Consider the following 72089-nt stretch of genomic DNA (forward strand, 5'->3'; position numbering starts at 1 on the left):
CTAAAAAGAAGAAAAGCTCCCGGGCCCGATGGTATTTCAAATAGGACCTTGAAACAACTGCCAGATAACGCCATAGAAGCTCTTACATGTATGTGTAATCATATACTTAAACTCAGATATTTTCCAGATAGATGGAAGAGAGCCACCGTGATTTTCATCCCGAAGCCAGGAAAGGATAAGAAATTTCCCCAAAACCACCGCCCGATCAGCCTCCTGTCATCAATAGGGAAAGTCGCCGAAAAGATCATCCACTCCCGCTTGATATCACCAGGCTCTAACATATCCTCCCAGATGAACAGTTTGGATTTCGTCCCAAACATTCCACTACAGACCAGCTTCTCAGAGTCGTGGATTATGCGACCGGTTTCGAATGGAAACAGGTAACTGGTGGAATTTTTCTCGATATCTCTAAGGCCTTCGACACCGTATGGCACGAGGGTCTCGTCTTCAAACTTCATGAAGCGAAAGTGCCTCTTCCGATGTGTCAACTCATCATTTTTTGTTTTTAAAGTCAAATAAACTTTATTATTATTATTATTATTCCTTTCTCTAGAATCGCTCCTTCAGAGCAAAAATCTCCAAAAGTCTCTCTGACCCGAAAGAACTCGAAGCCGGAGTCTCCCAAGGTATAGGTGCTTCATGTTGGTGATCCACTTCCAGAATTTTTGTATCAAATTGTTTTGAGTATTATGTGCCCATTCAGTTTTCGAGTTTCTCTTGTGAATCACCAACTTGACGCTGTGAATATTTTTTTTGTTTGGGTATTTTGTGCCCATTTTGTGCCGATTTCTGCAGTAAATGAAAAATTTTGTGCTCATTAAGTTTTCGAGATATTTTGAGTTTTCCCGTGAGTCACCAACTTGACGCAGTGACTCGAACATGAAAACTTTCAAATTTTTTCATTTGGGGATTTTGTGCCCATTTTGTGCCAATTTTTGCCGCATAAAAAAAAAATTGTGCCCATTCAGTTTTCGAGATATTTTGAGTTTTTCCTGTGAGTCACTCACTTGTCGGACAGAAATTTCCTCATTCAGACAAATTGTGCTCATTTTGTGGCGTTTGGTATGGATTTTGTTCCCCTACAGTTTTCGAAATATTTGTAGTTATTAGTTAGTCATGATATTACAGCAGAAGGAAAGTAGCTAGCACAAAACTTGATATGCCGTTCGAAAGCCTGCTGAATGAAGAAGTTTTTACTGCAAAGAAAACATATTCTCATCAATTGTTTTTCATTCATAAAACGATTGGAGAGGTACGACTTATTTCGCTCTCTTCAGAAAATTTATATTCACCACCTCACCACACTCGCCAGTAGAACACTTTTGCCACTCATGACTTCTCATATTGAGGCAAATTTAATGCTCTTTCGGAATATATGATCAAATTCGATGAGTATGCTGAAATGAATAAGATATAATTGGTTTTTTGTGAAAAAGTAATAAATTCCGTGAAATCAAGAAATGTTAAATGGAAGAATAATCGCCAAAATTTCGACCATGTGTTAAATGACACTTCCCTTGAAGTTTGGCCGTTTTAAAAGTGTACACCCTGTATTCAGTCTGGCTATGCAACTTTCCATGAAAAATTGTCTGACGAAAGTTTATAGTACCAGAGATGAAATATATTCCACTTATTTTCAGAAAACATCTTCGCTGAATTTGGTTCAATCAGTCGATTGTCAAACTACTATTTATAATATGGTGAAAATTTTGAATCTCAAGAGCTACTATAATAAGAAATGGAAAAATATAATTATGGAAATGTTTTAAATTCTAAGCATGCCACTATTCTTTCACAAATAGGTATAAAATTTTTTAATGTGTTATTTATGATGGGGTAATTTTAGTGACAAAGTGCAACAAGTTTTGGCAGCCACTACGTTCTGAACGAATCTAAAAATCTGAAAATATAATTTTCATCGAAGTAAACACTGTAAGTGCAGGAAGTATTAGAGAACTGTCAGCATCGGACACTTTTCAGCTATTTGTCGCCGCAATAATAATCATTGTTGAATTGAGTTGGGTAGTATATAATGACATGATGAGAGAAAGTGACAAACATTACCAAAAAATCTATAATAAAAACATATTTGTTAAATTATACACTGTGAAATCATTTGATGTTTGTTTTGAAAGTTGTTTTATTTGTTCTGAAAATTTTATAGATGAATATATTTTTATATTGTCTGTTTTGTTGAACATTCCTATCGTGATATTACTCAACATGAAATTAAAATATTATTTTATCGAACTAATATGTTCCTTACTGATAGATATGTCAACGTCTCAAATTTTGAAAATATGCATTAAAAATTGTTGTTGTTCTTGTCAGATGAAATAAAACATTTTTCGAAGATTACTCAATTTAAATTAACAGAATTCCCCTATTACACAAACCTAGGACATAATATAGTAAAATGTCAAATATAAATTTACGCCTTTTATCGCGCATGTCCGTAGGATTCGAATTACTGGCGACAGTTTCCTCATTATGTTAGATCTTACAATTAAAAAAAAATCATGAGCAGTATTTTCATTTGAAACGGAAGGTATTTTTATGCGAAAATTCTTTTATTCAATTTACTTAACCTATAAAAAACATTTTCAATAATTTATATGTTTTCTGTTGAAAGTCTTTTGATTTTCAATGCTTAAAATATTCTCGGTAAAACAAATGATATTGAATTCAAAATTCATTAAAAATATACAATTGTGAAATGGTTCAATTTTTTAACATGTTCATTATTAATGGGTACGATTTTTTCTTCTTCAACTCGAATTCCTAAAACATTATGTGCTTCGCATCTTTCTTCTACAACCGTTGTTTGTTATTTCATTTACTGATTAAAAGTTTTATCTTAAGCTTTTCCTTACAGCTTTTGTTTAGTGGAATTGTATAATGTCAGAACATAGTTTTTTCGTGATGAAGATTCGTCTGGAGAATTTCGCTTAATATGTTAAAAAAAAAGTTGTGAATTTTTCAATGTCGCAAACAGAATATCCGCAAAAATTTGAGCTTCACTCAATCCTTTGATGAACGACTGGGACGACAAACGGATTCTAACGCCCCTCATTCAAAAAAAGATACAAATATAGAAAAATACAAAAACATCGAGTTAGTATACAGGGTGATTTGAAATTCAGTATCAAGATACCAGGGGCGTATTTTTCAGGTCGAAATAATGTTTTTTTTCAACCTGTGCCTGCAAACGCTTCGTTACCGAACTGCAGGGCATAAAAGTTTCAAGATTTTTTTAAATTTTTTTCTTCAGAACTCTCTTAGTTTTTGAGCTTTCAAGATTAAATTTGGACTATAGGTTATGTTTTAGGCTTTACAGCAGCCAACTGATTTTAAGAAGCTACAGGTATATATTTTTCGCCTCATAAACTTCTGCAGTGAATTCTAATGTATGAAAAAAATGCTATATTATATTCATACATTTTTTGGTTTCTGTTACTTTTACAGATGTGCGATTGTCATCGAGAAAAAAGTGAAATAATTTTTTGTAATTGGCTGCATTGAATTAAAATTTTTACTGAAGATAAAAACCTATTATTACATTGAAAACAAAAAATTTTTGCTTTATGAGCAAATTACAAGTTTCCTAAGACATTAACTGAAAATAGGAACTTTAACGCTTTTCGGCTCGGAAACTAAGCATTTGCGGACACATACTCATGGAAAAAATTCTTATTTTGACTTGAAAAATACGCCCCTGATATCTTGATACTGAATTTTGAATCACCCCCCAATAATCATCTCATGCAAGTACCTAGTGGTTTAAAAACAATCAATTTTCATAATGAAATTTTGATATAGTTTGTGAACCATCTAGGTTCAATTTAGTTAGCGCCCTTTAAATATGCCCCGAGGGAAGCGGGAAGCTCAACTTCCTTCCCACCCAGTCGCTACGGCCCTGGGTGTGTTAGTTCTGTGTTTTCGATTCTTAGACGATGTACTCTGGCTAGGTATACTGTTTTGACATATCGTTTGAATTCTTTTAATTTACTTTCAGTTTCATTTTATCTGCTCTGCCTTTGTTCGACTATTTTGTTTTTGAAGTTGACCAAGTTAACATCGATTATGTGTTCCCTTGTAAATCTCAGCAGATGTTCGTAATATAAGCAATCGGGATAAATATTTTCTCCAAACACTCCATTCCTTAGGGGTTGTAACGTTACAATTGCCCATGAGACTCTAAGGACTAATTTCTAGGGGTGGTTTGGCTTATTTGGCAACAAAACTCTTACCCAGGTTTTTACAAATTTAATAAAATTAAAATATACAATGATCGATCCTTTTCACTCCAAACAAATAATAAAATAGAAACTTAACTTAAAACGATTTTGAATGAGTTACTCTGCTACTAGGATGGAACCTCTTCTGTAAATTATCTTCAGCCTTCTGAACACCAATACTTATCAGGAAGCTATAGTACTCCAATCCCCATTCAACGAAGTTGATGTGATAATGGTATTTCGCAGGTATTCTCTCAGATTCAGGAACTAAAGTGGTCTAACATACGTACTATTCCAAATTCTGTATCTCAAGGAAGTAGTTCTTGATATCTATCAATCCCAAGAAAGGTTTTCTTTGTTCTAATCCCACGGGAGGTTTCTTCGTTCTAATCCCACGGGAAGTGCTTTGAGGAAATGAACAAAAATGATATCAGTTAACTGAATTTACAACTCCTTCTCGGATTTCTAACCAAGAAATTACAAAGAAATCATTACATTTATTATCAAATAAACCTGAGAAGGAGTTTTGCTGACATTATTTGACACAAAAAGAATTCTACCAAACCTGAAATACATTTCGACAAGATGGATGACTCTAAAAAAAACTACTGTTTCAAATTAAATTGATTCATTCTGGTGAGATTATTACTTGTTGAATACAAATATTCATGTCAACACTTACCGAGAATCCCGACACAATTCTCGCCGATAAATAAGATTCCGAGTCTCAAATTAAATTATTAATGACTGAAATCTAAATCTTAGGTACGTATTCTTGCTGAAGTCTCAATAATCATTGAAAATCTTTCAGAAGATTCTCTCCAGAAACGCGCATCTGCGTTCCGACCTATAGTACACGATATGATACGATTAATTGACAAATTACCGCGTCTTCAAAAATTCCAGTAGCGTAACATGGAATGAAGCGTGCAAAATCGTTGCAGGGTTGAATAGTCAATAGCTCATAAAAGTTGGTTGGGATTTCTCAAATATATTCTCAACGTACGGTTTTATTTGGCTTGTTTCTATTGGTTTGAAAACAAATTTTATCTTGAAAATATGCAGATAAAACATAAAATTAGTAAATGTGCACTGCAAAGCAAAATTATCTCATTTGAAACACAAATTTATAGGCATTGGCATATGAGATTAAGCAAATGCAGATATTTCCGAAGCATAATTTAATAATTTGGGCACGAGAATGGCCTAGAGATGTACATTCATTCATTCATAATACAATGCTCGTCGATGAAGTGTGCTACATTTATCCATCGCACTGGAATAACTACAAATATTTCGAAAACTGTAGGGGAACAAAATCCATACCATACGCCACAAAATGAGCACAATTTATCTAAATGAGAAAATTTCCGTCCAAGTGAGTGACTCACAAGGTAAACTCAAAATATCTCGAAAACTAAATGAGCACACATTTTTTTATTTACAGCAAAAATTGGCACAAAATACCGAAATAAAAAATATTGACAATTTCCATGTATGATTCACAGCGTCAAGTTGGTGACTCACGGGAAAAACTCAAAATATCTCGAAAACTGAATGGGCACAAAATTTTTTTTATACGGCAAAAATTGGCACGAAATGGGCACAAAATACCCAAATTAAAAAATTCGCATGTAGGAGTCACAGCGTCGAGTTGGTGACTCACAGGAAAAACTCGGAATATCTCGAAAACGTAATGGGCACAAAAAATTTTTTATACGGCAAATATTGGCACAAAATACCCAAAACAATTTGATACCAAAATTCTAGGAGTGGATCATCAACTTGACGCACCTAGTTTATAGCATCAGATATGAAATACTTTCCATTTGTTTTCAATAAACATCTTTGCTGAATTTGGTTCAATCAGTCGATTGTCAAACTACTATACATAATATGGTGAAAATTTTAAATCTCAAAAGCTAATGAGAAATGAGAAAATGTAATTATGGAAATGTTTTGAATTCTGAGCATGCCGATATCTTTTGTTGTAATACACAAAAGGGGACAGAATTTTTTAGTGAACTAAGTGCAACAAGTGTGGGCAGCCACTACATTCTGAATGAATCTATGAAAATATAGTTTTCATCGAAGTAAACACTGTAAGTGCAGAAAGTATTAGAGAACTGCCTTTGCCACTAATTTTGGATGCCATATCTAAAAAGTTGAATATGATACTCGATAGATATCATAATTTGCGGAGTTAAGTGGCATATGAAGGAGCTGCCTTAGAAAGCAGCATCGGACACTTTTGGGCTGTTTGTCGCCGCAATAATAATCATTGTTGAATTGAGTTGGGTAGTATATAATGACATAATGAGAGAAAATGAGTGAAAAAGACAAACATCACTGAAAAATCTATAATAAATACACTCAGGCGATTGAAACCTCTTGATACGGGTCCTCCTTGATGACTTTAATTCATGGTATTCGTTTGTCGCATTCTTCCCGGGACACCCTGTATATATATATATATATATATATATATATATATATATATATATATATATATATATATATATATATATATTGTTATGGAATGGTATTATCAACTTATAAAATCAATGAGAATACATTACCAGACTCTATCCTTCGGAAACTACAGCAAATTCATCAAATAGATAATAAATTTTAACTTGATATGATCCAATAATTTTAAAGAAAAGTAGAGTAACTTTATTCATTTATTCCATTCACTTGCACATTATAAAAGTAGCATAAATCCAATATTTCTAAAGTACTATATCAATATTCATTCAAAACATCTCAGGATCTGAAACAAAATGAAAATATTAATAAAATTCAAGTTCAATTTGATAAAATCAACAAAAGATATTCAACTCAAGTATCAGGAACCATTTATATATCATGTAAATAATGTTAAAAGAGTCAACAGACTGAATATTCAATTTTCATTCAAAATGATAAAAAATAATCATTTATTTTATATTTCCTATGTTAATTTTCATGAAATAGCTTGTGATCTAGTGAATTACATCTAGATGCAATCTCAAAAATGTAATATTAGCTGAAATTCCTAATAAAATTGTAAAAAATGGATAGGGATAGGATATCGAATGATAAATCAGGGATTCCAAAGTAATTAATGTCTCAAACATACAAAAATGTATATATTTCATTAGATTATAGTATAATTTAAAAATATGTAGTAGATTTTAGGAGTTATAGATAGAAATCTTTGAATATTAGGCCAAAGAAAGTGAATATTAGAAAAATTTCCAAATTGTATATAGAATATTTGAAAATTTTGTTAACTTCGAATCGACCGAATGCAACATATGTGGTACCAAAAGATGGGGAAAAAAATGAAGAAATTAACTAGATCAAGATTGAAGAAGGAAAACTTACCTCAAAAGAGAAAATTGCGAAAGCATCATATTTGGAAAATTTTTTGACATCCAAGGCAATCTTGATTTCAAGAAAAAATTGAAAAGTTATATAAAGCTCAGCCAAATGACAGCTAATCAGTCAGTAAAAAACCATTGTTGAGAGCACATCACCTGACTCAAGAAATATATCTGAAACAATTGAGAAACGAAAGAATTTATTTACGAAAAATTGCAAGATATTAAAATTGTTAAATACGTACCTGAAAATCATTGTGAGAAGAAGTGGAAAAATATTTAATCAATCTCAAGAAGAAATTTCCCTGGATTCAAGCAAGTTGAAGCAGTGGAGCAATATTAAATGGAAAATGGATTCAAAACAATGCAACTTGAACTAATACAAATTAAGGTTATAATCTGGATTCGAGGTTAGGAGCATAGAAGACGATACCATACCATAACATAGAACACTGATGAGGTCGATGAAGATTTAAATACGTAAATATAAGATTAGATTAATATAAATTTAGTTATTAGATAAAAATTTTTTTATAGTTAGTGAATTTCGAAAATATTAATTAAATTAAAAAAATATATAATTGAATTTGAATTGAACCCTACTGAGATATGGAGTCGGCGCAAAATTATAAAAATATAGTATCAAATTTAGTTATTGGATTGAATCAATTTAATTTATATCAACAACAAAATAATCTCAGCTTGAATATACGATCCATAACAATATATATATATATATATATATATATATATATATATATATATATATATATATATATATATATATATATATATATATATATATATATATATTTGATTAGTTAACAGTCGTACTATAAATGTCTGCAATTTTAAGGGATATCATAAATAAAGAGTATTTAAATCTACCTCGCTTCAGTCGATATCCCTTAAAATTGCAGACATATATATATATATATATTTTTTTTTTCCCTTCACACTTTCGTGGTTATATAGGATCAACCGGGTGGGAGCACCAAGGTAAAAATCCTGTCGTCACCTTCAATAGGAGTAAAGCACCTGGCGGATGATGTTAACCGTCCCCAGTACAACGGCCTTCTGCATCCAACAGATAGCATTGTTGGGAAGCTGGAGTTCCTGCAGATGCTGCACGGTTTTCTTATGGACGAGCCCATTACAGCTTATGCTTATATATATATATATATATATATATATATATATATATATATATATATATATATATATATATATATATATATATATATATATATTATAAGTGAAGTTAAGAGTCTCAGGTATATTTAGATCAATGAGATAAGGGTTTATCGACTCAATGTTTGGAGGAATAAATAAAAAGATGAACTCTTTATTCTGTGCCAAGCTTTCGCATTTTTTTAATGCTTCTTCAGGGCTTCGAATGTGAGATTTTTAAAGTCACTAGCATCATGCTCAAACATTCGTCATTAAATAAAACTTACAGACTAGACAAAACAATACAAATACAATTATCAATGTAAATTAGCCGCATCGCAGTTTATAGAAATAAATGATTGATAAACTTGTTATTGTTGCTTTGTTTACGAAATAATTACCAGTAATTATTTCGAGAGTTCATCTTTTTATTTATTCCTCCAAACATTGAGTCGATAAACCCTTATCTCATTGATCTATATATATATATATATATATATATATATATATATATATATATATATATATATATATCAGTCGAATTCCCTTAATAGATTCACGATATTTATAGTACGACTGTTATCTGGAGACAATATATATATATATATATATAGATTTGTTTGACCGCTTATACAGACCCGAATCGATATACTCTACCGACTTTTCAGTCCAAAACTGACGTTGTCAGACCCGACTCCGGGTCTGGTAGCGTTTAACCATATATTTTTGTTCAGGGACGTTCGGGGATGCCAGGGATAAATTTTCAGCCGGGTGTGAAAAATCGGTGAAACATCATAATATATACAGAAAACTTCAGGGTTCGGCCAGTGCGAGGGCGCTTATATCGAGAGTAACACGCTGTATATAATTGATATATTCGATCGACTACTCCAGACCCTAAATATGACAACGCTGTAGATTGTATATAAACTTAAACCTCACACTCCGCACTGCTTATACAAACCCGGTATATAGGACCGACGTCGATAGAAATCATTTTTTATTTGTTCTTATAGAGCTCGTAAATCGGATATTCCATTTTTCTGAAATATACATCTAAAAAACATACGATTTGAAGCTTATACAAACCTGGTACATTGAATCGACGTCATGAGAATTGGATAGTGATCCTTTCGATTATGAAACTAGCAGTCATACTTGAAGAATTTATTAAAACTAATAGTATTTTTCCATAGGTAGTCGTTGTGATAAAAGCTTTCTTTTAGAAAACTTGGAATTCTGCTTAAGGGAACAGAGATACATGAAAAATTTTATGAGTGGTACTAATTTTCTTATTAACTTGAATGAAACACATACGTGAACGTAAGAGGTTCTTTCATATACAATTTTTTTAAATCTGTCCCAAACGTAAAAATCCGAAGTTGATGGAGCTGTACTTCTCACTGGGCACGAAACAGGTTCTGTCATATGTATCCTTCGATAAGGAAGCAATTCGTTCAAAAATATACCAACGTTGAGCCTAGAGTATGCGGAACACTCATTCTATTGAAAAATGATTTCACGCCTATCAATCAACGAAACTTCCAGAAAAGAAGTTTCTTATCTGTTTTCGAAAATTCTTCATAATTCTCCTGCCTATGATTGCACGAAACTAGTGAATGCGGAACTTTCTCTTGAGAAAAAAAGAAGTAAATTCGCCAGATTCGAAAATATTTCTGGCAAATCAAAAGTTGCATGCCAAACATACTATTCAACCTCAAAGCGAAATAATTATCGAATTGGGATCAACGTGGAAAATGAAGAAGAAAAATGAACTAAGGTAGAAAATCTTTTAAGAATCAAAAGAACTTCAAATTAAGGGTTATCAATAAATATGACTCAAACGACCGCAAATGAGTCATACCAACTTATTCTCCACGGTTCAAGTCTTATTTGGAATCATCCTGTATAGAACTTGAGTTATTGTGTAGTGCAGCATGTTTTTCTGCTTGTTACAGGAGAGCTGCATGCGATCATTTTTCTCCAAAGACTTTGATCTTCGGATTTTGAAAAAAAAAATTATCAAGCAATTGAATTCGAATATTTGATGAGTAATTGTCGTTCGAAATCGATTCTGTCGGGCGCAGACATGATGAGTATAGAATCAAGTTTAATGATTTATGACTACCTATGATATAACTTCATTTTATATTGTTTTGTATAAACAATAAAAATATTATATAAATGAACCGAATAAAAACCATGCTTCAAAATCAAAACTATGTTGGAAATGATGGCCAATCATAAAAAGAACGGTTTGAATTCAATCAATTAGGAATGTTAAGGAAGAATACAATAGATTGGTATAGTGTTATGAGGAGATATTGAACGTTTTCTGTGAAATTCATAGGAATATCGAAACTAAAAAGAATGAATCAAAATAAAATCATTGATATAAATGTTATATCGATAACTGGAATGATCTAATTCTTAGTTACAACTAGTTGAATAAAATAAATATTCTTAGAATTTGTCTCAGAACTGAAATCATCTGGAAAAATAAGAATGTGTGAGTGAAATAGATATTGTGAGCAGGTACTTGATTGAAAAATTCATTGAAAATATAATTATAATAAAAACTGAAAATATCACATAACTGCAAGTCTGCAAATAAGGTTTAAAAATAACAAAACAAAAATAAAATGAATACTTTTCAGTCTCAAACAAATATTTTCAATTACACTTTATTTTTGCTAGTATTCTTTATATACCAGGATTTTAATTCGAACTCGGGCATCATTCTGGAAACTTGGCGAATGCATGGAAATGAATTCCATACATTCATGTTTTCTGGGAGGATTCTTATTCCTTACATGATTCTTGAAGTGTATTAGTACTAATTGCTTCTCCTCTCCTGACCTTATATGGCGTTTTACTTCTTTGAGTGATCACGCCAGTTGATGAGCCTTGAAATATAAGTATCAAATATAAGATTTCTGGGCTTTTCACGGCCATTATCTGAAACAGAACCTATATAAAACATTTAATATTCCTGCATATTGAGAAGGTGTACACTCTGTTTGTGAGGTGCGAATCAAATTTTGCCTAAGATATAAACATTAATTATTGAACTGTTCAAAATAATCATCATTCGTTTTTCATTACAATAAATATTGGAAGTCATAACACAAACATGTATTTTGTTAGATGTAAATCAGAAAAATTTCTATGAAAAATAACAATTCTTTTTCTTTCTAAACATATATAACACTGAATATAAATTATTCATCAAACTTAAAGAATCATCGAAAGTTTTACTTTCACATGGCAAATGACTTATTGAAATCTGTGGACTTCAGATAAGGAAAATTGTCCGTGGCCACCAAGATTTACTATCGTTAGATTTGTTCCTTTGGTCACATTCAAAGAGTATCATTCATCAGTTGAAAAATTTCGAAATAAATTATCCGGCACTGTTAAATTCAGAGAACTTGGTGGCCACCGAATATATCTGAAGTTCACAGATTATAATGGATAGGCTTTAGGGTGACTTGCTATGTGGAACTGAATTTTTTGATCATTTATTTAGTTGGATGAGCAATTTATATTCCATGTTATCATTATGAAAAGGAAATAAAAAGCGATTTCATTTCTCATAGAAATTTTTTCGATTAACATTCAAAAACCACAAGATTGTATCACATCTATAATAACTAACAGCAATAAAAAATGATTACACAAATAGATTCTACTGAACAAAGCTCCTGTAGAATGTTTTTGCTTCATTACTATAGTACCAATAATAAGAATGGTATGGGAACTTTTCTTTATACTCCATTTTCAACTTTTTTTGTGTAGCTTGAAAACAGATATACAGAAGGGCCGACCAAGAAACAGATGAATGGACGGACATACAGACGTACGAAAAGATAATCAGACATACGGATGGAATGTCATACATACATACAGACAAACAGGCATATGGACGGAAGGACAGACAATGAATTTGACTTATGATTTTTCATCAGGGATTCGCAACTCTATCGTTTGAGATAATTTTCGGCTTAACATTCGAAAACGAAAACTTTCCTCGAAAAACGAGCGCGCAAGTACTATTTTTCTAATCTTTAACATTCTGAGTGATTCGAATTAGGAATGCATGTATGAGGTTCTAAGAAAAAATTAAAATTTTCTTGGTTAGGAATAACTTTCGATATACTTACACAATCTCCCAATCTATAATGATGACCCATCGATGCACATTGCTTATTTAAATGAACCTCTCTTTCAAAGTCGATACCTACAGAACAGATTATCAGTTGTTTCATAATTTGTATCACTAAAATTAGTGAGGCAATAATGAGTTATTGCTTCGAACAATATCATAATCTAAAGAAATTGTCTCATGGAGTATTCATAATCTATTCTATTTAAAAATATAATAATAATTTTTACTATGCAGTTGCTGCGCGCGGACATTGTTCCTTCACATCTCAACACAACTCATACCAATTAAACGATACCACAATAACACAAAAATTTCGAGCCCTTTTGTATATCGAATAAACAAGATCGGACCCAAATGCGAGAACGCCCCACTCTGTATATAATTGTTATGGTCAATCAACGTCTCCATTCCCTCAATGTGGTCGACCGCAGATGAAAGGCAACGATTTCAATATTAGATATTTTATCTTATCTGTATATAAACCTAAAACTAACACTTGGCTACTTATACAAGCCCGGTAAAAACGGCTGTCGTCATGAGAAATGCTCATTTCGAATTGTCTGTACCCAGATCGAAAATGAAATATTTAAACTATTTGCATTATATGCAGGTGATATATGTAAGGAAGGAAAACGACTTCATGATTTGATTCTTGTATGAAAATTAGAAGGAGTAGTTCAATTATTTTTCGAAATCAGCCTCATTTCCAAGATACATTCCGTACAGCTCTAATAGTGTGTTGGCGAGTTTATGGTTATTGATATTTGTAACTGCTCTAAATAAACATCTAATACAATTACTCTACATAATGTTCGAAATTATTTTTGTGAAGATGATATTTCAGACATATAATCAGACTTTGGAAAAGAATATCGAAAGAGTAGAGTAGAGTAGATACTTTTTTTGAAATAAATCGATGCTTACGAGTATATCTGACCACTTTCAATACAGACACACGAAATCTTAGAATATTTCATTCTATGGTGCACTAACCCATTGACATAAAATGAGAAGAAGAATTTTTTCGAATGACTAACAATTTTTCATTCTCATACGATTTTGTTGGAACAAAGCGTAGATGTTGTTTGTTGTTGTGAAATAAATAAATTAATCACTTTATTTCCATATACAGTTGATACTCCTTCTAATTTTCATACAGGAATCAAATCATGAAGTAATTTTCCTTCCTTACATATGATACATCACCTTCATATAATGTAAATAGCTTAAATATATGATTTACGAGCTGCGTACAGAAAATTCCAAAAGAGTATTTCTCATGACGACGCCCGTATTTACTGGGCTTGTATAAGTAGCCAAGTGTTACTTTCAGGTCCATATACAGAAAAGATGAAATATCTAATATAGAAATAGTTGCCTTTTATTTTCGGCCTACCACATTGAGGGACTGGAGACGTTGATTGACCATAACAATTATATACAGAGTGGGGCGTTCTCGCATGTCGAGTTCGATCTTGATTATTCGATATAAAAAGGGCGCGAAATGTTCGTGTTATTGTAGCATCGTTTAATTGGTATAAGTCGTGTTAAGAAGTGAAGGAACAATGTCCGCGCGCAGCAACTGCATAGTAAAAATTGCGACAGGAATGGGTATTATTATTATTACATTTTTTTATAGAATAGATTCTGATTACTCCATGAGACAATTTCATTAGTTCATGATATTGTTTGAAGCAATAACTCATCATTTTCTCACTAATTTTAGTGATACAAATTATGAATCAACTGAAATCTATTCTGCAGGTATCGACATTGAAAGAGAGGTTCATTGAAATAAGCAATGTGCACCGAAGATCTAATATTGAAATCGTTGCCTTTCATCTGCGGTCAAACAAATTGAGGGAATGGAGACGTTGATTGACCATAACAATGATATACAGAGTGGGGCGTTCTCGTATTTGGGTCCGATCTTGTTTATTCGATATACAAAAGGGCTCGAAATTTTCGTGTTATTGTGGTATCGTTCAATTGGTATGAGTTGTGTTGAGATATAAAGGAACAATGTCCGCGCGCAGCTACTGCATAGTAAAAATTGCGACAGGTATTATTATTATATTTTTAAATAGGATAGATTATGAATACTCCATGAGACAATTTCTTTAGATTATGATATTGTTCGAAGCAATAACTCATTATTGCCTCACTAATTTTAGTGATACAAATTATGAAACAACTGATAATCTGTTCTGTAGGTATCGACTTTGAAAGAGAGGTTCATTTAAATAAGCAATGTCCATCGATGGGTCATCATCACAGATTGGAAGATAGTGTTAATATATTTAAAGTTATTCCTAGCCAAGAGTATTTTAATTTTTCCCTAGGACCCCATACATGCATTTCTAATTCGAATTACACAGAATGTTGAAGATGAGAAAAATAGTTCTTGCGCGCTCATTTTTCGAGGAAAATTTTCGTTTTCGCATAATAAGCCGAAAATTATCTGAAACAATAGAGTTTCGACTCCCGGATGAAAAATCATAGGTCAAATTCTTTGTCTGTCCTTCCGTCTGTATGCCTTTTTGTCTGTATGTATGTCATTCCATCCGTATGTCTGTTAACATGATATATAAATTGCTCATCAAACTATATAAAAAGCCTCTCAATTTATTATTGCCAGGTATTTTCTTTTCAATATTTTTCAACTGATGAATGGTGCTCTTCAAATATGATCAAAGGGACAAATCTAACGATGTTAAATTCATAGATCTTGGTGCCCACCGACAATTCACATTATCTGAAGTCCACAGATTTTAATATGATATTTGACATGTGAAAGTAAAACTTTCGATAATTTTTGAAGTTTGATGAATAATTAATATTAAGTGTTTTATATGTTTCAGACGGAAAAAAATCAATTAGCATAGAAATTTTTCAGATTTACATCTGAAAAAACACACGATTGTATTATGATTTCAAAACTTAATTGCAACGAAAAATAAATGATGACTATTTTGAGCAGTTCAATAGTTAATTTCTGTTTTATATCTGAGGCCAAATATGATTTGTTCCTCACAAACAGAGTGTACCGGGTGGGCAAATTTCGATGTTTTAGCACTACAACTTTTAAACCTGAGGTGATAGACAAAATCTGATACCCTATACTCGGTCTCTTTTTCTGAGAAAATAGCAAGAGTTGTATTCATTTTTGGCCACCTGCTTTTATTTTCGAGTTATAAACGAAAATTGGAAAAATGGCGATATCGAAAAACTTTTATATTTCCGCTAATACTGATGCTAGAGCTCCGAAATTAAAACATTATACAGGCACTTTTTTACGTAGAATCCAGTTATGTTTTTTCAAAGGGGAACACTAAATTTCTGTGTCATTTCTTGAAAGCTTAATTTTTCCTGATTTCAAAAATATATAACATTGTGTGGTTTGAATCAAAATAAATAACAGAAAATGGTCAAAAATCTTTTTTTAACTAAGAGTCTCAATATTTAACTTTAATTTTGGGTCGAAGCTTCGTAATTAATGACCCTTTTGAAAAAACAAGACCGCTACTGGATTTTACGTGAAAAAGTGCCTCGATAATGTTTCAATTTCAGAGCTCTATCTTCAGTATTTTCCCAATTTTCGCTTATAACTCGAAAACAAAAGAAGGTGGCCAAAAATGAATACTACTCAAGAGTAGTATTCATACCGATTCTCGGTCTCTTTTTCTGAGAAAGTAACAAATTACTTTCTCAGAAAAAGAGACCGAGAATCGGTATGAGATTTTGTCTATGTCTAATGGTTTAAAAGTTGTAGTGCTAAAACATCGAAATTTGCCCACCCTGTACACCTATTGAAGTAGGCAGGAATATTAAATGTTTTATATAGGTTCTGTTTGAGATAATGGCAGTGAAAGCCCAGAATGTTTCAAAAAAAATCTAATATTTGATACTTATATTCCAAGGTTCTTCAACTGACGTGGTCACTTAAAGTGAAGAAGTAAAACAGAAACGTCATATATGGCCAGGAGAGGAGAAGAATTTAGTACTTCAAACACTTTGAGAATCATGTAAGGAATAAGAAGCCTCCAAGAAAACATAAATGTATGGAATTCATTTCCACGCATTCACCAAGTTTCCAGAATGATGACTAAGTTAGAATTTAAATCCTAGTATATATAGAATTCCAGCAAAATAGATTGTTAATATGTTAATAAAAATATTTCATTGAGACTGAAAAGTATTAATTATATTTTCAATGAGTTTTTTAATCAAGTACCCGATCACAATATCTATTTCACTCACATATTCTAATTTTTCCAGATGATTTCAGTTCTGAGACAAATTCTAAGAATGTTTATCGTATTCAATTTAGTTGTAACTAAGAATTATTAGTATTAAACTTATTATAAATTAACAAAATCATAATATCTATTTTGCCATCCTTGATGTTTTCTCGCTATAATGGTCGATCAAATACAACTCATCTCCCAAAAGTTTCGCTGTGCTCTCATCAAACACAAGAACTCATAACCAAAATTTCAGATAACTTATTTCATCACCTAACTCCAGATTCAGACATAATATAATCGTGATTGGCGGATATATTGTAAGATATTGATATTTTCTGAATTCAATTACAATCGTTTGAGATCATTTCTACTCGATATTCGAAAATTACGGACATTCTAACAAATTTTCATTCATTCAAAGTAACAGTTGAGATTATTCAATAAACATATTTCATGAAATAGCTGAACCATGCGAAAAATGCAATATTATCTTGATTTGTTCAGTTCTCAACGTCACTTATACAATTATAACAAAATGGTATATCGAATAGACGCGCTAAGACCCTGTGATCTGACAACACCGCTGGGATCGACAAGGTGGGCTGTACATGTCAGTCGAGTATATGTGGGAATGAAGAGTCGGCGGAACGTGACGGGTCTCAAAAAGAGAACAGAATATATAACTTTCTTGAATGAAAAAAAAAATTTCCCCTCTATGGATGCCTAAGGAGTTATATTTTCAAACAGCTGATTTTTCACATATACACTCCAAGAAAACACTCGGATCACATGGGTCTGAGGTAGCCTGCCAAGTATAACGGGACTGAATACGTCTGTTGGATAAATATATATATATATATATATATATATATATATATATATATATATATATATATATATATATATATATATATAACTTAGATGCAGTAATGGTCGTGATTTATACAGAATGATTTCTAAGGGAATCGACCAAGTTTTACACCAAAAAAATACTCTGTTTTCTTTGCCGAGCTTTCGGATTTTATTCAATCCATCCTCAGGGCTTCTACAAGATATCAACAAAATTTATCAGTTACAATAAAAAGAAAAAATAAACATAAAACTGTCACAATTGTACATACAGTCATCGATAAAACTTGATTAAAATGAAAAACAAAAACAATTGAAAACATACTCACTGAAATCGAGGTTAAGGTGTCAACAAATATAAACTAATCATTAAGTAATTCATAAATCTAACAAAAATAAAAATATTTCAGGAATCTCAAAGTGACAACTGGGTATCTTATGTCGATAAAGGTCAATATTTTAATGTGGAATATAGAATGAAATAAGATGGTGGCATTTGCACATGCGTTTAAATCATTCAATTTAGACAGAAGATAAAATTCAATGAGACAAGGCATCAAACAATGGGTGCAAGAGAGATGGTGGGTTTTGTTCACAAATTTTATTATTCATCAATAGGTCCATCATAGAAATTTTTCTCTCGGTTTGGGTATGTTAACAAATATGTGTAGATATTACTAAGATTTTGCGTGTCAGATTTACTGTTAACTGCTTCTTCTTCCTCATTGATATGGATCATCTCTAATATAATTCTCTTATTGTAATTCCGTTCTTTATCAATTATCTCTACATTGTCAAAAAGAAATTTATGATTTTGTTCTAATGAGTGCTTTGTTAGGGCACACCTTTTGTTCTTTTTATTTATGTCGCTCTTGTGAAGTGAAGTATATATTTTTTTGGTGTAAAACTTGGTCGATTCCCTTAGAAATCATTCTATATATATATATATATATATATATATATATATATATATATATATATATATATATATATATATATGCCCCCCGATGTTTCAATTCATCACCACCATGGAAAAGACGCCTGGAAAATAAAATCGTGCAATTTAGAAAAAAAAATGGAACGTTTCATACTTACCTAGCTACTCCACATCCTTCGACAAAAGTAATGAAGAACGTTAAAAAACTCGCATCTGAGTTCAGGATCAAACGGAGAGATCCTCTCTTCAAGGATAAGATAGCCCTTCTAAATGACACCCTGAAACAGAAGATCAAAGCTTTAGGGAACCGTATACGACGATACAATGAGAAGGAAAAAAAAATTAAAATAACAGAATGTTTCACCAGAATCAGAAGAGATTTTTTCGAGATCTTGAACAAAAAGGCGTCAGCCAAGATGTCAACCTCGAACCTGGGGTTGCTGAGGAGTATTGGAGTGGGGTATGGTCGGGGAGCGTCGAACATAATGAGCAGATGTCTTGGATAAAGGAGGCTGAATCCAGAATACCGCAAGTCCAAATGGATGAAGTTGACATAACTGTATCTGATATAGAAGAGGTCTTAAAAGGAACAAACAACTGGGCAACCCCAGGTTGTGATAAACTACATAATTACTGGTGGAAACACTTCACTAATATCCACGGAGTATTGTCCTCGATTCTCAAGAAGTCCTTAACTATATATATATATATATATATATATATATATATATATATATATATATATATATATATATATATATATATATATATATATATATATATATATATATATATATATATATATATATATATACGGGGTGGCCATTTGAAAACGAAACAGATGAGATTACAGACGAAATAAAGTTTTTCGATAGAAATGCTCGGACAGGTCGATTTCTGTTTCGAGGAGGACAACTTAAGATGTAGGTTAAGGACGCATAGCGCTTCAACCCTTGCTACTACAACCCTCACCCCCAAATTTTGAATAGGGAAGATGGGGTGAGTGATACCTCATTTGAAAGGTATTTTTATACTGATTTCAGCACAGTAATTGTTTTTTCATTTTATGCATTAGTTCTCGAAATATTCTTAACTAAGTATTCGAAAATGAAGTAGTGTTTTCATGGCACTTGTAGTGTTTTGTGAAAAATCGACATTTTGAGCTTCAAAACAACCATGACTGTGGCTTCCTTCCTAACTAACTTACGCAAGAATATTTCGAGAACTAATGCATAAAATCAAAAAACAATTGCTGTGCTGAAATCAGTATAAAAATACCTTCAAATTGAGGTATCACTCACCCCATCTTCCCTATTCAAAAATTGGGGGTGGGGGTTGTAGCAGCAAGGGTTGAAGCGCTATGCGTCCGTAACCTACATCTTAAGTTGTCCCCCGCGAAACAGAAATCGACCTGTCCGAGCATTTCTATCGAAAAACTTTATTTCGTCTGTAATCTCGTCTGTTTCGTTTTCAAATGGCCACCCTGTATATATATATATATATATATATAGGGAGGTGTGGTTGGGTATCTAGGCAATTTAGAAAAGATCAACAGTCTATAGTCTATTCATCTATATTTCGAACCAATATGCGGTTCTTCTTCAGAATGCTAAAAAAATTACACAAATTACAAAGTTGCAAAAACAGCAATCCACGCCTACATCTGACCGGACAGCGCCATCCAAGATGACAAGTGCAGCCACAACAGGTCCTCCACTCATAAAACTCAATAAAAATACAATTATCGTAGAAATATCAGAAACGTTGCCGTAATGCATATGTCAATTTTAAAGGTTAAAACTCACAGAACAGGGGAACACAGAGAAAACAACAATTCACAAAGTGACATAAAGTCATGTTTGTCTAGATGGCCTACGATCTAAGGATAACAAATAACTATATACAACACTTAAATTTTTCAAGTCAGTCTTCTTATTTATATTATTTTCATTTTCATTTATAAAACACATTTCAAGGAAACTTCTTTTATTATAGTTAGAATTGGTACATAATATTTCAACTTCATCAAACTTAAAATGGTGGTCTAGAGAGGACGAATGGCTAGCTAATGCACATCTATCAGGTCGTAATCTGGCGTCACTCTTATGTATTGAGATACGTCTTTTCAAACATTGTGATGTCTGTCCAACATACACAGACTCACAGTTCTCACATGGAATGCGATAAACCACGTCAGATCTAGACATGGTGTGGATCCTATCTTTAGTTTGGCTGAAAAGAACGCCTACTACTAAAGGATTGTACTTCGCAATTTTTATGTTCTCAATTTCTTTTAGAATTTTGGTCAATTTACCTGTTAATGGTGGAATGAGGGGCAGGCTTACATATTTGTCATGTGTGGCAGGTTCGACTAATGTCGATGTTCTTATTTGTGGGACCTCGTTGACTTGGTCAGAAGTTAGAGAATGCAGACATCTGTTCAAAAACATCCTAGGGTAACCATTGTTCTCAAAGATCTTAAGCAACTTTTCTTCACTGTTATGAAGAAAGTCTGGATGGCAGATTTTCTTAATTCTACGAAACATACCTTTAATTAAGTTAGTTTTCATAGCCCAAGAATGGTTGGAACTATAATGTATATAGCGACCTGAAGAGGTCGGTTTTTGGTACCAATCCAATTTTACAATGTTACCTGCACACCTGATAGCTTTGGTGTCAAGGAATGGGACACCATTTTCAGTTTCTTCTTCTGCAGTAAACTTAATGTGTGGGTCGTAGTTATTGAAAACTGCCAAAGTCGTAGCAGTCCTGTCTTCGGGAATAGCAAGGAGAAGGTCATCAACATATTGATAGGTAATCGGCACCTGGAAGGGCAGTAGAGGAATGCAATATTTCAAAAGCACTGACATGACTATATTAGCCAAAATGGGACTGATTTTACTCCCCATTGCACAGCCAAAGATTTGTGAAATGAAGGAACCCTTGAAAACGAAATAGCTGGACTCAAACAAAAACTTTATGATTGTTAGAAAAAGTGATATATCTATGGTTGTGACCTGACTTACTCTGGACCATTCCTGTTGGATAATTTGTATAACTAGCTCTAGTGAAATATTCGTGAATAAACTGACAGCATCTAAGGAAATGAGTTTATACCCTTGGGGTAATATAAAGTTATTAATTTTGGAAGCAAATTGGAAAGACTCAGCTATGGTATAATCATGGAAATCTGAGAATGCTTCTGTGAGAATCTGTGTCATAAATTGACTGAGTTCAACTGACGCTGAGCCAATTGTGGAGACGATGGGCCTCAATGGGATGTCTGCTTTGTGTACTTTAGGAAGTCCATATATTCTTGGTGGAATCGCTTTATAGGTGGTTGATTTTCTGGCCATGGAAGCATCAATAAAACCTTTGTCTTTCAGTTGTTTGACAATTTTGTTGTTTTTACATTGAAATTCATTGGTAGGGTCTCTCCTTAATTGTTTGTAAACTGACGAGTCTTGTAGAAGCTGGTTCATTTTCTGTTCATACTGTTCTGTGGAAAGTATTACTGTGATGTTACCTTTGTCAGCAGGAGTGATAACCAAGTCATCGTGTGTCTTGACAAATCTTCTAGCATTGGTCAAAAGGTAGTGCTCAAAGTTATGTGTCATCTTTGAATTGTGCACGAAGTTGGTAATAGCATTAGTGCATTTAGCTCTCAAGATATTCTGCCTGGTGATAGGAGCCAAGTTGATTATGTTCTCTACATCTGCCACAATATTCTTGATAGGTATGTCTTTAACAGGAAGGGGAGCCACACCAAATTTAGGTCCCAGACTCAAGATAACCTTAACTTCTGTGGGAATCTGTGTAGTAGTGAGATTGCAAAGCCATTCATCTCTGATTTGGATGGACTGGATTTTTCGTTTTTTTAGTGCAAGGAACTTCTTTTTAAGAAGCTTCTTGTTGTTGGAAAATACTTTCTTGTATGATCGGTTCTGTGAAATGTAAAATCGTTCAAGGATGTTAGTTGGAACGAGTACCAACAATTCAGCTTTCAGGTATTCCAAAGTGGAAGAAAAATTATTGATTTTCTTTATGGTGAAGGAAATCTCCATGTAAAGAATTCTGGTAGATATTTTTTTGTTAAAAAGACTAACCTTTCTGTTGTTTTCGGCATCATCTGATAAGAGGTTGGTCAAACATTTGATGTTCTGGACGATATGTCTGGGTAAAATACCGGTCGTTCTGCAATGGAGCAAGAAGTTTCTTCTACAAGCCAACTTCGCCAATTTGGTGTTCAAATGAGCCCATAGTCTCATCTGTTCAGACGCAGTTCTACCATACGCTAAACCTACGTCATCAAAGAAACCCATTTCTGTATAATTCAGTGAGATAAATTATTTGCCGAATAAAGTAAGGAGGTGTGGTTGGGTATCTAGGCAATTTAGAAAAGATCAACAGTCTATAGTCTATTCATCTATATTTCGAACCAATATGCGGTTCTTCTTCAGGATGCTAAAAAAATTACACAAATTACAAAGTTGCAAAAACAGCAATCCACGCCTACATCTGACCGGACAGCGCCATCCAAGATGACAAGTGCAGCCACAACAGGTCCTCCACTCATAAAACTCAATAAAAATACAATTATCGTAGAAATATCAGAAACGTTGCCGTAATGCATATGTCAATTTTAAAGGTTAAAACTCACAGAACAGGGGAACACAGAGAAAACAACAATTCACAAAGTGACATAAAGTCATGTTTGTCTAGATGGCCTACGATCTAAGGATAACAAATAACTATATACAACACTTAAATTTTTCAAGTCAGTCTTCTTATTTATATTATTTTCATTTTCATTTATAAAACACATTTCAAGGAAACTTCTTTTATTATAGTTAGAATTGGTACCTAATATTTCAACTTCATCAAACTTAAAATGGTGGTCTAGAGAGGACGAATGGCTAGCTAATGCACATCTATCAGGTCGTAATCTGGCGTCACTCTTATGTATTGAGATACGTCTTTTCAAACATTGTGATGTCTGTCCAACATACACAGACTCACAGTTCTCACATGGAATGCGATAAACCACGTCAGTGGGGAGTAAAATCAGTCCCATTTTGGCTAATATAGTCATGTCAGTGCTTTTGAAATATTGCATTCCTCTACTGCCCTTCCAGGTGCCGATTACCTATCAATATGTTGATGACCTTCTCCTTGCTATTCCCGAAGACAGGACTGCTACGACTTCGGCAGTTTTCAATAACTACGACCCACACATTAAGTTTACTGCAGAAGAAGAAACTGAAAATGGTGTCCCATTCCTTGATACCAAAGCTATCAGGTGTGCAGGTAACATTGTAAAATTGGATTGGTACCAAAAACCGACCTCTTCAGGTCGCTATATACATTATAGTTCCAACCATTCTTGGGCTATGAAAACTAACTTAATTAAAGGTATGTTTCGTAGAATTAAGAAAATCTGCCATCCAGACTTTCTTCATAACAGTGAAGAAAAGTTGCTTAAGATCTTTGAGAACAATGGTTACCCTAGGATGTTTTTGAACAGATGTCTGCATTCTCTAACTTCTGACCAAGTCTACGAGGTCCCACAAATAAGAACATCGACATTAGTCGAACCTGCCACACATGACAAATATGTAAGCCTGCCCCTCATTCCACCATTAACAGGTAAATTGACCAAAATTCTAAAAGAAATTGAGAACATAAAAATTGCGAAGTACAATCCTTTAGTAGTAGGCGTTCTTTTCAGCCAAACTAAAGATAGGATCCACACCATGTCTAGATCTGACGTGGTTTATCGCATTCCATGTGAGAACTGTGAGTCTGTCTATGTTGGACAGACATCACAATGTTTGAAAAGACGTATCTCAATACATAAGAGTGACGCCAGATTACGACCTGATAGATGTGCATTAGCTAGCCATTCGTCCTCTCTAGACCACCATTTTAAGTTTGATGAAGTTGAAATATTATGTACCAATTCTAACTATAATAAAAGAAGTTTCCTTGAAATGTGTTTTATAAATGAAAATGAAAATAATATAAATAAGAAGACTGACTTGAAAAATTTAAGTGTTGTATATAGTTATTTGTTATCCTTAGATCGTAGGCCATCTAGACAAACATGACTTTATGTCACTTTGTGAATTGTTGTTTTCTCTGTGTTCCCCTGTTCTGTGAGTTTTAACCTTTAAAATTGACATATGCATTACGGCAACGTTTCTGATATTTCTACGATTATTGTATTTTTATTGAGTTTTATGAGTGGAGGACCTGTTGTGGCTGCACTTGTCATCTTGGATGGCGCTGTCCGGTCAGATGTAGGCGTGGATTGCTGTTTTTGCAACTTTGTAATTTGTGTAATTTTTTTAGCATCCTGAAGAAGAACCGCATATTGGTTCGAAATATAGATGAATAGACTATAGACTGTTGATCTTTTCTAAATTGCCTAGATACCCAACCACACCTACTTACTTTATTCGGCAAATAATTTATCTCACTGAATTATACAGAAATGGGTTTCTTTGATGACGTAGGTTTAGCGTATGGTAGAACTGCGTCTGAACAGATGAGACTATGGGCTCATTTGAACACCAAATTGGCGAAGTTGGCTTGTAGAAGAAACTTCTTGCTCCATTGCAGAACGACCGGTATTTTACCCAGACATATCGTCCAGAACATCAAATGTTTGACCAACCTCTTATCAGATGATGCCGAAAACAACAGAAAGGTTAGTCTTTTTAACAAAAAAATATCTACCAGAATTCTTAACATGGAGATTTCCTTCACCATAAAGAAAATCAATAATTTTTCTTCCACTTTGGAATACCTGAAAGCTGAATTGTTGGTACTCGTTCCAACTAACATCCTTGAACGATTTTACATTTCACAGAACCGATCATACAAGAAAGTATTTTCCAACAACAAGAAGCTTCTTGAAAAGAAGTTCCTTGCACTAAAAAAACTAAAAATCCAGTCCATCCAAATCAGAGATGAATGGCTTTGCAATCTCACTACTACACAGATTCCCACAGAAGTTAAGGTTATCTTGAGTCTGGGACCTAAATTTGGTGTGGCTCCCCTTCCTGTTAAAGACATACCTATCAAGAATATTGTGGCAGATGTAGAGAACATAATCAACTTGGCTCCTATCACCAGGCAGAATATCTTGAGAGCTAAATGCACTAATGCTATTACCAACTTCGTGCACAATTCAAAGATGACACATAACTTTGAGCACTACCTTTTGACCAATGCTAGAAGATTTGTCAAGACACACGATGACTTGGTTATCACTCCTGCTGACAAAGGTAACATCACAGTAATACTTTCCACAGAACAGTATGAACAGAAAATGAACCAGCTTCTACAAGACTCGTCAGTTTACAAACAATTAAGGAGAGACCCTACCAATGAATTTCAATGTAAAAACAACAAAATTGTCAAACAACTGAAAGACAAAGGTTTTATTGATGCTTCAATGGCCAGAAAATTAACCACCTATAAAGCGATTCCACCAAGAATATATGGGCTTCCTAAAGTACACAAAGCAGACATCCCATTGAGGCCCATCGTCTCCACAATTGGCTCAGCGTCAGTTGAACTCAGTCAATTTATGACACAGATTCTCACAGAAGCATTCTCAGATTTCCATGATTATACCATAGCTGAGTCTTTCCAATTTGCTTCCAAAATTAATAACTTTATATTACCCCAAGGGTATAAACTCATTTCCTTAGATGCTGTCAGTTTATTCACGAATATTTCACTAGAGCTAGTTATACAAATTATCCAACAGGAATGGTCCAGAGTAAGTCAGGTCACAACCATAGATATATCACTTTTTCTAACAATCATAAAGTTTTTGTTTGAGTCCAGCTATTTCGTTTTCAAGGGTTCCTTCATTTCACAAATCTTTGGCTGTGCAATGGGGAGTAAAATCAGTCCCATTTTGGCTAATATAGTCATGTCAGTGCTTTTGAAATATTGCATTCCTCTACTGCCCTTCCAGGTGCCGATTACCTATCAATATGTTGATGACCTTCTCCTTGCTATTCCCGAAGACAGGACTGCTACGACTTTGGCAGTTTTCAATAACTACGACCCACACATTAAGTTTACTGCAGAAGAAGAAACTGAAAATGGTGTCCCATTCCTTGACACCAAAGCTATCAGGTGTGCAGGTAACATTGTAAAATTGGATTGGTACCAAAAACCGACCTCTTCAGGTCGCTATATACATTATAGTTCCAACCATTCTTGGGCTATGAAAACTAACTTAATTAAAGGTATGTTTCGTAGAATTAAGAAAATCTGCCATCCAGACTTTCTTCATAACAGTGAAGAAAAGTTGCTTAAGATCTTTGAGAACAATGGTTACCCTAGGATGTTTTTGAACAGATGTCTGCATTCTCTAACTTCTGACCAAGTCGACGAGGTCCCACAAATAAGAACATCGACATTAGTCGAACTTGCCACACATGACAAATATGTAAGCCTGCCCCTCATTCCACCATTAACAGGTAAATTGACCAAAATTCTAAAAGAAATTGAGAACATAAAAATTGCGAAGTACAATCCTTTAGTAGTAGGCGTTCTTTTCAGCCAAACTAAAGATAGGATCCACACCATGTCTAGATCTGACGTGGTTTATCGCATTCCATGTGAGAACTGTGAGTCTGTGTATGTTGGACAGACATCACAATGTTTGAAAAGACGTATCTCAATACATAAGAGTGACGCCAGATTACGACCTGATAGATGTGCATTAGCTAGCCATTCGTCCTCTCTAGACCACCATTTTAAGTTTGATGAAGTTGAAATATTATGTACCAATTCTAACTATAATAAAAGAAGTTTCCTTGAAATGTGTTTTATAAATGAAAATGAAAATAATATAAATAAGAAGACTGACTTGAAAAGTTTAAGTGTTGTATATAGTTATTTGTTATCCTTAGATCGTAGGCCATCTAGACAAACATGACTTTATGTCACTTTGTGAATTGTTGTTTTCTCTGTGTTCCCCTGTTCTGTGAGTTTTAACCTTTAAAATTGACATATGCATTACGGCAACGTTTCTGATATTTCTACGATTAATGTATTTTTATTGAGTTTTATGAGTGGAGGACCTGTTGTGGCTGCACTTGTCATCTTGGATGGCGCTGTCCGGTCAGATGTAGGCGGGGATTGCTGTTTTTGCAACTTTGTAATTTGTGTAATTTTTTTAGCATCCTGAAGAAGAACCGCATATTGGTTCGAAATATAGATGAATAGACTATAGACTGTTGATCTTTTCTAAATTGCCTAGATACCCAACCACACCTCCTTACTTTATTCGGCAAATAATTTATCTCACTGAATATATATATATATATATATATATATATATATATATATATATATATATATATATATATATATATATATATATATATCAGAAATGAGCCTAGGGAATTATTCAACAAAATAAAACTGCTGACAAGAGAATTCAGACCGCAGAACTGGTCCATTCTGGATGCTGGGGGAAATCTGAAGACTGATATGGATGAAATATTGGAAACATGGAGGATTTACTGTGCAGATCTGTACAAGAGCAGGCAGGACCCACCAGAAATTTCATGGCCATGTAGCTATCCCAGAGAGCCAGCGATACTACTATCTGAAGTACAAGAAGCCATTCGATCATTGAAGAAGAATAAATCCCCAGGAATCGATACCGTACCAGGCGAACTCTTTCAAATGTTGGGCGAAAAGGGTGTACGAATATTCCACTCAATCTGTACGGCTATATGGAGCACGGGAAAATGGCCAACCGACTGGTGTACGTCAATATACGTTCTATTACACAAAAAAGGATCAACTACAAAGTGCGAGAACTACCGAACACTGTCACTTGTATCTCACGCCAGCAAAGTCCTTTTGAAAATCTTGAAAACAAGACTGAAAGCATATTTGGACTGCCAAATACCCCAAGAGCAGGCAGGTTTTGTAAAAGGAAAAGGTACTAGGGAACAAATACTGAATATCAGACAGCTTATCGAAAAATCTAGAGAATACCAAGTACCCATGATAATATGTTTCGTCGATTATCAAAAGGCGTTCGACTGTGTGAACTGGGCCAAACTTTGGACAATCCTGGTACATATGGGAGCCCCTGTTCATCTGGTATCCCTCATTAAAAATCTCTATGAATCAAATGAGGCAACTGTTCGTTTGAGCCAGAAGTTCTCGAAACGGTTTAGAACGGAACGGGGAGTCAGACAGGGTTGTGTTTTATCGCCAGACCTTTTCAATATATATGGTGAATTTGTGATGAGAAGGTCCTTGGATGAATGGTCTGGAGGCATAACGATTGCCGGGAAAAAAATCACCAACTTAAGATTTGCTGACGATACCACCCTCATAGCGGCGACGGAAGAAGAGATGGTGGAACTTCTCAGACGGGTGGAATGTGAGAGCAACAATGTCGGTTTGAAAATAAATAAAATAAAGACTAAAATAATGATAGTCGATAGATTCGGCACGTTACGGTTGACGGGCCTTCTGAGCCAATATGACCTGGTAGACAGTTTCAATTACTTGGGTTCTTCCATAACAAGTGATGGAAACTGCGAAACGGAAGTACGAAGGCGCATAATCATGGCAAAGAGCGCCATGACCCGGTTAACTAAATTATGGAGAGACCGCTCGATTTCTAAGAGTGTAAAGGTGAGACTTGTTAGAGCTCTTGTCTTCTCTGTCTTCCTGTATGGTGCTGAAACCTGGACTCTGCGGTCGTCTGAACGTCAGAAAATTGACGCGTTTGAATTGTGGTGTTGGAGGCGAATGCTGCGAATACCTTGGACAGCTCATCGCACTAACGTTTCTGTTTTAAGTGAGTTGAAGATAAGAACCAGACTATCGTCCATCTGCTTGCAGCGCGTTCTTCAGTTTTTCGGTCATATAGCCCGCCGAGATGGAGACAACCTGGAGAAACTAATTGTGTCGGGAAATTTTCCGGGTAAGAGAGCGAGAGGTAGATCACCGACTAGATGGACCGACCAAGTTCAACAAAGTACGACCCGCCCATTCTTTCAGGCTCTTCGAGATGCAGAGGATAGAGCGAGGTGGAAACAACTGACCGAACGTATAGGAGGGAATCACGATCATCAGCAATGATGGAACGACTAGAGAGAGATATATATATATATATATATATATATATTGTTATGGATCGTATATTCAAGCTGTTATTATGTTGTTGTTGATTTGATTTAAATTGATTCGATCCAATAACTAAATTTGATACTATATTTTTATGATTTTGCGCCGACTCTATATATCTCAGGAGGGTTCATTCAAATTCAATTATATTTTTTTTTTAATTTAATTAATATTTTCAAAATTCACTAACTATAAAGAAATTCTTATCTAATAACTAAATTTATATTAATCTAATCTTATATTTACGTATTTAAATCTTCATCGACCTCATCAGTGTTCTATGTTATGGTATGGTATCGTCTTCTATGCTCCTAACCTCGAATGGATTATAACCTTAATTCGTATTAATTCAGTTGCATTGTTTTGAATCCATTTTCCATTTGATATTGCTTCAACTTGCTTGAATCCAGGGAAATTTCTTCTTGAAATTGATTAAATAATTTTCCACTTCTTCTCACAATGATTTTCAGGTACGTATTTAACAATTTTAATATCTTGCAAATTTTCGTAAATAAATTCTTTCGTTTATCAATTATTTCAGGTAAATTTCTTGAGTCAGGTGACGTGCTCTCAACAATGGTTTTTTACTGACTGACTAGCTGTCATTCGGCTGGGCTTTATATAGATTTTCAATTTTTTCTTGAAATCAAGATTGCCTTGGATGTCAAAAAATTTTTCAAATATGATGCTTTCGCAGTTTTCTCTTTTGAGGTAAGTTTTCCTTCTTCAATCTTGATCTAGTTAATTTCTTCATTTTATTCCCCATCTTTTGGTACCACATATGTTGCATTCGGTCGATTCGAAGTTACAAAATTTTCAAATATTCTATATACAATTTGGAAATTTTTCTAATATTCACTTTCTTTGGCCTAATATTCAAAGATTTCTATCTATAACTCCTAAAATCTACTACATATTTTTAAATTATACTATAATCTAATGAAATATATACATTTTTGTATGTTTGAGACATTAATTACTTTGGAATCCCTGATTTATCATTCGATATTCTATCCCTATCCATTTTTTACAATTTTATTAGTAATTTCAGCTAATATTACATTTTTGAGATTGCATCTAGATGTAATTCACTAGATCACAAGCTATTTCATGAAAATTAACATAGGAAATATAAAATAAATGATTATTTTTTATCATTTTGAATGAAAATAGAATATTCAGTCTTTTGACTCTTTTAACATTATTTACATGATATATAAATGGTTCCTGATACTTGAGTTGAATATCTTTTGTTGATTTTATCAAATTGAACTTTTTATTAATATTTTCATTTTGTTTCAGATCCTGAGATGTTTTTAATGAATATTGATATAGTACTTTAGAAATATTGGATTTATGCTACTTTTATAATGTGCAAATGAATGAAATAAATGAATAAAGTTACTCTAATTTCTTTAAAATTATTGGATCATATCAAGTTAAAATTTATTATCTATTTGATGAATTTGCTGTAGTTTCCGAAGGATAGAGTCTGGTAATGTATTCTCATTGATTTTATAAGTTGATAATACCATTCCATAACAATATATATATATATATATATATATATATATATATATATATATACAGGGTGAGTCTTTGACTTGTACATATATTTTAACCGTAGATTCTTGAGGTCAAAAGAAACACTTTTTTCATTTACCATTTTTTCCGATTCGGCTCGGTTGAAGAGATATGGCCATTTTAAGTTTTCATAATGAGCTATGCCGAACCTGGAAATCAGCCCACTGAAGTTTTCCCAAGCATAAATTTATACCATTTGAACTTTGGAAATGGGTTACTATATTATCAAAACAAGCATAAACTCACTTTTTCCATTCCCTTTGGTGACCGAAGTATTATTTTCAATATAATGAATGAGTTATAGCAATTTCGTGGGAGATAAATATGTTGATTATTTTTCTCTTGATTTCTATTTTATATTCGATAATAATAAAAAATTCAGCTTGCAACCACCCATATTAAATCTGATATTCATATCCAATCATTTATTTTCGCTTTTTCACTATGTTTCGTACAAGAGTTACCAATTCATATAACCTTTCATTTTCATAAAGGTAAATAAACATTGATGATAATCATCTGTGGACTTCCCACGTTGCCAAGTTTACAATCACAAAACACTATAATGACAAAAAACCTACAGAATAATAAGCTAAATCTATGTACCTATGAATACTAATCATCTCGCATCTGTAATGTTATGTTTAAAGGTTATGTTATGTTTTGTCAATAAAATTCAAGAAACCCAACAAACGGTTGAAGTTTTGTACATTACTAGAAATTTGGGCTAATTGAGTATATTTTGTTATCTAGAGGTCAGCAAAAAAGTGGTATTCAAACCAGTGTTCAATTTGAATTCTTATTATCGTGGAATCAGTGAGAAAAGTTTTAAATTTTTAGGGTAGCAAGAAGTGTAAGAACGCTTGCATTTTGGATTGAATGAACCCAGAATACTTTATCTAAGTACCTACACAATAACTTAGCTCGAAAATGAAAAGGCAGTTTCATGAATGGATTTATGTGGAAGATGGAATCACCTCTGTATAACACAGAGGTAATTTTGTGATGGAAAAATTCCGATTTTATCTTGTTAAAAATAACAGTAGTATGAGGAGGAATAAATAATTTCCAGAAGGAATTGAATTTTTTTCCTTTTTCATCCTAAAAGCTTATAAGTTTCATGAATCTTCAATATTCCATTATTGATTAATTATTGATCTTGATTTTTTTATTAGAAATGAAATGGTGGTATTCAATATGAATATCCACTATTGAATATTCTGCTTCTTTCAACTCACTGAAGTTTTTTATTTATTTTCACGTTAAAACAATTTTGGCCCTCTTAAAAGTATGTCAATCAAATGTTCTAGGATGAAATTATCGAATAGCAAATGGATAGAAGTATTCAATCACGTAAATGAAATTTTAGGATGTATTGTTATGTATCGATGAAAGCTCAGAAGATTGGAAGAAGATTATAGTAATGTTTGGTAGCAGCAGTTTTTAATGGGAGATCAGATCTTGATTGGTGTTATTTTATAAGGAGCCTAGTTTGTGAAAATTCACTTGAAAATGAGTTTTGATCAGAATTATTCAAACTAGAATATTAACTTTAATGAAATATCTTCATATTATAGGGCTGTGCCAACGCTCAGGAATTTGTTATCATGAAAATATTTGAAATCCTTTTCTTCTTAGTGTTCACTAATGCCAATATTCTGTCTGAAAATTTGATACCCAATAGGTAACTCCAAAAAATGCTCTCGAGTACTTTCGATAATAAAGAAGCAATTAGTCTTTCCTTAATATTATCAATGCTATAATCAACATCTTCGAAAATTTTATTTTCCTGAAGATGGTAAAATGGTATTCGGCTAGAAGAAAGGAAGTACAACGTACAAGTAAATTTACTTGTTTGTTATCGAACAGATAAACTGAAAATATTATGAAACTTCCCAACAATTATGTAATCTTTTTTTTTCGTTTTCATATATCAACTACATGTAAAATAAATTTTGAATTCTTGTAAGGTATACCTTTTTTTCAAAAGTACTCAATAAACTGAAGCTTTTGATAAATTTATCGAAAGATTAACAGTGACTTGAAATCATGTATTATTGCCAAATCCACTCTTTTACTATAAATCCAGTATTCAAATCAAAATAAAAAATATTTCTCTTGTGCCCTATAGTAGGTATACAACATTCAAAGCAATTTGAAATAAAGATTCTTCATTACTGAAACAAAAAAATGCATATCAAAAAACAGGAATTTAAGTAGAAACTACCATAATAATAAATTGTCTTTATTTTCATTTAATTTATAAATAACCAGGTTTAACATTTTTTACTCTTATACTTCTTACGTAGATTCATTTAGCCTCAGATGGATTGTGCGAAATAAAAAACATTCAATAATTATTAAATTAGGCCTGCCATTATTCGAATTAATTCTCAATGATTCCTGATCTCAGATGTATTCATTATATTATTATAATATCTATAAACCACGGACAGTAACTACAAACTATGTATATGCCTTAAAATATCAAAAGCTATTGATTCTGAAACATATGGATTGGATCAGTACATGTACTAGATAATAGGATAGGATCTGCGTTAAGGGTGAAATCAGTGACTTTGAAATTATTTTTCAGTACATCGATGAGTATGAAGTTTGAATAAATATTCATTACAGAACTAGTGCTTCACTTATTCAAGTAGTTGAATTTATAAACAGAACCATTGTATTGTAGATTTTTGGTTATTTCAATTAATCAATTTACTTTTCCATTATATGGAAAAATTATCCTTATGAAATCATTAACACCTCACAGCAAACTGTTTCCAGTTGGATTTAATTTGAAGGGGTTCAAGATTCTCTTTGAATACAGGTCATCTGAAACTTCTCTGTTTCTAGTGGGCAATCATCTTCACGAAGGAAAATCGTCGTCCAATAAAATTCATTATAGTGTTTTTCTGAATGATTCGATGAATTATTAGGAGATCTGAAGAAATACAATAATTATTCAATATATTATTTATATTATATAACTTAGTAACTTACTTACGCCGAACTATGTTGTTTCTTATTGAAACATAAAATATTTTCGAATCATATATCGAATTATTCCTCAAATTTTCAGTTTGGCCATGCGCATAGAGTAATAAACTCTGAGGCCATGCGCAATAGTTCAAATCGTTCATAACATACGGTAATCTAGCATATTATGACTTATTTTATTATACAAAATTCGATTTAACATTTCGGATGATACTAATTATTACATTTAATGAAATTCATAATAAAATAAATTTATTAATTCATCAATTTGATGGTTTGTCTGAAAAATTATTCGAGATTCTTCTATGTTGATCGGTCATGCGCATAGAATGATCCGAAAACAATTGAAATTCGAATTTATGATATCATGATTTCTGTTGCTTTGTTTAATGTAAATGATAAGTATTAAGTGTATTTAGTTTGTTAAGTGTTACCTAAGTGCGTTTAACTTGTTAAGTGTTAAGTTTGTTTAGTGTAAGGTGTTTGTTTAGTGTAAAGTGTTTGTTTGTGAAGTTCTTTAAGTGTGTTAAGTGGAAATTAGCAGAATGTATTCTAACCAGGAGATGGTAGATATGTTGGAATGCTATTTCACAAACGGAAAAATAGCGAGAAGAGCTAAAGAAGCTTATGGAAGGCTGTTTCCAAAAAGGAGACAGCCAAATGAGAGAACTTTCGTAAGGATTGTTCAAAGATTGCGTTATCATGGAACCCTCGCTATCAACATGGTGGATAATGGCCGAATGCGATCAAGAGCAATGTATGATGTTCTAGATGACGTGCAACAGCACCCCGAAACAAGTACGAGACGTCTCGCATTGCCCATACCATATTCAAAAGGTACAAGCTTTATTGCCGACGGATTTACCAAAAAGAATTGAATTTTTTCAATGGGTGAGCTTATTCAAATCACTTTATTTTTAAACTAAGTCGGCTGGTTCCCTCACTTGTCAATGCAAATTCAGTGTTTCAATCCATGATTTTTGACCTGACAACGTAGCAAATATTCATTTCTGTGAGTCTTTTCTATCAGAGTTGCAATTAACCAAAGTACCCAATTTTTTGAATTTCACAGATTTTTTTTTTTTTTAAACACATATTACTCAAAAACGGCTCAATATACGAGAAAATATGAAGAATACTTTTATTTTTCAAATTAGCTAAATATCCTTCATTGAACGTCCTAGTTACTTTTAAGAGTTCGGTTCTTTGAATTTCTGGTATTTTTATGAGATGAAGTGTTCATAATGGAGAAACGGGGAGATGTGGATGAAATTTTGTGTACGGAGAAGATTCATCACATACATGAAAAACTATATCCCGAAATTCATTTTTTTCTATACGACCATTTCCGAGATATAACGGAAAATGACATTTTTTATCGATTTTCAACCGCCTGTATCTTTTTAACCGGGCCGAATCGGAAAAAATGGTAAATGAAAAAAGGGTTTCTATTGACCTCAGGAATCTTCGGTTGAAATATATGTACAAGTCAAAGACTCACCCTGTACATATATTTTTTTTTCCCTTCACACAGCATTCTGTGGATTCTGCAGAAACAACCGGACGCGAGCGTCAAGATTGTTTCTGTTTGCTATCAATTAGTGCGGATACACAACCTGACGTATTATATTGATTGTTCCCAAAATGACAGCCTTCTGCATCCATGTGATGGCATTCGGAGGTAACTTCAGCTGTCTCAAATGTTTGGTCGTGAACTCATGGACCAATCCGTTACAACTTATGATGAGAGGCATCACTTCAACTTTGTTGAGTCTCCACATATCTCTCATTTGTCGGGATAGCGCTTCGTACTTCTTTTTCTTCTCATCATACGACTTCTTCAGATTGCCATCCATAGGAACCGTAAAATCAACAATCACGACGGTTCTGTTTATCTTGTTCCACACCACAACATCCGGGCGGTTGTGTTCGACGGCTATATCTGTGCTGATTGTGATGTCCCAATAGACTTTAAAACTGTCGTTTTCCACTATTGGTTGTGGAGAGTACAAATGATGCGGTGTTAAACTCTGCAGCAGGCCGTACTGCAGACAGAGCAGCTGATGCACAACCTTGCCCATGTTGTCGTGGCGAGCTAAATATTTTGTACCAGCTATTGTTGAGCATGCCGATGATATGTGCTGCACCGATTCTTCCGCATCATTGCATAGCCTACATTTGGTGGTCTCCACGGGGAGTTTCATCACATATTTGCTATAGGTACGAGTTGGTACGACTTGGTCTTGTATAGCGAGGAATGTAGCTTCTGACTGCGGATACAGGTAGCCCTGTGTGAGGTAGGTGTGTGAGCCTGCCTGGTCGACCTCTTGCTGACTGAGGCTTGCGTGGAATCTTCCGTGAAGAGCTTTAGCCTGCCAGCTCTGTTCTAACCTCTCTATGTGATTTTGTATTACAGGTTCCTCGGCACTATCCTCTGGAGTAATGATGTTACGATCCCCATGCGTCATTATCCATTGCTGAACAGGTAAGTGTGTATTTCTGAAGTATGTGCTTAGATTTTGTTTTTCTTTCAGGCAGGCCTGTTCCATGTTGGTTAAACCTCGACCTCCTTGTTTTCGTGGTAAGTAGAGCCGCTCAATCGCTGAGTTAGGGTGGTGCATACCATACTCTGTCAGTGTTGTTCGAATACGTCTGTCTATTTGTTGGAGCTCTGTCTTGGTCCAGGTGAGTACTCCAGCTGTGTATAAGAATGAGGGTATGGCCCAGGTGTTCAGTGCCTCGATTATGTTCCTAGCTGAAAGTTGTGTTTTCAGGATCTTTCGTACTCGTTTCATCAGCTCGTTTTTGGTATCCTCTGTATTCTCTTTTTGTCTTATTTCATAAGTTTGCTGGATACCCAGATATTTATACCTCTGTTCCAATTTCAACTCTGCAATCTCCCTTCCATCCACCATCTCGATATTTCCTCCATTAGCCATTTTACCCCTTTTAACCTCGACCATAGCACATTTGTCCAGCCCGAATGACATACCAATGTCTTCACTGAATCTCCTGACGAGTTCCAGTTCTCCCTCTAGGTGTTTTCGTCCTCAAGCGTATAGCTTTGAGTCGTCTATGTAAAACAAGTGGCTCAGCTTCAGATCGTTATCGATGGAGTAGCTATAAGCAGTTCTATTGAGGATCTTACTCAGCATGTTCAGGGCTAGGCAGAACCATCGCGGGCTGAATCCATCCCCTTGGAAAATACCTCTTTTTATTCTCACCTCATTTGTCTGATATTGGGTTGTTCTTCCAGTAATGCTTATTGTTGTTCTCCAGGAGGACATCAGTATACTGAGCAAGTTCACAATATCTTTGTTTATTTTATAAATCTCAAGAACCTGGAGAAGCCATGAATGGGGGACCGAATCGTAGGCTTTCCGGTAGTCAATCCAAGCCATAGATATCTTTTTCTTCTTTATTTTGGCCTGCTTGGTGATTGCTTTATCAATTATGAGGAGCTCTTTGCTTCCCCTGCCCTGCCTCTTACAACCATTCTGCTCCCAAGCCATAATATTGTTCCTTTTGAGACGAATTTCTATTTTGTGAGATATGATGGAAGTCAGAATTTTGTATACTGTTGGCAGGCATGTAATGGGTCGATAGTTTTCAGGGTTCGATGGGTCTCCTTTCTTAGGAATCATGTAAGTGATTCCCTGAGTAAACTATGGAGGGATGATGCTTGGGTTTTCGAGTGCCCTCTGAATGAGCCGCGACAGTGTTCCGTGAGTTGACGGCAATGACCTCCACCAGTAATTATGGATTCCGTCAATCCCAGGTGATGACCAGTTTTTCATTCTTCTCACTGTTTCGCGTACATTCTCTTCCGTGACACACACTGTCTGCATTTCCGGCAACGTTCTTAGATTCTCCTTTTCGGCTCTGATCCAAGGAGCACTGTCGTTGTGTTTTGAACTTTGAGACCATACTTGGGACCAGTACCCTTGCATGCTGTCGGAAGATGGGGGTTCTGCTCACTCCGCTGGTTCTCCCAGACTCCTGTAGAATTCTCTCTGGTTTTTCGAAAACATGTTATTTTGTCGATGTCTCAGGGTTCTTTTGTGATACCGCCGTAATCTATTCCCCATTGCCGTCACCTTCTGCGGTAATTGGATGCAGTCTTTTTCAATTTAGCTTTTTTAGAGTGCGCCCGTGTTTTTTTCTCAAGTCTTTTGCTCGGTGTTTGTTCGCGAAGGTAAGCAGTTAGAGTTCCTATTTCTTTCCGCAATTCCTTTCTTTTATCCTCGAGTCTTTTTTCCCATGGAGGCTTGTTGTTTTGCTTGTTACTGGGTCTTACAGTTTTTGGTGTTATCTGTTGAATTTTATTAGCCGTGATGGCTGCACAATAAACTACGTGACACAGTTGTTCCAGATCGACCGATGTCTCGATCATACTCTTCAGGGTGGCATCTATGGCTTGCATCATATTTTTTGTTTTAGGGTTGTCTTTCATTCTGCAGGTTTTTGGTCTTGATCCCATTGCCGTCCCCTCCCATTTGATGCTGGTTTCTTGGAAGATTGCGAGTATTCCATCGGATGCTTCATCCGCTTCGTTCATACTTGGAATCTGGTAATTTCTGTCGCTTTCACTGAATCTCAACTCCTGTGGTCTAATCGAACTTCTTCTCTGTAAGCTTCTTCTGATGGTGCGAGAATTAGCTGTGGGGGAGCGCTGTATTGCTTCTGCTTTGAGGGATTCAAGTTCATCCGGAGCAATCAGTTTTCGTACTTTGATATTTTTAATCTGCGCAATTAGATGTTTCCCGGTGAATAGTTTGTCAGGATGGTTTTCCGCCCATCTGCTAGCTAATTGGTCAGCGTACTTTTTCGTTTACGTTTCTCCTTCTGTGACCTGATAGTAGGCATTGATGAGACCAATATTCATCTCCCTGGTCCAATGCTGCCTCACCCTGCTGCGGGTTTGGGCGGGATCCACGGATTGGTGTTCTATAGAACTACCTCTCACTGGACCCAAGCCGACTCCCTGGGTGTTCCTTCTACGGGTGCGTGGCCTTGTGGTATATATATATATATATATATATATATATATATATATATATATATATATATATATATATATATATATATGTATATATATATATATTTTTTTTTTGCTTCACACTTTCGTGGGGGTTATTTCCCAGTTTACCCGGGCCAGTAGGCCAAGGGTAAGCTGTGCTACTAGGAATTGCTATATATATATATATATATATATATATATATATATATATATATATATATATATATATATATATATATATATATATATATATATATATATTCTATTTTCTAGAATAAAGAAAGTTTTAAATACACAACTTTCAGCTAAGAACAAGATGACCGCTATCAATATCTGGGCAATACCGGCTTTCATATATACCGCTGGAGTACTCACCTGGTCTCGGACGGATCTGGAGCGTCTAGACAGGGAGACAAGAACCACCTTGACACAGTATTGTGTGCTCCACCCAAATTCAGCTATTGAAAGGCTGTATATTCCACGTAGAGAGTCGGGGCGAGGCCTGAGCTCACTGGAGAACGTCTATCTGAAAGAGGAAAGCAGAATTAAAACCTTCTTTCTGCAGAGCAACTTACCAGTGCACCAGTGGGTAGCTAGCCAGCGCTATGTGTCCACGCCGGCAGGAGGCGATGACGGGCAGGAACCTGAAACAGAGAACATTTTCGAAAAATGGAAAAATAAATGGAGATCAAAGCCCTTGCATGGACGATTCTATGCCAGTCTGCAGCGGCCAGAAGTCGACTTGCCCAGCACGAACACCTACCTAACTCAGGGTTATCTCTATCCTCAGACTGAGGGAACCCTGATGGCAATACAGGATCAAGTTGTTCCTACACGAGCCTACGCAAAGTACATAATGAAACAAAACATCGAAAACACAAAATGTAGGCTCTGCAATAACGTTGAGGAAACTGTGCAGCATTTGTCATCTGGATGCTCGACAATAGCTAACACAAAATACTTGTCTCGCCATAACAACATGGGCAAAGTTGTACACCAGTTTATGTGTCTCAGGGAACAGCTACTCCAAGAATTCGTCCCTCATCACATTTACGAACCGACGACTGTCCGGGAAGGCAACGAAATCAAGATCTATTGGGACCTAACAGTGCAAACAGACCCGGGTGCTGAACATAATCGACCTGATATGGTCGTATGGAATAAGCGTAGGAAATCGGCGATCATCATAGACTTTACGGTGCCGTTAGACCAAAACCTTGCTAAAGCCTACGGAGAGAAGATCGCCAAATACGAAACACTATCAAGGCAGATGAAGCAAACTTATGGGCTGGAAAAAGTGGAAATAAAGCCATTGGTGATTAGCTGCAATGGGCTGGTACATAGAAAAACCGTTGAGCACTTGCGTGAAATGGATCTACCTTCGAACACCATAACTTGGATGCAGAAGGCCGTAATATTGGCAACCGTCAGCATAATACGACAAGTACTCTTTCCACACTAATCAGTCGGATTGTTCTTGGCGCTTTTGCCCGAGTAATCCGAGGGGAACCACATTTTGTGTGAAATGAAAAAAAAAAAAAACACAAAGTTCATATATATATATATATATATATATATATATATATATAAATATATATATATATATATATATATATATATATATATATATATATATATATATATATGAACTTTGTGTGTTCCGGATTGGACCGCGTCTAATATTTTGTCGTGTTCGACGTTTCGGCTCCGATTTTGAAGCCATTTTCAAGAACCGTTGACTTTACGCACAGGTCTCAATCGGCCTACTCCCCAGGTATCATCAACAAGAGTATTCTCGTAGGTGTGGTTATCTTCCGTCCTTCGAGGCAACTGAATGTTAACCACGAGAGGTCCTGTATTTATAGTAGAAGGGGGTGATCCACGTGATGGAGGTTGCGCAGGAGCCGGTTGCGTAGTTGTTAGGCAGCCTCCAGTCATTGATCGAGTTGTTATCGATCGAGTTGTTATTGATCGAATTGTTGTCGATCGGTTTGTTGTCGATCGCGTTGTTATCGATCGTGCAGAAACCGGTTGTGTTGCTGTCACGTGACTTCGAGTCATCGATCGGGTTGTTATCGAACGGGTGGCAACTGGGAGCCTGGTACGGGTGGTATGAGGCTGAATTGTCGATCGGGTTGTTGTCGGGGGCTGAGTTATCGATCGATGTGTTGCCATGAGTCGGGAAATTAATGGTTTCCAAGTGTTGGGTAATCTTTGACCATCATCCCGTTTGTTGAGGAAATTGGGTCGTTTTTCGATCTCGAGTGCTTCACGGATTATCCTACATGTGAGGATTTTCTCTGCGAGATGGTTTTGCATCCCTCAAAATCAACGTTATGTCCCGTTTCAGAGTAGTGTTTGAATAGGGCAGATGTTGGATCTCCTTGGCGTATTGCGAGTTGGTGCTCATATACTCTATTAGTTATACGTTGAGGGATGTAAGACCATCTCTGCAGAGAAAACCATCTTCCAGAATGTATTCATCCCTCCTAATTCGCAGATCCAAACTTCTTTGTGACTTAACATTCCTCAAGTCATGCAGAGACAACAAGGTGATTCCTACAAATTTTCGATTTAAACACCCAGATGGTTCACCTTCAACCGTGAACATCCTCGCAAAGTGCAATCATGCCTTAGTCCGGAAAACCATCCACAACATCAGACGAAATCTAGATACAACCAACTCGTCACTTTATCATCATTTTGGAATTTTATCGCTTGCTAACATTCATCCTATTATCTGGGACACTTATTTTAGAATCTCTGTCGAAAGGGCAGATCATATAAGTGCAAAAAAGACCAATACCCAGAAGAAAAAACTGTTTTTCCTTCTCCAACACAAAATCCCAACCAAACAAACATCCAACCCCCCTGTCCTAATACACAATCTCTCCGATACCCCCATCGATGAAACCACTCGAGAGCTTCTATCTAAAGGATTCAATTTTTGTATCACCCCACACAAACTACCGACCGAAACTATCATAACTCAGGTGGAATCCGCCATATCACACCTCCCCCCAACCGAAGCCGAGGAAACACGTCAGGACATTGCCAGCACCCTAAGGAGAGCCAAACTTCCCCCATCAAACATCTCACGTTCTGAAAGAATATGCCTCAGAAATCTCCATAATAATACCAATATCATTGTCCTTCCAGCCGACAAGGGTGACGCTACGGTTATTCTCAATACCTCTGACTACGTGGAGAAGATGTCATCCCATCCTTCTGTCTTCAGAATACAAAACCACCCCGCAGGACCCTTCAACCTATCTCGAAAAGAAAACCAAAGCTCTTATCACTGCCTCGAAGCTTCCGATAGAAATCAGAAAATCTCTCATCCCAAGGGAAAAATCTTCTCGAACCCCTCGAATCTACGGATTGCCTGAAATTCACAAACCGGACATCCCTCTCCGTCCAATTGTCAGTGCCTTTGGATCCCCAGCTCATCATCTTGCTAAATACTTAGCTTCTACACTTCAACCACTTGCTGAAGAATCATCATCGCATGTAAAGAATTCTTTCCACTTCATCAAAACCTTAGAAACGTATCAAATCCATGAGTCAGACATTCTTGTCAGTTTTGACGTCGTATCTCTCTTCACCAATATTCCACTCAAAGAGCCCCATGAAATACTGGAAACCAAACATCACATACCCCAGGATACATTGACTCTTATAAACCATTGCATGTCAAACACGTACTTCCTCTTTCAAGGTACATTTTACAAACAACTGAAAGGTGCACCCATGGGATCTCCACTTTCTCCAGCCATCGCTGATATTTACATGGATGATTTTGAAACCAACGCCATCGAATCGTTCCACCTTAAACCTACTTGCTGGCTTCGATATGTGGACGATGTCTTCGTCATATGGCCACATGGACCCGAAACTCTCCAAGACTGCTTTGATCATCTGAATAATATAAATAGCCATATCAAATTCACTATGGAAGTTGAAACCAACAACTCACTCCCTTTTCTAGATATCCTCGTAGAAAAATCCAACGATTCCTTCACACACAAAATTTACAGAAAGCCAACCCATACAAACCGCTACCTGAATGCAAATTCACACCATCATCCTTCTCAAATCACCTCCGTATTGAACTCCTTAATCCCATAAAACTGACAGATAGCCTACACATTCCAAAAGAAATCAACATCCTCCAAACCGCCCTACAACAGAATGGCTACAACAGTCAACAAGTTCAGAAAGCCATCAACCGACATCAGACCCATACACAGCAGCCCAAAAATCCTCCAGAAAATTTCCCTTATAAAGCTTTTCTGCCTTTCATCAAAGGCGTCACTGACAAAATCAGTCGCATCCTACAAAAACAGGACATAAAAACAGTTTTCACAGCCGATAACAAAATTTCCAAATTCCATCGAACTCCAAAAGATACGATCGATAACGAGTCTCAAGGTGTATACGAGATACCATGTTCCGCATGTTCTAGAACATACATAGGACAAACCAACAGACGTATAACTAACAGAGTATATGAGCACCAACTCGCAATACGCCAAGGAGATCCAACATCTGCCCTATTCAAACACTACTCTGAAACGGGAAATAACGTTGATTTTGAGGGATGCAAGACCATCTCTGCAGAGAAAACCCTCACATGTATGATAATCCGTGAAGCACTCGAGATCTAAAAACGACCCAATTGCCTCAACAAACGGGATGACGGTCAAAGATTACCCAACACTTGGAAACCTTTAATTTCCCGTCTCGTTGGAATGGTTGAGCTAAACATCTATCATGGATCCACGTAGTACAGAAAAGTGTTGTAAAAAGTGTTCCAAAGGCGTAAAATTATTTGTGAGTTGTTACAAGTGTAATAATACATTTCATCCCAGTTGTGTTCTGAAAATATATGGAATTCATGTGGACAATGATGGAAATCTTATTTGTTGTGATAACATAACCTATAAGAAATGTAATGAATGTGAAGAAAGTAAACAGAAAATAAAACAGTTGACCTCCCGTCTGAAAAATATGAATGAGATATATTTCGAGAATTCTATAAGCCAACAGATTTCAAAAGGGGAAGACCATTTGGAGGAAGATCAAACTGAATCTCCTTATTTAGATGAGATTGTCTCTGAGAAGGTGAACGAAGAATTATCGGAAAATTCTGAAATTAAGTATTTGAATATGATCATAGAAGAGAAAATTATCAGAAGAGTTATATGATAAAATAATAGTATATTATTAAACGAGCGGTAATTTAGGTCATATTTCACGCAGATGATGTTTGCAGCACGAGCCGCAGGCGAGTGCTGTAATTCATCAAGTGAGTTATGACCATTACCGCAAGTTGAATACTATACTTTATTTACGACTATATCAATAAATACTAAGAAAAAAATACAGACTTAGAATAAAGACAGAAGGAACGGGAAATAAACATAATGTGCTCGATCCCGTACAAGAGAGATAGAAACTTAGTGCTACCAATCACAATCGAACTAGCTTCGGCTAGCTCGAATCCAGTACAGAGTACAGACATAGAAATTTATTGAAAAACCTTAATAATTGCCTATAAAAATGCATTAAAATATACCAAAAAATATTCCCTGTAAACGATTACTTAATGATCTTACTGCTACACCAATCTTGAAAATTTTTTCAAACTCCTTTATATTTTTTCGGGCAATTAATTCTGTATGGTAACATTAGCTGTTTGTCTTTTGGAAATGTATACCTTTATAATATTTCATCTTCACTATCTGAATCAATCGTTTTCAGCAAAACATTCACAATAATTAGATATCAACTTAATTTGAAATCGTCAAAAGTGACATTCCCTCGGACATTCCTGCCCTCAATAACAATAATGGAATGTTTCCTTTCGGCCAATCGAATAGAAGCAGAGAAGTATAGAAGCACAGATCCATATTTTCAGATTTATAATAGTGAGTTATAGTAGTGAGTTATTATAAATCACGCTGTTTGTTAATAGATACTATTAATTGCTAAAAATCAGTTGAATAATGAGTTTATAATTCAATAGGAGTAGATAAAAGTTCTCAACAAATACATTGTTCTTCTAGAGAAACAGGAAAATAAACAACAAACTGGGGAGTCATCTAGGGAGAAAATACAAATGGACTCTTTTCGGGATTGTATATTACAGATTTCTGAAAAAGAAGATGATGAGGCACCAGGTGCCGATAAACAGATAATAATGAAGGGAACAGATGACAAACCTGACAAAAAATGCAATGTTGACAATGTTTCCAAGAAATCTTCACCACTGGGAAACAGAAACAGAAGAAAATCAACCAAGAACTCGACAACTTCAGAAAACTCTAAATCATCAAATTTGAGGAATGTTGCAGTGAAGGAAACGGTTGTTCAGGGTACCATGTCGGCAGCCACTTTTCAAGGAAAAGAAAGGAAGGCTTGGATCTGGGTCGGTAGAGTCAGTATTGGTACAGAGGAGGTCAAAGTGTTGGAGCACCTTCGGGGCAGGTTTCCGGGTCGGGAATTTTCTGTTGAGATGTTACCATTTCGAGAAGGAGCAGACAGCTGTTCGTTTAAGGTGGGTACTGATTTGTCTTTAATGGATGAGCTATATGAGGCCAAAAATTGGCCAAGAAATGTTTCCATCAGAAAATTCAGGAATCCATTTCGGAGGCAGCGCTATTCAACAGGGAATTTTCAAAGATAAGAAACTTGACAGAAATCAATGTTTAATTCTAACAAATTCAAATCTACAATCAATTAAGAACAAAATTGATATGTACATCTCGTTCTTAAGAGAAAACAGGGTATCAGTGTCTTGCATAACTGAGCACTGGATGTCCGATGGTGTTGTTTCGAGATTGGGACTTGAAGAATACATAATTGCCGATTCATATTGTAGAACTAGATCTAATCATGGCGGGGCAGCTGTAGTGCTTCGGAAAGATATAAAATTCAGCCAAATACCGAAAGTGAAACAATTGTCATTGGAGGGAAATATAGAAATGGTAGCGATTAGGATAAGAACACTTAATCTGATTATAATAACCATCTACAGACCACCGGCAGGAGATATTGGCATATTTTTGGAGAGACTAGGAGATGGTTTGGACATTATTCAGAATGAGATCTCACACAAGGTATGCGTCACTGGGGATTTCAACATAGACCTCCTAGGAAGAAGTAGAAATAAGGATAAGTTGGTGGAATTGTTTGAATCATATGGTTTGAAACCAGTATTTAATGAGCCCAGTCGAATAACACCAAGATCAATGACTTATAGATAATGTCTTTTTAAGTGTAGATGGTCTTTCTCATCAAACTAGAACATTCGATCCAAGACTGTCAGATCACAGAGTTCAAGAGTTGAAACTCTCTTTTAACACCAGACCAGAAATAATAAACACTTACGAATTTCAACTTAGTAATTCCAACATACTGAAGTTTGAGACTGAGATAAAAAAAGTCAACTGGAGCCAGGTACTGGATATGAATGGTGAAAAATATTATGACAACTTTCATGAGCTACTCGAACGCTACTTTCAGAAGTCGTTTCCGAAAGTCCAACGTAAAAATCGCGGAAGCCGTAAATTTCAAAACACTCACGACTGTAAGATCTTGAAGAATGCCATAGAGGCGGCCGAGACGGTTCACTGGGTTCTTAATGATAGTCACTCCAAGCAACTTATAGATTGTTTGAAGAAAAAATTGAGAGAATACTATACCTCGAGTAAAAAATTGATCAACTCTGACTTCATCAGGAACTCTGAAAATAAACAGAAGGCAGTTTGGACACTCATTAACCAGGAGACTGGTAGAAGAAGTGGAGTTCGTGTGAATGATAGCCAACTCTCTATTGAAGATATAGGTCACTTCCTATCCAACATAGGAGAGAGTGTGTCGCACACATGTAAGTCTTCCGGGGTAGAAGCGAGGGCACTGCTTCAAAAATATAAATCAGGAATAGCTCCTCATTCAATGTTCAACCATCCCACAGACGTCACAGAACTTGAGAACATTATAGAAAAATTGAAAAGCAAATTCACTCAAGATGTGTATGGAATGAACACCATCGTTTTAAAAAATATATTTCTCCACATTTCAGGAGTACTATGTGAGGTGTTCAATCAATGTCTGGAACAGGGTGTTTTTCCGTCAAAGTTGAAAGCAGCAATCATCGTGCCAATATTCAAGAAAGGAGATGTCAATGATCCAAACAATTACAGGCCTATATCGGTGCTTCCTGTTCTGTCTAAACTTCTTGAGGAGTTACTCAGGCGGAGGTTGCTGAGTTTCCTGGAGAAAAATAATGTCTTGAGTAATGATCAACAACATGGCTTCACCAAGGGAAAGTCCACCGTAACTGCGTTGATTAGTCTTTTGGAAGCAATTACCCATGCCTTGGACGGGAAAGAAAAATGCGAAGTGTTGTCCTGCGACCTATCCAAGGCATTCTGGTAGACAAGATGGAATATTACGGTGTTCGGGGTAAGGCTCTTTCCATACTCGAGTCGTTTTTGACAGATAGATCCCAGGTAATTGATTGGAAAGGAATGACTTCGGAGGCATTCCGTGTCTCGCGAGGTGTACCACAGGGCTCCATTCTGGGACCCCTTCTTTTTATCATCTATACCAATGATCTACCAGCGAATGTACTTACCAGTAAATCTCTGCGTTACGCCGACGATACGAACTTTCTAACTAGGGCAAATTCAATAAATGAACTGAAACAGCTTTCATCTGTGTCTTTGCAGATGGCAGAGGATTGGTTCGCTACTAATGGACTGAAGCTCAACAAAGAAAAAACCCAAAAGATCTGTTTTGGATGTGGTGGAGATGCTGAAAAGATAAAGTTGCTCGGTGTAGTTTTTGACAACTCTCTCTCTTGGAACCCGTATATAGATGAAATGTCAGGTAAATTGTCTACGGCTATTTTTACTATAAGGCGAATGAGGTTCATATCTTCTCCAGACATTTGCAGACTAACATACTACGCTAATTTCCATTCCATAGCAACCTACAGTATTTTACTGTGGGGTTACAGCTCTGCAGCGAAGAGAGTATTTCTCAAGCAAAAGGAGGCAATAAGAGCCTTATGTGGGTCTCAAGAACAACAAGCTGCAGGGACCTTTTCAAAAAAGAGGAAATACTTACTTTACTATCTCTGTATATACTGAACAGCCTGTTATATACACTTGAGAATGGCCAAAAATTTGCTGCTCTGGGGGACTTCCATCAGTGTGAAACGAGGAAAAGAGGTGACTTGCTTATTCCACATCACCGTATTAAAAGAACTCAGGTAGTGACAAACCATATGTGCATTAAGTTATTCAACAAGATCCCGAACTATCTGAAGATATTATCAAGAAATCAATTCGTGAAAGTGATGAAGGAGATTCTCATTGAAAAAACCTTTTATTTTGTTGATGAATTTATGTCATTTCAGTTTAAAAAAAATTTTAACGTGTTATTGTGATTGTTTCAATAATGTTAATCAGAGGCTCTGCGAAATCCTCTTATATATACATGTTCATATTGACTTACCATGTAATATTTTTTTTATGGTGAAATAAAGTTATTATTATTATAATTATTATCATGGCCACACATCGATCGATAACTCAGCCCCCGACAACAACCCGATCGACAATTCAGCCTCATACCACCCGTACCAGGCTCCCAGTTGCCACCCGTTCGATAACAACCCGATCGATGACTCGAAGTCACGTGACAGCAACACAACCGGTTCCTGCACGATCGACAACAAACCGATCGACAACAATTCGATCAATAACAACTCGATCGATAACAACTCGATCGATAACAACTCGATCAATGACTGGAGGCTGCCTAACAACTACGCAACCGTCTCCTGCGCAACCTCCATCACGTGGATCACCCCCTTCTACTATAAATACAGGACCTCTCGTGGTTAACATTCAGTTGCCTCGAAGGACGGAAGATAACCACACCTACGAGAATACTCTTGTTGATGATACCTGGGGAGTAGGCAGATTGAGACCCCGGCGTAAAGTCAACGGTTCTTGAAAATGGCTCCAAAATCGGAGCCGAAACGTCGGACACGAAAAAATATTAGACGCGGTCCAATCTGGAACACACACAGTTCAAATATTTCCTACCGCGGAAACCTATCCGAACATATTTCACGCCTCTACGGAGAGGATATTTTGAAATCTTCCAGAATGTATTCATCCCTCCTAATTCGCAGATCCAAACTTCTTTGTGACTTAACATTCCTCAAGTCATGTAGAGACAACAAGGTGATTCCTACAAATTTTCGATTGAAACACCCAGATGGTTCACCTTCAACCGTGAACATCCTCGCAAAGTGCAGTAATGCCTTAATCCGGAAAACCATCCACAACATCAGACGAAATCTAGATACAACCAACTCGTCACTATATCATCATTTTGGAATTTTATGGCTTGGTAACATTCATCCTATTATCTGGGACACTTATCTTAGAATCTCTATCGAAAAGGCAGATCATATAAGTGCAAAAAAGACCAATACCCAGAAGAACAAACTGTTTTTCCTTCTCCAACACAAAATCCCACCCAAACAAACATCCAACCCCCCTGTCCAAATACACAATCTCTCCGATACCCTCATCGATGAAACCACTCGAGAGCTTCTATTTAAAGGATTCAATTTTTGTATCACCCCACACAAACTACCGACCGAAACTATCATAACTCAGGTGGAATCCGCCATATCACACCTCCCCCCAACCGAAGCCGAGGAAACACGTCAAGACATTGACAGCACCCTAAGGAGAGCCAAACTTCCTCCATCAAACATCTCACGTTCTGAAAGAATATGCCTCAGAAATTTCCATAATAATACCGGTATCATTGTCCTTCCAGCCGACAAGGGTGACGCTACGGTTATTCTCAATACCTCTGACTACGTGGAGAAGACGTCATCCCTACTGAAGTCTTCAGAATACAAAACCACCCCGCAGGACCCTACAACCTATCTCGAAAAGAAAACCAAAGCTCTCATCACTGCCTCGAAGCTTCCGATAGAAATCAGAAAATCTCTCATCCCAAGGGAAAAATCTTCTCGAACCCCTCGAATCTACGGATTGCCTAAAGTTCACAAACCGGACATCCCTCTTCGTCCAATTGTCAGTGCCTTTGGATCCCCAACTCATCATCTTGCTAAATACTTAGCTTCTACACTTCAACCACTTGCTGAAGAATCATCATTGCATGTAAAGAATTCTTTTCACTTCATCAAAACCTTAAAAACGTATCAAATCCATGAGTCAGACATTCTTGTCAGTTTTGACGTCGTATCTCTCTTCACCAATATTCCACTCGAAGAGTCCCTTGAAATACTGGAAACCAAACATCACATACCCCAGAATACATTGACCTTTATAAACCATTGCATGTCGAACACGTACTTCCTCTTTCAAGGTACATTTTACAAACAAGTGAAAGGTGCACCCATGGGATCTCCACTTTCTCCAGCCATCGCTGATATTTACATGGATGATTTTGAAACCAACGCCATCGAATCGTTTCACCTTAAATATACTTGCTGGCTTCGATATGTGGACGATGTCTTCGTCATATGGCCACATGGACCCGAAACTCTCCAAGACTGCTTTGATCATCAGAATTATATAAATAGCCATATCAAATTCACTATGGAAGTTGAAACCAACAACTCACTTCTTTTTCTAGATATCCTCGTAGCAAAATCCAACGATTCGTTCACACACATAATTTACAGAAAGCCAACCCATACAAACCGCTACCTGAATGCAAATTCACACCATCATCCTTCTCAAATCAACTCCGTATTGAACTCCTTAATCCCATAAAATTGACAGATAGCCTACACATTCCAAAAGAAATCAACATCCTCCAAACCGCCCTAAAACAGAATGGCTACAACAGTCAACAAGTTCAGGAAGCCATCAACCGACATCAGACTCATACACAGCAGCCCAAAAATCCTCCAGAAAATTTCCCTCATAAAGCTTTTCTGCCTTTCATCAAAGGCGTCACTGACAAAATCAGTCGCATCCTACAAAAACAGGACATAAAAACAGTTTTCACAGCCGATAACAAAATTTCCAAATTCCTTCGAACTCCAAAAGATACGATCGATAACGAGTCTCAAGGTGTATACGAGATACCATGTTCCGCATGTTCTAGAACATACATAGGACAAACCAACAGACGTATAACTAACAGAGTATATGAGCACCAATACGCCAAGGAGATCCAACATCTGCCCTATTCAAACACTACTCTGAAACGGGACATAACGTTGATTTTGAGGGATGCAAGCCCATCTCTGCAGAGAAAACCCTCACATGTAGGATAATCCGTGAAGCACTCGAGATCGAAAAAGACCCAATTGCCTCAACAAACGGGATGATGGTCAAAGATTACCCAACACTTGGAAACCTTTAATTTCCCGTCTCATGGCAACACATCGATCGATAACTCAGCCCTCGACAACAACCTGATCGACAATCCAGCCTCATACCACCCGTACCAGGCTCCCAGTTGCCACCTGTTCGATAACAACCCGATCGATGACTCGAAGTCACGTGACAGCAACACAACCGGTTCCTGCACGATCGATAACACTCGATCGACAACAATTCGATCAATAACAACTCGATCGATAACAACTCGATCAATGACTGGAGGCTGCCTAACAACTACTCAACCGGCTCCTGCGCAACCTCCATCACGTGGATCACCCCCTTCTACTATAAATACAGGATCTCTCGTGGTTAACATTCAGTTGCCTCGAAGGACGGAAGATAACCACACCTACGAGAATACTCTTGTTGATGATACCTGGGGAGTTGGCAGATTGAGACCCCGGCGTAAAGTCAACGGTTCTTGAAAATGGCTCCAAAATCGGAGCCGAAACGTCGAACACGACAAAATATTAGACGCGGTCCAATCCGGAACACACAAAGTTCAAATATTTCCTACCGCGGAAAGTTATCCGAACATATATATATATATATATATATATTTTTTTTTTCCAATCACCATATAGGGCAGGTAACTCCTAGTGCCGGGCATTTTTTTTTGCCAAAGCGCTTCAGAGGGAAGTTAAGAACTTCCTCACAAGCCTCGTGTTTGCGAGGATCACTTCTTTCTGCGCTGTACTTACAAGCTCTCTATCTAAGCCCAGTCTCAGCGTGTTCTCAATGATTTTCCACCAACCCATTTGTTGCCATGACCAGCGGGAGTATAGCAGTCGATTTTAGGCCATATATCGTTTTCATCTCAAATGCCCGATCGTGATATTTCGTCAGTTTTTCGAAGAACGCTTTAGTCATATTGTCATCGGCCGGGATAGTGACGTCCAGTATACTCAACGATTTTTCTTTTTTATTTAAAAGCAAAATATCCGGTCGGTTATGTTTTACCGGTCTGTCCGTCGTGATGAACGTATCCCCTAAATATATATATATATATATATATATATATATATATATATATATATATATATATATATATATTTTTTCACACTATGAGTAGTGTCTACATCTATGATGACCCGGGATGTATCAGCCAAGAGCCAGCAGAGTTTTCACTGCGGAAAGAGTACCTGCCGAATAATGGCCACCGTTCCCAACACCACAGCCTTCTGCATCCATTGTAAAGTGTTGTCTGGAAGTTGGAGCTCGGCCAGGTGTTTCGTGGTGTTAACGTGCACGAGTCCATAACTGATGACTAGAGTAAATATTCTCACCTGTTTCTCAAGTTTACACAATGTTTTGAGTTCTCTTGCTAATTCTGAGTATTTGACGATTTTGCTGTCATAAGCTTGTGCCAAGTTGTGATCAAGTGGCACCGAGAAGTCTACTATAACAGCCATCCTCTCCCGTTTCATCTATAGTACAAGATCTGGACGGTTGTGCTCCAGAGGTCTATCTGCCACAAAGGAAAAATCCCAGAAGATTTTAGCCTGTTCGTTTTCTGCTAGCGCTGCCGGTGTGTATTGGTAGTGTGGTGTGAAGTTTCCAAATATTCCCCATCGTAATCCGATCATCTGATGGACCACTTTGCCCATATCGTTGTGCCTTCCCAAGTATTTGGTGGATGCAAGTGGTGTAAAACCCCCCGACAGGTGCTGTACGGTTTCCTCCACTTGATTGCAGATCCTACATTTCGTGTTTTCGACTTGTTGTTTCATGATATATTTTGAGTAGTTCCTAGTTGGAACTACTTGATCTTGAATGGCATGTAGTGCTGCTTCAGTGCTTGCGTATAGGTAACCAGCAACGAGGTAAGTATGAGATCGTGTTTTATCTACTTCTGGCTGATTAATGCTAGCGTGAAATCTCCCGTGAAGTACTTTGCTACGCCATCTTTCTCTCATATTTTCGGGTTGATTTACATCTGTTTCAGGTTCTGCCGGGCTTGCTAAATTGAGGGCGGTATATTTTGTGTCCCATACCACCAATCTTTTGTGAAGCGGTAAGTTGCTCGAGAGGAAGTAGTTTTTCAAGGATTTAATTTCTTTTTCAGTTGCAGACTCCATGCTGGATAACCCGCGACCTCCCTCCGATCGTGGAAGGTATAGACGCTCGATTGCTGAATTGGGATGCAATATGCCATGCTTCGTGAAACTGACTCGGACCCATTGATCCAATCGCCGCAGTTCCGTCGCCGACCAGGTAAGTATTCCGGAAGTGTATGCTAAAACCGGTATTGCCCACATGTTGATGGCAGTAATTTTATTTTTAGCATTGAGCTCAGTCTTGAGAACTCTGTTGATTCGGTTCTTGAATTCTTCTTCAGCTATCTCCATACTGCGTTTCTGTCTGATCTCAAATGACTGTTGAATTCCCAAGTATTTGTAGGTGTTCTCCAGACCCAGACTACGTATGCTTGTACCGTCAATCAGCCCCATGTCACCCTCCTCCGCTATTTTTCCTCTCTTCACGTGCACAACCGAGCATTTTTCGAGGCCAAATTTCATTTTTATATCTGCGCTGAAATTTCTCACCAGTTCAAGTTCACCTTGCAGTTGTGCAGTTCCTCTAGCATAAAGCTTTAAATCGTCCACATAAAACAGGTGAGTGAGCTTAGCATAATCGTCTATTCTGTAACCATAATTGCTTCGATTCAGTATGTTACTTAGTGGATTTAGTGCAAGACAGAACCACTCCGTGCCCCAGTTGTCTCCCTGGAAGATGCCTCGTTTTATACTTATCTCCTTCGTTCGATATGACTTTGTTCCTTTTACTGACAGGGTGGTGCGCCAGGTTGCCATAAGATGTTCCCAGAGGTGTATTAATTCGGGACTGATTTTGTATATTCGAAGGATCTCAATAAGCCAAGAGTGTGGCACGGAGTCATAAGCTTTCCGATAGTAAATCCAGCACATCGATATATTTTTTTTATATATATATATATACAGGGTGAGTCTTTGACTTGTACATATATTTTAACCGTAGATTCTTGAGGTCAAAAGAAACACTTTTTTCATTTACCATTTTTTCCGATTCGGCCCGGTTAAAAAGATACAGGCTGTTGAAAATCGATAAAAAAATGTCATTTTCCGTTATATCTCGGAAATGGTTGTATAGAAAAAAATTAATTTCGGGATATAGTTTTTCATGTATGTGATGAATCTTCTCCGTACACAAAATTTTATCCACATCTCCCCGTTTCTTCATTATGAACACTTCATCCCATAAAAATACCAGAAATTCAAAGAACCGAACTCTTAAAAGTAACTAGGACGTTCATTGAAGGATATTTAGCTAATTTGAAAAATTAAAGTATTCTTCATATTTTCTCGTATATTGAGCCGTTTTCGAGTAATATGTGTTTAAAAAAAAAAAAAAAAATCTGTGAAATTCAAAAAATTGGGTACTTTGGCTAATTGCAACTATGATAGAAAAGACTCACAGAAATGAATATTTGCTACGTTGTCAGGTCAAAAATCATGGATTGAAACACTGAATTTGCATTGACAAATGAGGGAACCAGCCGACTTAGTTTGAAAATAAAGTGATTTGAATAAGCTCACCCATTAAGAAAATTCAATTCTTTTTGGTAAATCCGTCGGCAAAAAAGCTTGTACCTTTTGAATTTGGTATGGGCAATGCGAGACGTCTCGTACTTGTTTCGGGGTGCTGTTGCACGTCATCTAGAACATCATCCATTGCTCTTGATCGCATTCGGCCATTATCCACCATGTTGATAGCGAGGGTTCCATGATCACGCAATCTTTGAACAATCCTTACGACAGTCCTCTCATTTGGCTGTCTCCTACTTGGCAACAGCCTTCCATGAGCTTCTTTAGCTCTTTTCGCTATTTTTCCATTTGTGAAATAGCATTCCAACATATCTACCATCTCCTGGTTAGAATACATTCTGCTAATTTCCACTTAACACACTTAAAGAACTTCACAAACACTTTACACTAAACAAACACCTTACACTAAACAAACTAAACACACTTAATACTTATCATTTACATTAAACAAAGCAACAGAAATCATGATACCATAAATTCGAATTTCAATTGTTTTCGGATCATTCTATGCGCATGACCGATCAACATAGAAGAATCTCGAATAATTTTTTAAACAAACCATCAAATTTATGAATTAATAAATTTATTTCATTATGAATTTCATTAAATGTAACAATTAGTATCATCCGAAATGTTAAATCGAATTTTGTATAATAAAATAAGTCATAATATGCTAGATTACCGTATGTTATGAACGATTTACATTTCGTTTCTAGGACCAAAATTCATCAATATATTGCCTACTTCATTGAGAGATGTAAGTACTAAAAGAAAAGTTGAGAGATTAAAATTGTTTTTAGTGGAGAATATCGCAGTTTTTATGGATTTGTTTTAGATTAATTTCCGACATCCCCTGCCTCACCTGCTTCTTGATTTCTCATTCCGATTTTTGTATGTTTTCACTATTTTATGAATTTAATTTTTTTTTTCTCGCAATTGAACTTGCCTAGTGTAATTTTTTTGTGAGTTCATATTATTAGGTACACTTGGACTAAGTTACACAACACAAGCTTGGCTTAGGTGCCTCGTCCAAATATTGAACTTTGTTTGTATATTACTCTCCTGAATAAATTGATTTGAATTTGAAAAAAAAAAAAAAAAAAATTTGAACTATTGCGCATGGCCTCAGAGTTTAGTACTCTATGCGCATGGCCAAACTGAAAATTTGAGAAATCTCGAAGAATTGTGGTTATGTTTGGCAAACAAATGGAATGATTCGATATATGATTCGAAAATATTTTATATTTCAATAAGAAACAACATAGTTCGGCGTAAGTAAGTTACTAAGTTATATAATATAAATAATATATTGAATAATTATTGTATTTTTTCAGATCTCCTAATAATTCATCGAATCATTCAGAAAAACACCATAATGAATTTAATTGGACGACGATTTTCCTTCGTGAAGATGATTGCCCACTAGATACAGAGAAGTTTCAGATGAGCTGTATTCAAAGAGAATCTTGAACCCCTTCAAATTAAATCCAACCGGAAACAGTTTGCTGTGAGGATTTCATAAGGATAATTTTTCCATATAATGAATGGAAAACTAAATTGTTTAATTGAAATAACCAAAAATCTACAATACAATGATTCTGTTGATAAATTCAACTACTTGAATAAGTGAAGCACTAGTTCTGTAATGAATATTTATTCAAACTTCATACTCATCGATGTACTGAAAAATAATTTCAAAAACACTGATTTCACCATTAACGCAGATCCTATCCTATTATCTAGTACATGTACTGATCCAATCCATATGTTTCAGAATCAATAGCTATTGATATTTTAAGGCATATACATAGTTTGTAGTTACTGTCCGTGGTTTATAGATTTTATAATAATATAATGAATACATCTGAGATCAGGAATCATTGAGAATTAATTCGAATAATGGCAGGCCTAATTTAATAATTATTGAATGTTTTTTATTTCGCACAATCCATATGAGGCTAAATGAATCTACGTAAGAAGTATAAGAGTAAAAAAGTTAAACCTGGTTATTTACAAATTAAATGAAAATGAAGACAATTTATTATTATGATAGTTTCTACTTCAATTCCTGTTTTTTTTGTTTCAGTAATGAAAAATCTTTATTTCAAATTGCTTTGAATGTTGTATACCTACTATGGGGCACAAGAGAAATATTTTTTTATTTTGATTTGAATACTGGATTTATAGTAAAAGAGTGGATTTGGCAATAATACATGATTTCAAGTCACTGTTAATCTTTCGATAAGTTTATCAAAAGCTTCAGTTCATTGAGTACTTTTGAAAAAAAGGTATACCTTACCAGAATTCAAAATTTATTTTACATGTAGTTGATATGTGAAAACAAAAAAAAAAGATTACATAATGGTTGGGAAGTTTCATAATATTTTCAGTTTATCTGTTCGATAACAACAAGTAAATTTACTTGTATGTTGTACTTCCTTTTTTCTAGCCGAATACCATTTTACCAAGAAAATTTTCGAAGATGTTGATTATAACATTGATAATATTAAGGAAAGACTAATTGCTTCTTTATTATCGAAAGTACTCGAGAGCATTTTTTGGAGTTACCTATTGGGTATAAAATTTTCAGACAGAATATTGGCATTAGTGAACACTAAGAAGAAAAGGATTTCAAATATTTTCATGATAACAAATTACTGAGCTTTGGCACAGCCCTATAATATGAAGATATTTCATTAAACTTAATATTCTATTTTGAATAATTCTGATCGAAACTCATTTTCAAGTGAATTTTCACAAACTAGGCTCCTTATAAAATAACACCAATCAAGATCTGAAATCCCATTAAAAACTGCTGCTACCAAACATTACTATAATCTTCTTCCAGTCTTCTGAGCTTTCATCGATACATAACAATACATCCTAAAATTTCATTTTTACGTGATTGAATACTTCTATCCATTTGCTATTCGATAATTTCATCCTAGAACATTTGATTGACATACTTTTAAGAGGGCCAAAATTGTTTTAACGTGAAAATAAATAAAAAACTTCAGTGAGTTGAAAGAAGCAGAATATTCAATAGTGGATATTCATATTGAATACCACCATTTCATTTTTAATACAAAAATCAAGATCAATAATGGAATATTGAAGATTCATGAAACTTATAAGCTTCTAGGATGAAAAAGGAAAAAAATTCAATTCCTTCTGGAAATTATTTATTCCTCCTCATACTACTGTTATTTTTAACAAAATAAAATCTGAATTTTTCCATCACAAAATTACATCTGTGTGATACAGAGGTGATTCCATCTTCCACATAAATCCATTCATGAAACTGCCTTTTCATTTTCGAGCTAAGTTATTGTGTAGGTACTTAGATAAAGTATTCTGGGTTCATTCAATCCAAAATGCAAGCATTCTTACACTTCTTGCTACCCTGAAAATTTAAAAGTTTTCTCACTGATTCCATGATAATAAGAATTCAAATTGAACACTGGTTTGACTACCACTTTTTTGCTGACCTCTAGATAACAAAATATACTCAATTAGCCCAAATTTCTAGTAATGTACAAAACTTCAACCGTTTGTTGGGTTTCTTGAATTTTATTGACAAAACATAACATAACCTTTAAACATAACATTACAGATGCTAGATGATTAGTATTCATAGTTACATAGATTTAGCTTATTATTCTGTAGGTTTTTTGTCATTATAGTGTTTTGTGATTGTAAACTTGGCAACGTGGGAAGTCCACAGATGATTATCATTTATGTTTATTTACCTTTATGACAATGAAAGCTTACATGAATTGGTAGCTCTTCTACGAAACGAAGTGAAGAAGCGAAAATAAATGATTGGATATGAATATCAGATTTAATATGGGTGGTTGCAAGCTGAATTTTTTATTATTATCGAATGTAAAATAGAAATCAAGAGAAAAATAATCAAAATATTTATCTCCCACGAAATTGCTATAACTCATTTATTATATTGAAAATAATACTTCGGTCACCAAAGGGAATGGAAAAAGTGAGTTTATGCTTGTTTTGCTAATATAGTAACCCATTTCCAAAGTTCAAATGGTATAAATTTATGCTTGGAAAAACTTCAGTAGGCTGATTTCCAGGTTCGGCATCGCTCATTATGAAAACTTAAAATGGCCATATCTTTTTAACCGGGCCGAATCGGAAAAAATAATAAATGAAAAAAGTGTTTCTTTTGACCTCAAGAATCTACGGTTAAAATATATGTACAAGTCAAAGACTCACCCTGTATATATATATATATATATATTTTTTTTTTTTCACCTTAATAGGGTTTGGCTATCGATAATGCCGGATCGGTCGGATCAAGACATTAATCAGCTGGTGGTCAGGAAACTTCGGACTATTCGGGTGGTCCATAAGATGACCTCCTTCTGCGCTTTTTCAATTAGTTTGTCGTCAAGTCCCAGCCTTTCCGTGTTTTCCGCCAGATGCTTTTCAACAAGTCCATTGGTGGTGATGATGAGAGGAAGAATTGTTGTTGAGGTAAGTTGGTTTATTTCCTTCAGCTCAAAAGCAAGGTCATGATATTTGACAATTCTTTCAGTTTGCGCTTTGTCAGCATTGTCATCCGCTGGTATGGTTATGTCGAGTATTGTCACCTTCTTTGGATCTTTTTCGAAGATGACGATGTCAGGTCGGTTGTGAGCAATCGAAAGGATGGTCCCAGTAGAGTTTTACCTTATCATTCTCCATGAATTCTCGAGGTAAGTATTCATGTATTTTTTTGGATGTTTTTAGCAACCCGTATTTTATGGCGATGGCCTGATGGTATGCCTTAGCCATGGCATTGTCTTGTATATGCCCTGGGTGCAAGTGCAGGGCATGATGATGTGATGTGTTGTATGGATTCAACGTGCTGTGAGCATTTACGGCATTTATCATTAAGTATATTACATCCTGCTATATTTTCCAGGTATGACCTTGTTGGGACAACCTGATCCTGAATGGCTGCTAGTCTGCCTTCTGTCTCCGCATACAGATACCCGTTTCTGAGGTAAGTTAGGGACCTTTCCCGATCCACATTGTTGGATATCTACCGTGGAGTGCTTTACCATGCCACTCTTCAGTTAATTGTGTTATATATATACTATAAGGGAAGGTCGTATACCCCCATTGATCAAAAAGAGGGTTATCCTTGATGCCTTGGCGTCCGGATAACTCTACGAAACCCACTCATAAATGTGAAATTAAAAAAATATATATATATATATATATATATATATATATATATATATATATATATATATATATATATATATATATATATATTCTGTTGGGATTCTTCAAATCTTCGATGATTTTCATTGCAAGCTAACATAATAATCATAATATCAAATATCATAATAACAACAACAGTGTAATCTGTAAATAGTGTGAATGAATATTTTAGGTTAGAACATAGATTATTCGAACTGCTGTGTTTAAATTTGCAACACTCGAAATTTAAGGTTCAAACTTAAAACCACAGGTAACTAGTCTGTGTTAGAACTTTTACAGATTTATTTGAGAATGTGAGGTCAAATGTACGAAATGAAATAAACAACGATATATTATAAATGCGATATAATAAATGAATGGATATGAAGTATGACTATCAGAGCTAAGCCAATATGGGTGGTAGCGAGCTCAATTCGTTATGATTATCGGAAATGAAATAGAAAATCAAGAGAAAAATATTTAATCTTTATCGCCAATGAAATTGGGATAACTCATTTATTGTATTATAAATACTACTTTGTTCAACAAATGGAATGTTAAAAGTGAGTTTATGATGGTTTTTCCAATCTAGTAGCTTATTTCCAAGGTTCAAATTGTATATCTTATACTTGCGAAAACTTCAGTGTTCCGGTTACCAGGGGTGAATTAGCTCATTATGAAAATTTAAAATGGCTATATGTTTTTAACAGGGCCGAATCGGAAAAAATGGTAGAAAAAAGTGTTTCTTTTGACCTCAAGAATCTCCGGTTAAAATATATGTACAAGTCAAAGACTCACCCTGTATATATATAAAAAAAAAATATATATATATATATATATATATATATATATATATATATATATATATATATATATATATATATATAACAATAGTTATAAGTATGATAAGGGGTGTGGGAAAATTGATAAGTGTTATAATTTCACTCTTCTTTATTTCATTTAGTCGACGTTTCGATCCCGATGGGGACCTTCTTCAGGACTCTACAATAGCAATAGAAAACAGTCAAAAACATGGCAATCACAAAACATGTAAAAATAGTACATACCGAAATACAGAGTTGTAAAGATCTTATTAGAACACAAATCAATAGCTCTCAAGAAAGCAATGAACAAGAACATCAACAAATTTAGCGAAAAAAGATCTGATATTTCGTTAGCACAAGAGTAGAAATCAATTATCATATGTAAATAAGGTAAACAGAAAAATCAACAAAATGAGAGGTGGTCAAAAATGTTGTCAACCAGACTTGCCACAGAATACACGCACATGACAAATGAAACATAGAATAGCATTAAATCACACTTGGTCGCAGTAATTCACTCTCACCGAACTCAGAACAAATGCGATTATTGAAAGACTCCATGAACCGAATCCAATCCCCTCTCACAGAAATAGTCCGGAACACAGATTTCATTATTACGTTATCCCGACTGTAGAACTTGTGAAAATATTCAATCCATTTGATCCGTCCAATTCTCTGCCACCAAACTGGTCATAATGAATCAAATAAGTATAGATGGAGCTAATATTGTTTACATCCCTTCTGTAATTCATAGAACAAGTGTGTCGTTTAATATGGTACATCTCTAAGAAACATCTTTTCTTTCCACTAACTGCACATTCAAGAATTTTGGTGGAATCATAATCCATTGGGTGATCTTTGTCCCGGGTATGGTCTGCTAGGGCACAAATCTTATTTGGATTCTTGATGTCGCTCTTGTGTTGAGCAATCCTTCTCTTCAAAAGCTGAGATTGTATATTGGGAATTAAAATTGTTGATATATATATATATATATATATATATATATATATATATATAGTATTGAAAAATTAAAGTTGTCCGAAAAATTCAAAAATAAACTCAAAATTCTCATCACTGAAGCAGAAAGAAAATATTATCGAGCCCAAATAGACGGAAACAAAAATAGCTCACGAGGCCTGTGGAAAGTAATTAATGAAAACAAAAAAACAAAAAAAAGCATTAGTAGTTAGGGATAAGTATGTCCTAAGCCACAAAACGATTTAACCTCACTTTTTGATATTAGTGTGTTTCGATAATGGGAGTGCAGACACGGCGCCATCTTGTGGTGGATAGCGTGAGTGAGTTTGGAAGCTAGTGGTGGAAACTGTTTTACCGTTCGCGGCGCCATCTTGTGGTGGAGCTTGAACTAATAAAAAAGTCTGAGTGTGAGCGGGATTCGAACTGGCGGTGCCTCGAGCGTCGGATTGGGAATGCAACGCCTTTTCCACTGAGCTACGGGGAGGCACACAGTAAAGTAATAAATTAAGTGGTAGTAATGGAGTGTGTTCTTCGAGGCGATAATTGACTATTTGAGATTTGAACGAATAGATGGTTACGTTGTTGAAAAATTGGATTTATCCTCAGTGGAATTTGGATTTCTGTAATTTTCCATACCAATTATTTCAATTACTACTAATGTAAATAGTTGAGCGTGTTTTATTTGAATTGAGTAATGTGTGTGTGGCGTGACGCATTCCCATTTATAGGGACGGAACAGAACCATTATATTTGCATGATCTCATTGAATGAATGTACTCATCTCCACTCATCCCCAACCATCGCACCAAAACCTTGTCTGCACGTCTGCGCAATACTTTTTCAACCAAGTAAACATCGGGCTGCTTTGTCTTTTGCAACTCTTCTTGGTAGAAAGCTCCACTTATAGGTCTACCGGCAAAATCTTCAAGAAGGTAACTTACTGGGTTGGTCAGTTGAACTTTTGTGATTTAAAATAGTTCAGTAGTTCATTGTAGGAGATATCCCTTCGTAAAAACATATCTGTATTTACTTATACGTACAATATCACCCTTCTGAAATCAATGAGGTCCTGGTATTCTGATGTGGTTGTATGCAAATTTATATATGTCACTCTCATTTTTCGTATTAATATCATTCCAATATCTATACTCTATCGCTTTTCCATTGTATCGCATCATCCCAGCACCAACTTTCTTTATAATATTTTTATATTTGTGACCAATATTTGCCTTGATTTGTTTTGATGGATTGAATTCTCTTCTATGTACGTTGGTGATGTTTAATATTCGCTGATAATTTTCTTTATCTTCTCATGTGAATCCTACTGGTTCTTTATTGAATAACAGTTTGAGGAGGCCCTCACTGTCTGGAAAATAAAATTCACCATCAATAATAATTTTACCACTGCGTGAATCAAAATCTAGTGAGCAGCCGCCTAGACTCCAACTAGATGCTCGTGGGTCATATTTAGGACCATATGTGAAATCTATTTGTGCATCTCGATTTAACGATTGTCGAATGAAGCGTTGTACATTTTTGGGGTAGGTTTCCAAAGTTTCTTCGAGACTGTTGAAATTATGCATTTCTTTGGAAATCTTTTTCGAATCAGTACCTACATTTTCATCATCATCATCATCATCATCATTATCATCATTATGATTATTTTCAAAGTTTTTTACAACAGATAAAGCATTAGATAAAGGGTCTAGCTCTTTTTTCATGGTTTTACTGAGGTTTCGTGAAGGTTTTTCTTCAATTCCTTCAACAGGTAACGCTTTCGTAACAATTCCTATAGGAGTCGATGATGATTTTGGTTGTGGTTTGGTTGCCAGCGATGTCTCATGCTTCATGTGTTCGTCATCTTATCTAAACGTTTTGTAATGGGAGAAATAATCCGATTGATCGATTCATCAGCTTCAGAACGACCCAATTTGAATGCTAAATATTTTCTTCTAACATCATTGATGAGCTGTCTTATTTTGAGTTTACGATTATGCATTGACTTGTCTCTCGACATGATTCTTGTAAACTGGTCAATTATCCTTAATGCTTATGAATTTATCGAAACCATGACGATAACGACCGTCGTTCAAGTTGAAATCTTTTACAATCATTAAAAAACCATAATTATCGGTACTTCAGCATATAAAAAATAAATAAAATAAAATATATTTGCATCAGAAATATCTACAATATAAATTCAATATAATAATCACAATAATCAATCAAACACAATATTCTGACACAAACAAATAAAGAGGGACACACAAAGCCTATGCTGTCCGTGTTATATCCCTTCCATTCATCTATGTGTCACATGATAATCTTAACACTTAATTATGAAAAAGTTGAAATAAAATACATATAATTACATAATATGAACCCTTACTAAATAAATAGATCCTTTCCTTCAATCCCATAAGAACTACATATTACAATGTATCTAATTGCAGATTCAGCATTTCATCTTTATGAATAGCCCTTTGTTTCACTTGTTATTGAATTGTTATTCACCTAGGAATTTAGATAAGAAAATCTATAAAGGGGACTGAATCTGTGTACTCATTAAGAATTGATTGGTCATTCTTTAAGAATTGATTGTGAACTCACTAAGAACTGTTGTATTCGAAATAAATCGTTTTGTTTTTAAAAACGAGGTTTTCCACTACAAAAACATAATTGGCGACGAGTTGATGGGATTGTGCCGTTCCTATTAAAGAAGAAAATTTGGTGACATTGATTGTGCAATTCTTTCCTGCCAGAAGAAGAAGTTCCTGCAGTGATCCAAGAATCCAACTCAATCAACATCGATCTTCCCAGGACGTCGGTTTCAACCGTTCAGCACAACCGAGCAGAGAGTAGAAAACCACCCAGAAGCCCTGATCACCTGAGTAGCGCCCCGTGACGACTTCACAGAATACAATTTGGTGAGCAAAATCCTTTCCATTCCTTTCTTCCCAGTTTACTTATTCTGGACAAAAAGAGTCATCCTTTTTAATAGTTTTGTGTGTAAAACTGTATCATAGTTTTTCCTAGGTTTTTTTAAAAAACCGACATAAGAGTTTTCCCTAGGTTACTCATTTAAAAAACCGATTACTATATTTTACTTTATTGCATTAATAATTAATCAAGATTACGTCAGTAAAGCATTTTAAAGGTAGAAAAGAGCGTGAAGAAAATAAAAATATGGCTCAAGAAAGAATAGATTTAACATTGCCAGAAAAATTTGGAATGTTATTACCTAGATTTTCAGGAAAAGAAAATGAGTTGCATTCGTTCTTACGTAGCGCAGAACAATTTTCATTCATGTTTGCAAATGAAGCCCAAATAATTAAAGATTATTGTTTCGCAGTTGTAAAATCGAAACTTACTGATCGTGCATTAGCAGAGGTATCTACTTCTGATATACCTAACAATTGGGACGTTCTTAAACGATTCTTAAATACGAAATTCGGAGATCAAATAAATTTAGATGTATTAATTCATCAATTGCAATTTTTAGCAAAGAAGCCACATGAAGACATGTTAAATTTCATTGATAAAATAATATCGTTGAAAATTCGAATTAATTATAGAATAGATTCAGATCCTATGCCTGATCCAGAGAAATTAATTTATAAATCGAATATTTTAAAAATATGTAAAACAGTATTGATATCGAATTCCCCAATGGAATTACGAACTTATTTGATTACTAACAATGCATTTAACTTTGATAATACCGTAAACGCTGTGAAAGATTATTGATGTAATATGGCTCAGTATGAATTATTAGACAGAAGTCGAAATAAAAATCCTATACATAAAAATGTATCGAGAAATAATTATTCCGATCATCGCAACAATACAAACAAATACAATCATTTTTCAAATAATAATTATCGAACGCAGCATTATGAAACGCAGCATAGATTCCCTTCGAGACCGATACAATTTACGCAACGTCAAGTAAATACTCATTATCCTACGCAACGTGAAACGTTTGGTGTTCCAAGTACGTCGAGAAATCAAAACGTTTTTAAACCGAATCCAAATCAAAGAATAACTACCCCACCTGAAAGAATGTCAGTACAGACACGAGTTTATCCACAAAAAAGATCTAATTATTCAACCCAATATCAAAATAATCCCCAGAGAAAATTCTATAATAATAATGATCGAAGCCCTGATTTTCTTGTAGAAGAATTAACTAATATTGATATAAATCCTAATAAGAGAAATTCTTTCTCACAACCTTCTACATCGAAAAGTAATTTCTCAAATGAACGAAATTTTCGGGACCCTACTTTAGAAAACGAATTGACATGAAGCATACCCTAGATAATACAAATCAAAATCCTATTAAATTACCAGTAGACCTTAATCATCTAGAAACTAAAAAGAAAGATTTATCACAAAAACAGAAACTGCGTATTGCAAGTGATTTTAGAAAATTAAATGAAAAAACTATTGACAGTAATAATCCAAAACCGGAAATAAATAGTCAATTGTCGAAATCTATAGAAATGAATAACATTGAATGCGTATTTTCCAAATGCGATATAACTAACGATACCAATAAATGCGAAACAAATGAAATTGAAAATAATAAAGTCACGGAAGAAGAATCAGATAAACCCTCTGAATTATTAAATACTATTGAACAAAAAGATGATAATTTTTTGATTCATAAATCGATAGAAGATGTAAATCATCATAATTATACGGATATTTCTAGTGATCCAAAACGAAAATACTTACGGACGAAAATAAATAAAGAATTTTCGAATGATATGAATTCCCATAAAATTCCCCATGATATTTATCGAAAAAGCAAATTCAAACGTTCTCCCATACAATTTCAATCAAGTTACGTAGGTCACGAACCGTTCAATTACTCCTATTGTAATACAAATCCAACTGTTATCAAAGCACCGATTATTCGCAACCTTGATCCTATATTCAGAAGAAAGCAAGTATGCAATTCACAATTTTTCTCAACTAATAAAGAATGTGCTTACCCATTGAGTAGAATTATTTTAGAATCTGATAATGAAATGAATCAAATTGAAACATTGAATTCCCAAATAGATGATTTGAATGAAATTAAAGATTTAAATTGTATTGAAGATTTTAATGGTATTGAAGATTTAAATGGTATTGAAGATGATTTAGTTTCAGTGATTAATCAAGTTACTGACGAAGAACTTGATGAATGCTTAGAATTATTAAATGCGAGTGAATACGAAAATAATGATAATAATGAATTTACTAATGAAATTGAAGATGATATAATTGACTTCGAAACTCAAAATGTTATTATTCATGACAATATAACTATTCATAGCAATATTGAAAATCCAATTTTCGAAATACCTTATACAGAAAGAAGTATTAACTCATCTAATTTACAAATAATATTCAAGACTGCATCTAATTATAATGTTACAAAAATTAAATTATTCGGAGAAAAACTCAGATTTATTGTTTCCATAAATTCAATCGAGAGCGATTTATATAAATTTATTAAAGAATATATTAGACCAAAAAGTTCCTATACATTATTTTTTAAATCACCAGAATTAGAAAAACCGCTTATACGAATTTTGCAAGAGAAATTCGACTATAAGAGTTTTGATTTAAAAATTTCAAGAATCCTGTTAGAAGACGTTGAAGACATAGATGAAAGACAACTTAGAATCACTCAGTATCATGAAACCAAAACAATACATCGAGGATTAAGAGAAAATCTTATTAGTTTGAAACGGAAATTTTATTGGCCGAATATGAATAAAGATGTTCAAAATTATATAAATTCCTGTGAATATTGCCAGAAAAGCAAATATGAAAGAACTCCAATTCAATTACAATATAAACCTAATCCTGTTGGTTCTAAACCCTTTTCTCATCTTTATTGTGATACAATACGATTTGGTCAAACATACTGTTTAAGTATAATAGATTCATTTTCTAGATTTAGACAATGTTATCCATTACTTCAAAAGAACGGATTAGAAATTGTAGACAAATTAATAATTTATTTCAGCCATTATGGTATACCCAATAGAATAACATGTGACAACGGAATTGAATTTAAAAATAATGTTGTACAAGATCTATGTAAAGTGCATAAAATCGAAATTCATTACATTACAAATTACAACCCAAATTCGAATGCTTTAGTGGAACGATTTCATTCAACACTTATAGAACAATTACGAACTATTGAAGGTAAAAACAGTACTTTTCAAAATAAATCAGCTCAAGCTTTATTAAGCTATAATAATTCAAATCACTCAAGTTTAGAAATGACCCCCATGCAAATTATTAAGGCAGACTTAAATTACTCATTACCTATTGAACGTACGCATAACGAACAAGTTCAAAATTATGTAGAAAATTATATTGAAAATTTGAATGACATCACGAAACAAATAGAAAGACAACGAGATAAACAATTAAATCGATTAGAAAAAACGAATTATAAGAGACGTGCGAAAGAAGATCACCCTCTTAATAAAAACCCGACTTATATCAAAGCCCCAATCACACGAAAACTTGATCCTGCATTCAAAAAGATAGATGCGAAAGAAATTGATTCTCATCGTATTCAAGACGATAAAAATAAACATATTTATCATAAAAAAATATTGAAACAACGAAAAAAATAAGTTTTAAATTTTATTTGCAGATTCAAAAATGGACCAAACAAATGGTATACTACTTACTCTAATAATGATAATCCTATGGACAAAAATAAGTATCATAATAAACGCACTCGAAATCATTCCCTTAGAAAATAATATATTACCCGTTTTATTAGGAAAAGCCTATGTTACGAATAAGAATCTACAATTGATTTATCATATTGATTTAAATAGGATAGAGGAAATAATTTTCAAATATCAAAAGGAAATTGAAAATCTGAAAGACCAAAAATTAGGTTTTGCTCAGACAGCAAATTATAAATATTTACAACATTCAAATGATATAAACTTTAAAGCCCTTGAAGAGATTCTTAATAAGAGTATTAAAACTAAAAGAGGATTAGTTAATCTTGGTGGTAAAATTTCAAAAATATTATTCGGAACGTTAGATTCAGACGATGAAGAATTATATCGAAACTATTTTAATAGCATACAGAAAAATGAGAAAACGCTCATGAAAAATCAGAAGCAAATAGCTACTGTTGTAAACGATCTGAAAAATAAGTATATCACTAAATTCAAAAATATGAATGAAAATCTGAAACTATTACAAATTGTTCCAGAGTTACGTGAGGTAGAGCAAATGCATCTCATGACATTTGAAATTAAAGATATTAAAAATACCCTTGATGAAATTCAAACAGCAATAAGTTTTGCAAGATTACACCTTTTACATGAATCTATTTTACCTTATGCTAAATTTGTCGAATTAATCAAGAATGTCACAATAATACCTGTTCATCACCTTAAAGATTATTATCAATTATGTCATACTAAGATTATTTTTCAAAACAAAATATTACTCTTTTTGATTTCAATTCCCACTGTTTATCAGAAAGGCTATGATCTATACAAGTTTTACTTCCTACCTCAGAATAATTTAACCATTTCCCATACCAATCCCTATATGCTCTCTCAAGAAGAATTATTGGAATGGTCAACTCCAACAAATAATTGTCATCCCGTGGAAGAAGATTTCTTATGTGATCAAGAATCATTAAATAAACCCCCAGAATGTCTCAGGAACATATTGAAAAATCATACAGAAAATTGTCCTAGAATTAAAACTACTTCACATTCAGACATCAGATTGTTAGAAGATGGAAGTATTCTATCGATAGACAACGTGAAAGTTCAAGAGAAATGCCCTCAACAAATTCAATATTATTTTACTCCTTCGATGGCACTCCCCCATTCAAAATGTGAAATAAGCAACCTACAGAAAGAGATTTTCCCTCTAACCACCATAAATGAAGAAAAATACATTATTCTACCCAAGCAGACCCATTTTATGAAGAATAATTCCAAAGAAGAAAATATCGAGAATGAAGATATTCCAGACATCGTCTTAGAAGACTTAGACCAGTGGAATCTTCAACCCATAGGAATAACTTTCACATTTATTTTAATAATATTTATAATAATAATTATTATTGCTTTTGCTTTTAGATATTTCAAAAGAAATGTATTTTTAAAAGCTACACCTCAGCCAGGTGATACCTTTTTCCAAGAAGGGGAGGAATTACATAATATGAACCCTTACTAAATAAATAGATCCTTTCCTTCAATCCCATAAGAACTACATATTACAATGTATCTAATTGCAGATTCAGCATTTCATCTTTATGAATAGCCCTTTGTTTCACTTGTTATTGAATTGTTATTCACCTAGGAATTTAGATAAGAAAATCTATAAAGGGGACTGAATCTGTGTACTCATTAAGAATTGATTGGTCATTCTTTAAGAATTGATTGTGAACTCACTAAGAACTGTTGTATTCGAAATAAATCGTTTTGTTTTTAAAAACGAGGTTTTCCACTACAAAAACATAATTATATACACTATATATATATATATATATGCGCAATGTCGATGAGTACGGACGTGTGCGTTAAATGCTCCGATAATTTTATTGTTAATAATAAAACTATAGAATGTAAGATCTGTAAATGTATTGTTCACGCTGCGTGTGTGTATATTAAAGATTCTTGGCTGAAAGGTTTCTCTGAGAATGCTAACATAAAGTGGTTGTGCGATTTGTGCAACGAAAAATGGTTGTCGTTGACTAATGAACTGTCGTTAACTAATGCTAATAGTGTATTTCTTCTGAAAAAGAAGGTGGATGGCCTGTCAGTTGAGAAAACTCTTCTCCAAAAACTGGTAGATAGCTCAGAATACACAATAAAAATTCAGAAAAGTCTTATAAATGAGTATGAGGAAAAATTATCCCAATTTGGAGGTCAAATGAAGGTTAGTCCTCCTGATTTATCGTTTGATTTATCATCCGGTTCTGGTTTATTATCAAAACCTAGTACAAATCAACAAATGCAGATGGAACAGAGAGAGACAAAAAATCTTTCTCGCTCGCAGCCCAAAAAAACAAACACAAAGATAGTTTCTGGTAGCTCGAATGTATCAACGGCTGTCAATAAGAACATTGACAATGATTTAGGGATGTCAAAACTGGCAAATACCAAACGTCAAATAAAAATAAATAAACAAACTGTTAATTCAGCAATTTTACATGCTCAGCAGAAATCTTTAATGCAGGATATTGTAACTCTTCCTGTTCCCACGGATATCAACAA

The 72089-nt window shown here is 34.8% G+C and overlaps 6 protein-coding genes across 6 annotated transcripts in view; 3 read left to right on the forward strand and 3 right to left on the reverse strand.

Moving 5' to 3' along the window:
• Positions 1-20902: 20902 nt before the first annotated feature.
• LOC123675328 lies at positions 20903-23296 on the reverse strand. The gene is made up of 3 exons (XM_045610677.1): positions 23081-23296; positions 21289-22918; positions 20903-21206 (listed from the first exon to the last, which is right to left on the reverse strand). Exons 1-3 carry the CDS (start codon positions 23294-23296, stop codon positions 21100-21102), a joined length of 1953 nt encoding a protein of 650 aa, XP_045466633.1. The 3' UTR covers positions 20903-21099.
• A 2171-nt stretch (positions 23297-25467) lies between these two features.
• LOC123675329 lies at positions 25468-27724 on the forward strand. The gene is made up of 3 exons (XM_045610678.1): positions 25468-25683; positions 25846-27625; positions 27669-27724. Exons 1-3 carry the CDS (start codon positions 25468-25470, stop codon positions 27722-27724), a joined length of 2052 nt encoding a protein of 683 aa, XP_045466634.1.
• An 8616-nt stretch (positions 27725-36340) lies between these two features.
• On the reverse strand, positions 36341-37705 carry LOC123675330. Its single transcript, XM_045610679.1, has one exon. The coding sequence runs from the start codon at positions 37703-37705 to the stop codon at positions 36341-36343; it is 1365 nt and encodes a 454-aa protein (XP_045466635.1).
• Positions 37706-49946: 12241 nt separating this feature from the next.
• On the forward strand, positions 49947-51599 carry LOC123675331. Its single transcript, XM_045610680.1, has one exon. The coding sequence runs from the start codon at positions 49947-49949 to the stop codon at positions 51597-51599; it is 1653 nt and encodes a 550-aa protein (XP_045466636.1).
• A 2045-nt stretch (positions 51600-53644) lies between these two features.
• Positions 53645-55144, reverse strand: LOC123675332. Its single transcript, XM_045610681.1, has one exon. The coding sequence runs from the start codon at positions 55142-55144 to the stop codon at positions 53645-53647; it is 1500 nt and encodes a 499-aa protein (XP_045466637.1).
• A 16223-nt stretch (positions 55145-71367) lies between these two features.
• Positions 71368-72089, forward strand: part of LOC123675334 — a 2018-nt gene continuing 1296 nt past the window's right edge. The window contains exon 1 of the mRNA XM_045610682.1: positions 71368-71751. Coding sequence (XP_045466638.1) covers positions 71368-71751 — 384 coding nt within the window. The remainder of the gene's footprint in view (positions 71752-72089) is intronic.

This window comes from Harmonia axyridis, chromosome 3 (genome assembly GCF_914767665.1).
Source record: "Harmonia axyridis chromosome 3, icHarAxyr1.1, whole genome shotgun sequence".
NCBI classification, from domain to species: Eukaryota; Metazoa; Arthropoda; class Insecta; order Coleoptera; family Coccinellidae; genus Harmonia; species Harmonia axyridis.

What these genes read in the sequence shown, in the direction of transcription:
- LOC123675328 (XM_045610677.1), bottom strand. Translation starts at nt 23,296, where the DNA reads ATGGGTTTCTTTGATGACGTAGGTTTAGCGTATGGTAGAACTGCGTCT. An exon ending in ATGCCGAAAACAACAGAAAG is followed by an intron (nt 22,919 to 23,080) that starts GTTAGTCTTTTT and finishes TACATTTCACAG; the next exon opens with AACCGATCATACAAGAAAGT. An exon ending in CCTCATTCCACCATTAACAG is followed by an intron (nt 21,207 to 21,288) that starts GTAAATTGACCA and finishes CGTTCTTTTCAG; the next exon opens with CCAAACTAAAGATAGGATCC.
- LOC123675329 (XM_045610678.1), top strand. Translation starts at nt 25,468, where the DNA reads ATGGGTTTCTTTGATGACGTAGGTTTAGCGTATGGTAGAACTGCGTCT. An exon ending in ATGCCGAAAACAACAGAAAG is followed by an intron (nt 25,684 to 25,845) that starts GTTAGTCTTTTT and finishes TACATTTCACAG; the next exon opens with AACCGATCATACAAGAAAGT. An exon ending in TCGCATTCCATGTGAGAACT is followed by an intron (nt 27,626 to 27,668) that starts GTGAGTCTGTGT and finishes ATGTTTGAAAAG; the next exon opens with ACGTATCTCAATACATAAGA.
- LOC123675330 (XM_045610679.1), bottom strand. Translation starts at nt 37,705, where the DNA reads ATGGTCGAGGTTAAAAGGGGTAAAATGGCTAATGGAGGAAATATCGAG.
- LOC123675331 (XM_045610680.1), top strand. Translation starts at nt 49,947, where the DNA reads ATGTATTCATCCCTCCTAATTCGCAGATCCAAACTTCTTTGTGACTTA.
- LOC123675332 (XM_045610681.1), bottom strand. Translation starts at nt 55,144, where the DNA reads ATGTGCTGGATTTACTATCGGAAAGCTTATGACTCCGTGCCACACTCT.